The following is a 72,089-nucleotide window of genomic DNA, read 5'->3' as shown; positions in this document are numbered from 1 at the left end:
GTACCATACCATGTATCATTGGTACTGTTGTGCATGTGGCAACAGCACATAGAAAAGAGGGTTTAAACTCATAGATCACGTGATGTAATTAAATTATGCACACATGGGGGATAGGAATTGCCCCACAAAGAACACTGCCTAGTCTACACCCCAAACATTAGCATTATTCTGTTTTGCACAGCGATACTTGCAACAGCTCAAAGGTCAACATGCATATTTAACAGGGACTGATCCAGGGGGAGTAGATGGGGTGGCTAGCCACCCACCGTGAATAACCGGTTTGTAGCTAACAGTTTTATAATTTTCACTCAAAATTCAAAACAATTCCAGATTCAATCTCAGGAGAACAAATTTTAAAAGTTTTTGGGGAAGTATATATGCCTTCAGACCCCCTAACTAGAGCATGTGTGTGCTTTGCACACTAAGCAAACTTGACCAATTACACTTTATCATGTCATCTTCCACCATCAATGCATAACTACCAATACCTAAATTCCCCATTACTTTAGAACTCAATACTGCAGAATACTGCAGAGGTTTTACGAATATAACCAATTCAGTCCCTTTCTGAATGGCACTTTGTCATTTTCTGTTTTACTAACTGACTTCGTTTATTTTTGTCTTGTTCTTGTATGGGTATTGCATCATGTTTCTGTTGTAAGTTTATTTATGTTGTTGTGCTTTGTACTTGTATACCTGTATGTATGTCTCTGTAAGAGGAGCATGTTTGCAGGTTTGCCTCTTGTCTTTTGACAAAAATTGATAATCGCATCTAACCCCCACTTCGTATTTTTAATTGGAACCTGTTAATCAGAACACTTGAAAATAAGGACACCTGAGTAATCTGGACACTTGGTAATGGTCCCAAAAGTATCCCTTAGCATGTAAACTGACCTGGAAAATCAGAACACATCGATAATCAGGACTCTTTTGGGTGATCCCAAGGTCTCCTTAATGCACAGGTTTCACTGTAATGGGATTGCTATGAAATGTGAATACAGATGTTCAGCTTACACTTGTCTACTAGCCCAGACAAATTGTAATGTGAACATTGGTGTACCATAGCTATACAGTTACAGATTATTCCAATTTATTCTCTATAGCTTTATGTAATCACCTGAGAAGTATAGTGTATATGTGTATACCAACATCTGTAATTATAACACACAAACTAAGTGTTTTCTAGTACATGAATGGCTACAATGTGCAAAAACATGCATGCACCAAGACGGAAGGGCTTATAGTTCCATGCTCTTAAAACTTAGCCAACTGCTACCTAAGTATATTTGTAACAAAAGTATGGAAGTAATGTTTTTGAAATACTTGTTTAAAATTGATGAGCTATTGAATTTTCTAAATTTTCTATGAAAAGTGGTAATTCCCATTTGATTTTCTGAAGCTGCAGTAGTCATATCTAAAAAAATATTATTTCCTGTTACAAGCCACTGCAAGAAGTTTTGGAGTGTAAGGATTATAATCATGCAGTGATCTGTAAGAAAGGATCTATATACAGTGTAGCTACTGTATAATTATTTGTAGCAAGCTGTTAGTGCAAATTTAACACCTTCATGCTATTATTTTAAAACACAATAACTAAAATATTTGCTTCACCCTTTACTGTATGTAAAAAAGAAAGAATAAACTCCAAGCCAACCAGTTTAACTATACAGAACAATAAATTTAGTCCATGCAGGCTTTAGTATCCCACAGAGTTTTAAATATATTGTGAAATCAAAGGTGATGTCCAAGAAATAGCTGCAATGATGGCAGAGTCAATCAATGTTAGTAATGAACAACATAATTATATCGATTTTGTAGTTATTATTAAATTGATAGACTCTGCATACATTTTTGAAGTTTACTGTTTTTTTTGAAAATTGAACTTTTATATTAAAGTTAGGTTTGCTTTGGTCTGTAGATGCCATGCAAGTACTGTCAGGTTGTTTTAGTACATCATGCAGTGCTCAGCATGCATAGCATATAAAATCGCATCACATTTAGTCTAAGAGAGTATAGCTTATTTACTTGAGATGTTGGCCTAAATTAAGGCCAGGATGTGATACCTTATTGTAAGGTCATGTATGAGATTACAATAGGGATGCGGCGATTATGCCGGCATAATTTCGGGCATAATAGATATGTGTGGGAATCAAGAATTATGCTAGCATTTTCAGGTGATTATAAAGCTTTAACAGTAGGAAAATCTTCGGCATGCACAATTCCGTTTAAAAAGATCGAGATACTCTAATAGAGCAGTTAGAAATTCTAATAGAGCAGTCACTGAATATTATTTACTCTAATAAAGCAGTCACATTGAAACGAAATACTCTAATACAGCAATCAGCTAAAGAATTCAAGACTATTTGGATCTTAAACATCAATAAAATGGTCTGATACAGCAATAAACTGGCATTATTAGCCAATTATGCATGGTGGCATAATTTTGGGAATAATGGGCAATTCTCAAAAGCATAATAGGTGAATTTTTGAGCACTGCTCAAAAGCATAATGCTCAATTTTTGGAGCATAATAGCCTCATGCCTAGATTACAATGGCTTTAAGAGTTATAGAAAAAGGCTTACTACAATTAGTCTCGCATAGCCAGACCCTACGTATGGCAGTTATCGATTGTATATTATAAGCGCCAGCTCCGAAAGCAGGTGCAAACACTTTTGAAATTCAAAACAATTCCAGATTCAATCTCAGGAGAACAAATTTTAAAGCAGGCATTCCGAAAGCAATAAAGCACTTCATTTTTCAATCAATAATTGTACATATATATATGAGCAGCTATAAATTGACAGTAAAACTTTTTTTTCTGTATTTTTGGGTAAGGCCATTTCAACTGAATCTTATGTTTCGTGGGCCAAACCCAGCTAAGTACAGGGTCAGTATAGGTCAATAAAATACAAATACTATTTTTACTGGCTGAAGAATGATCTGCATGTCAAATAATAACTAAGGTACATCATGACTGTTGCTTATCTTATCGTTCACGAATATATGTTCATATAACACATTACACATTTGTCAGATTTATGGCAAACTTAGTACACCTTTATATGCTCTTTATCTACACTAATTTCAAGGCAATCAAGTAACACTTTTATGTTTTTTGCAGCAAAGCATGCAAAAAGAAGAAAAGCAAATTTGGTTGATTCCTATAGAGAAGAAGGAATAAAGAAAACATTTGAACTTCAGCTACCCATATCTCACAAACAGTTGGAGAAAATTCTATCAAATTTGCTGTGTGACATACCCTACCTGGCAGACAGCTATATTGCAAAAATAGTGCGTTTTAATTTGGACAGTGGGCTCCACACCAAAATGTCCTTCCCTGTGCATACCGTGTCATGACACTTTGATTATTTTTCATAAATGCTTCTTCCATCAGAAACCTGCTTGGCTGTTATAACAGTATCACACATTATTTGCATCCATATAGGTGCTTTCAGAGCAGGTGCTTATAATTTCCAATCGTGCGGAGAAATAGGGTCTGGTTATGCAAGACTATACTACAACTAAACCCATGACATTTCACAAGAATGTCAACAGCAGCTGCTACATGAAGTAACATAATTTTTCAGCTGGTTCATGAGTGGATAAAAAGAAACAAATGCCCAGAAATCTGTAACTATGGAGCTACCGTAACGGATAAATACAGTGCCAGTATACCTACCTATGAGAATTGACTAATCACATTATAAATCTAAAGTAGGTTATTTACAAATGATCTCTACACAGTGTTCACTTTAGACCCGTTCCTGGAAATGATCTCAGTGATATTCTGATATTTCCTTATGAGGTTGTGAGTAGGGACCCGCCGATTATGCTCATAATTTTACCTATTATTCTATGCTGCACTGCTCAAAAATTTACCTATTATGCTCAAATTTATGCTCAATACTTACCTATTATGCTCAAATTATGCTCAATTATTTATGCCTCAGTTCTCATGCTCTGCTAATAATTTTCAGTTTATGGATAAATGATAAGTGGCTGAAGCACTAACTTACTGCATATCACAGAAAAGATCGATATACTCTAATAGAACAGTCAGCTATTTAATTGTTCTATTAGAGTTACTGATTTTTCTATTAGAGTATATCGATCTTTCTGTGATAACTATTTTAATAAGCTAGAATTCATACTATTACACAAATATTCTACCTATTATGCTAGCATTATGCTCAATGCTTTCAGGCACCTATTATGCTCATAATTATGCCAGCATAATCGGCGGGTCCCTAGTTGTGAGATTAGTCAGATTAGCTACTATACAGTTACAGAAATACATTAGTCTTAAATCTCATCACTTCGGGATATCAGAAATGCTGATCATTTCCAGGAACCTAGTAAATTTTGTTCTTGTGTTTAGAGATCATCGGATAAAATTAAAATAATAATAATGTTATTATCAAATTTACATGTACAGGCATCTAAGTACATTGAGTTGTCAGAAGGAAATACAGATATATTAGTTGCCTGTGATTGCATCATCAACTCCAGTATACCCTCCACTGTAAGTGGAGGGTATACTGGAGTTGATGATACCTATGTTACCTGTATATCAGCGGCGGAGGAAGTAGTTGATATGAGGGGGGGCTGGGCTGACCCAGACTTATTTCTATAGTTTGGTAAGGTGAGACCAAAAAAAAAAAAAAAAAAGGCCACAACCAACTGACAAGAGCTTTCCACCTCACCAGCTACCATTTCTAGCTGATAAACTACATAAAAATTCTTACATAGCTCGCTACACACTGACTACTTTATTAGAGTGACTGCTCTATTAGAGTATCTCGATCTTTATCACGGTTTTCAACCCCACTCCAAGAAAGATAATTTCGGTGTGATATCATTCTGAGGGGGGGGGCTTTAGCCCCCTAGCCCCCCCCCCCCCCCTTTCCGCCGCCTATGTCACTGAATGCTAGTTACAAGACATTATTTTTATATCTCAGCGATGTCTTTGATCACCACACCATCATACAGACCGGATCTGTGAAAAGGGATCTTATAGTCTTTCCAAATTTCCAAGTTTGACAAGTCATAACTCATCATGTGTTTAATCTATTGACAATGTCTTAAAATTACATCCAGGAATAATGCTGTGTTAGGAGTGTAAAGTGACCAAATTTCAGGCTGGTACCATACACACAAGTCAAGTTATGGATTTCCAAGTACATGCAATTAGAAAGGCCATAAGACCCCTTTTCATAAATCTGGTCACCAATTATGTGTAGTGTGATCCTGAAACATCAAAACTCACTATCTTCTAGATCAACTGAGCTATGTTAAATGCATTGACAAAGCGTAATATGTGAGGAGCATATAGGAATAGGGACCTATATAGATTTTTAAACTTTTGAGTAAAAGTCAGTAAATTTCCATTTATTGGTAGGTAATTATAGTAAATTACGTACATTAGCAAATGTGACTGAATTTGACAAAACAAGGCTTCGACGCACAAAGCTTTGTTAGGAGATATGGCGATTTTAAGGAATCATTGTGTAATAACTTCCCAGTGCCTATGGCTGTGCAAACAAAATTTGCACCAATTGTTCATCTGTTCACTAGCTATCACTGAGTGGGTGTATACATTTCTGATACCCAAAATTTGCCCTGTTTTGAGCAGCTTTTTTCGAGCGGGTAATAATATCACAGGTGATAGTAATAGGGTGGGAGGGTGGGGGTGGACGGTGGTCTTAATATACGGGTATAAAATGAAGTAAGAAGACGATTGGAATCCAGAGGCCAAGTTTGGGCTCTCCATGGCCCTCCATGGCCCTCCATGGCCCTCAAATTACTGCAAATTGACTGAGAACACTATTGGCAAGCTCTCTGTGAAGTCCCAGCTCACTACACACCATTATCACAAAGCCATGGCCATTTAATGGTGCCAATCTCACACTCGTGGCTTTGACAGGGTCGGAAGAAAGCTGCTACAGAAACCAGACTTGTCAGTGCTGAAGGAAGTACAGTGTGAAATATGATAGTGTATTAGACCAGCAATCCATTTCTAGTAAAATCGTAAGTTTGATTTTGTGTGTGTGCATGGAAGCCTTGTTATGTGAAATCCGGTCACAAATTACACTTGTGTATTTAAATTCTTTATAACTTTATGATGCAATTGAGTATTTACTTGAAATTCAAAATATGAACAGCTGGTAAGTTGTGGAATTCTTTGATTAGCATAACTCAAATTTTGTGTCTAACTGCTATAGGCGGGGGGTCAGCAACAAAGTAAAATCGCCTACGAGATTTTAAAATCTTGAGATTTTTAAAGATTTTGAGATTCTAAGGAGATTTTGAGATTTTAAGGAGATTTTGAGATTTTAAGGAGATTTTGAGATTTTGATAGATTCCGAGATTTTGTGGAGATTTTCTAAGATTTTCTCTCGAGATTTTTTCGTTGTATCAGCGTGAGGCGATGTTCAGTAACTCTCCTTGTATGTAAGATCTCGTTCAATATTGTTAAATATTTGTTTAATGTCACAGGGCGAGGTCCAGGAGGCGAGAGAAGCTATTCAGTATACTCAGCCTAGTGATCAACGGTTATGATGAAAACTGAAACTGAGCTGTACAGCTGGTTGTAGCTCACCGACGCTAACTACAAAGCCAGCTAGTGAACTATGATGCTTGGAATGATCAATCATTAACTATCTACTGTAGCTATATACATCCAAAGCCGCGAGAAAAGCCATGGAGGACCGCGACTGTGTTATTGTTATTATCTACTTTACCAGTTAGGCACTGGAGGGTGTACACAGAAGGCAGAGCCTGTTCGAGGTGTTTACCCATAGCCTGTGTCCGTGGACCCGGCGAGACCGAGACTGCTTCGATGGTTTGGTGGCTATTACTGCTTGTGAAGTGCCAAAGAAAACCATAAGATCCTTGTTTGAGCAGGCAGCTCGCATTGCTGTGTCCTGTTCTTACAGAATTTTTAATTCTAGAGCCTTCCCGGGCTGGGATCTTTTAGACCACCTTAGGTAAATTTTAAGTATTACGTATATGTAGATATAGAATTTTTTTTTTTGGTGTATTGTAATTTAATTTACTTTTAGTTAATGTAAGTCTTGCCAGGGCTCCTGTACTGATCCATCAACACATGGTACCCCTGTGTCTAGGCCCCTGTATGCTTGTAATGTATATTTTGTCTTAATAATTAAGACGTTTATTCTCTCTTTAAGTAATAATTAAATCTTCGTGCTTATTCTGTGCTATTGAGTTGTATAATTATTATAGCTATTTGCATGCCACTGTATAAATATTAACTCTAAGTAGAGCTACGTATAGAGCTAGAGGTGATTGTAGCTAGCTATTCAGCACAATTTTTAACTTGTGCATGGATTAACATTAATGCATGATAGCTGTTTTAATAACATTACTGCTCCGATAAGAATGGCTATGCCGATTACTGTGACCATGAGGTTAAATAAAATAACAAATGAATAAGTGATGTGATCATTAAACTTGAGGCTACATAGCCTCTGCATGCTACAGCATATAGTTCAAAAATACAGTCTTGTTGACAGAAATTAGTGTACATAGCTATATAAATACCCCATCGATCAATTTTGACAACTCGTACCACTTCTTCCCTTTCTGAACTTGAGTATTGATACAGTTAAAATGAAACCACTCTTTACATTCTTCATTGTCACAGCGTACCATAGGAGCTCCATCATCTACACATCTGCAATAACAATAAACACCGATGTTGATGAGACTAGAACTTCCAGCTCTTCTTGCTCTAATAACTGGAAAGGGTTGAACCATTCGTTCGTCAAAGCATTTGATTAGGTGTTTTCTCATCACTTCTTGGTTATAAACATGGCAGCTTGGATCCTGTCCATAAACCAGAGACGTGGAGTAAGCAGCTGCAAATAATCCGCAGTCATCAGTACCAGCCTGCTTGTTTGTACTAACAAATTTGACAGTGATGGTTTTCTTTTGTGATTTCAGCAGTTTGGCTAGCTGAGCTTTAGTGTCCTCAGAGATGGTGAAATGTAGGGAATCGTAAATGGTGACATCAACACTGGAGTCAAGTGTGGAAACCGTAACCCAATGGTTGCCATTCACATGTAAGACCTGAACACTTCCTGGTAAAATTTTATTGCCTTTTTTCAAGACTAAAGCAGTGTCCTCTAATCCATTGACTAGCGGAAACTGCTCTTTCAGAAAAAACTGCATTGCACTTAAGTGTGTTCCATAGAGCCATTTGCCATCTGCAAGTATTCTTCTGTCAGAATTGTACAGACACATTCCTTTGATTTTGAGCCATGCATTTGAGACATTGCTATCTTCATCTTCACCTTCATGGTCTATGACAACTACATCCAGAGTTTTGGTAACATCATTATCACCTATAACAAAAGGCTCAACCATTTTAGTTCCAGGTAAACTCTCTGAATAAGGTTGCTTACTTCTAACTCTGAATATTCTATCAGGGGATAGTCGCTCCCCTTCTTGGAGCAACCAGAGGGCAGTAGTTTTTCGAATTAAAACAGATTTGTGATTATGAGTCAGTACTTCAACAAAAGGATTAAACTTGCTCTGACCTGCACGCACAGATTTCTTTTGATTGTCATTCTGTACTTCAACACATTGATACATTGGTATTGTTGAAGAAGGCAGGCGCTGAAATGCTAATCTTTTCTTCTTCTGCTCAAGCCTTTCCTGAAGGGTGCTATCAATACACCCACTTTCAATACATGCTCCTATATCATCTGATATGTGTATAGACTCCTCACTAGTAGAGTCATCAACAGTCTCCTCTTCTGCTCTGTTGTCATTAACATCGTCATTTTCAGCATCGCTATCATCACCATCATCATCAACACTGCACAAAAAATTTTCCTTGCCACCATCTATTCCAACAATAGTTTTATCGGACCCCCACAATGTATGCTTCTCAAACAGCTCAGCCATGCCCAGCTTTTCAACCATTAATTTTGCTTTGTCCTTGGCCTTGCCGATTGCTTTATCTATTTCATCATTGGTGAAATCAAGACTATGAGAGAGCCTTTGAGCTTTACGTTGTTGTTTAATCACTCTTGGGAAGATTATTTCTTTATCTGAATTAGCCTGAAGGGCTAACTGAATATGCAAACGATGTAACCTTCGTAGCAATCCGAGCATACCGAAATTGATCATTGTTGAAAATATGCTACTCATACTTCTTGCAGCTCTGAAAGTAGCTTCACAGGATTGTGATCCAAGAAGCCAAGGTAAAAAACATTTGCTGTTATTGACATGATCTCGAATGGTAATCAGGAACACAATCAATGCATGAGCATTCAGCTCGATGCACATATATGCATTTGATGTAATAAAATTATCTCGAAGAGTAAAATCGATTTATTTAATATCAACCACTTTCGCCAATATCTCATAAAAAATACAACATACCACAGATCTTCGATTCGTTCAAGTGGGCCCAGCTACTGATCTAAAAAGCTATTTTTAGATCATCGAAGATCGTACCTGTTGTAGCAATGCAGTCAGTGTGTCATTTTTGTGCTCTAATTGCTCTATGGTACTCATGATTTTCCAGTAACCTGTTATAAGAGATTGTGATGGATTAGAAGCAGCTGCTTCAAGATGCCTTTTCTTTCTAGAAGACCATGACCATTCTGGGGGGCATGGTTTTTTTTTCAGCCCCTCTTTCCGTATGGAAAGAGGGGCTACCTAAAAAACCTGGTTCTCTGATTGATCACTGCTGGCTAAAGCTTGAGAATAATTATTTTTCAAGGCACTTACAGCTGTCAAATCAATTAAGCTATTATCAGCATTACTTGAATGTGTGCTTACTCTACTGCTAGAAGAACCATTGCCATCGCTAGCTGAAGACTCTGTAAAATAGCCCCCTAAGGAAGTTTGACTGAACTTTTTCTTATCCTTTTTCTCGCTTTTGTCTTTATTTTTATCCATGCACGAATCGACATGCCGGTAAAAATTGGAATTGGAAAATTACTGATAGGTTTTTTGCAGCAAAATGGAATTTCCACAATTGAGACACCTAATAGATACTTCAAAATCTCCAGGGCAACCTTTTGGTACAATATGCAGTGAATAATGTTCACCTTCTTGCATTTCCCGCAAGTAGCTCTTTTCTTGTCTTTTTGTCCATGTGCGTAAATTATGCCTCACCTGCTTAGAAACATCAACAAGTGTAGGAACTGTAACAGTTGAGTCATCAGAAGTAGTCTGCTTTTCTGTTATTTTCCTTTTCTTGTTTACCTTAGCAAACTGGGAATCCATTTTTCTTTTTGAGTAAACGTTGACATCACTCTTATTTCAGCATAATGTTTTCACTTCACTGATAAAATGGCAAAGCCTGATTCTGTGCCCAGGTGAAAATTCAAATGGACTAGAAGAATATGGATTATGGTTTGGAGAGGAAGCAAATTTTCGCTCTATGTATTTCTCAATCTTCTCAATAGAATTACCTGGGTTTTCACTAGTATCCATTGAAGAGAGAACTTCTATTTCATCAAACCCTGCTGACACAACACAGTTTACGATGTATGGTGGAAGCTTCTGTTTCATTAGTCTCATGACTCTTAAATTCATTTTATTTCTCTGCACCTCATCTGACGAGTCGGAGGACGAGTCATCAAGTGTATCACAATCAGGTACTTCACTTTGTGAGTCACTTCGTCTTTGATGAGAAATCTTGGAGGAAATGGAGTTCGTTGAAAGCTTACTAGTTTGTTGATGTCTAACCAACAAAAAATGTAATTATTACAGCTTGAAATTAGCTATTGTGCTCTTACTTTTGAGATAAAGATTCATTAGCTTCCGAATTTAATTCAGCTTCACATGGGGCTTCATGGGGTACCAAGTGATCTCTATTCGAACTTGCAGTACATTTTTGAGTCAGGACTTGATTCAACCTCGGATTCAACTGAATAATTGATGAGCTACAAACAGATAATTCCGCGGATAATTGAGTTGCAACCTCGCAGTCAAGACAGCGGCATGCTCGACTCAGTGATGGCATGCGTACTCACCTTTGTTCAGTTATTAGTCCTGATTGGATTATTGCTTCATTCGGCCCGGCTTCACTGACTGCAGCTCCACGCTGAGTAGTAGTGGGTCCTGGGGTGCTAATCGAGGTGCTAATTGGCTTACTGCTGATATCACGCTCCTCCTCTTGTTCAGAAGGGAAGCTTGACGATGTTGAATTAATATCCATCTTAACCCCGATCTTAAGGGAAACTGATAGCCCCGTTGATAGCTAATGAACTCGATAACGAGATTAGCACGAGGTGAAACACGTAGTCCCGCACATGTCACCACGATTAAACATCACGTGATACATAGTAAACAAACATTTACGGATAAAATACGGAAAAAAATAGGTGAAGATTTTAAGATTTTAAGATTTTCGTTCAGATTTTCGGCAGCTCCTACGAGATTTTCAGCTTGTTGCTGACCCCTCGGCTATAGGTCCCTTTTCCTGTGTCCCCTCACATATAGCTATATAAAAATAATTGTAAACTCCATATACACTGCTACATACATACAGACTTACATACATATGATAATAAGATGAAGCAGTGGCGTAGCCAAGGGTGGGCATGGGCGGGCATTTGCCCAACCATCACAGTTTCTTGCCCAACCATCACAAACTTTTGCCCAACCATCACAAGGCCCCTATTTGGTGATTATTAGTTTCTCATCCACCGCCCGCATCCTTCTTAAGCTACCGCATGGTAAGCCATTATTTACTCTGTGCATGCTTAGAAGAACACGTGATACCAAACTGTTATAATTTTTTGTTGATGAACGCTACAATGCGCTATATACTGTTGTTTTCCTTAGCAAATTGCTGCAGTGCCAGTTGCAATCGTGTTCTATCGACTTCATCAAAGCAGGCTTTCAGTTGACTGTCGAAAAACAGTTGGCGATCACGAAAAGTAGAAGCAGCTGCTGAAGGAAATGTTTGTAGTAAGAAAGAAAGACAATTTGGACAAGGTCTGTACATCAGTGTGTTAATATTATAAAATAATGGCATAATGGTAATACCCTCCCGCCCGCATCATAATAATTAGAAAGGCTGGATGAGAAACTAATAATCACCAAATAGGGGCCCACAAGTAGCTTAAGATTCACGCGAGGATTCACAGCAGCACACAAAACCACCCTACTTTGATACTGTAAAGCGTAAACATGTACCTCATTTCTTGAACCATGACTTCAGAAGGGATCGAGATAGATAGTATATCACGTGATCCATTACGCGGAAAATCCCTTGGGAAGTCCCTATAAAAGACGCACGTGCCACGCTCCTTGGCGCGGTTTAAATTCGAAATTTAAAATGGAGTCAAAGCGTGATACACTACAGTCGTGGTACTGTATCTCTGAGTCACAGTGAGTGATAATCGTCGGTAGGATTCAGTGTGGATGGTGCTGGCAGCAAAAGATTTCGTTTCAGTGGATTTGTCAAGCGTATTTTTTTTGATAAGGAAAGTACCGTATAGCCTACCTTACTGCTGATGAAAGAAAACAGGAAAACGTGACTCTTCTAGATAACAATAATAGCATATGCAAATGGAGCTGGAAATGGAGAAAACCCCTACACTCTGCATACCGACGTCATGACAAGGAAAAGAGACGTGAATACCAACAACGGGTTCATGAAGTAGAGAATGCCTCATTTACTCCCTTAATTTTTACCACTACTGGTGGAATGGGTGATGCTGCTACTCAGTTTTATAAGAGATTGGCCAACCTTTTGAGTGCAAAGCACAGTCTTTCCTACGGAATAGTGATGGGATGGCTGAGATGCAAATTGAGCTTCTCTTTGTTGAGGTCTGCAATTATGTGCATTCGCGGTGCCAGGTCCAGTTTGCGCTGTCCCATTGCTGAGGCACTGATTGCAGTGCAGGTCGCTGAGGCCCATATGTAAGATAATTTGTTTTTGTTTATTATGTACTGTTTTATCTAACAGTCCTGCCGTCCAGTAAAAAAAAAAGAAATAAATAAAAAAAAAAAAAAAAAAGGTCAAGTCATTATAAAGCGTCACGTGCACAAATTGTACTGATTAACCGAGTTGTGGTTTACACCAGATTCATGCAAAATGTACATTGGCTGCTATAAGTCTGGGACGAAGCTTTCTTAGCATGCTGATATTTGTGTTATAGTTCATAAATTAGCGCCCCGGTCTTCATTTGGGACCATGTGGCGTTTAATTGAAAAAGCATTTCATATCGCTGTGGTGGTTGGTCTGTAAACTATACTGCCAGTTGATTGGGTAAATATGTGATGAACTGTTTACATTGTTGGTTCTTGTAGGTTCAGCAGTTTGATGTCACGTGATACTCAGCTACGGCGATCGATGCCTGCCCTACAAGTTTAATAGATAGCATATAGCTAGTAAATGTTTGCATGCATGCAAGCAGCATTTATTTACACTGTAGTATAGGTAGCTGTAGGCCTTGTGTGCATACAGTTTTTTATATTTTTCTTTGATAATGTCTCACATGAAAGTGAGCATGTTTCTTGTGTGTAGTTAAGTTGATGTTATGCCCAACCATCAAATATTGGCTGGCTACGCCCCTGAGATGAAGTTAACAAGTTGGTTATTGAGGGTAACAATTGATTTACTGTTCTTAATGAAAGATAATCCATTCTATATATATAATTTTAAAATATTATGTGCTTAAGCAATGAACATTCAATAATTGTGTTCAGTAATAATAAATTTTGTATAATATAGCTCTCCAGACAAAGTGTAAACTGAATATCAGTATTTATATTACATAAACATCATTCTAACATGTCTTGATATGCAATTTCAGTTTCATTTTTTAAAGACTGGTGCTTGTATGTGTGCAGAACCTACAGCTTGCAAATGTCAGAAATTTCTTGAATATGCAGACCTACAGGTTGAATATGATTCATATGTGTATATACAAGCTGGGAGTGTATAAACCTCTCAATGCATACAGTATGCATTCATCAAGGAGAAAATGATAATTTGCTGTCCATATCATTAGAAAGCACAATTATCATCAGGTAAAGCATCACTTGAACGTATAGACATTACCAACTGCCAGGGTAATGATGAAGCCAATGCAAATCCTCTACAGAAAACTGTTGAGGTGAAAGTTACACAAATGAGTACATGCAACCATCACACATCATGTTATACTAAATAGGTTATAGGACTGTGTAAATATGAATAAGTTCCTATGCTGTACAGGTATCCAGCAATAAGTCAATTGTATACTACAGCATATTATAGTATCTGTATAATTATATGTAAATTCATGTTCAATTATCAAATTACTATCCACACATGTTGAAACCAAATGCTGCATATCAACAGCATTTTGTATAATATGTGACCAAATCAAGTGAATTCCTATATTTGCATGCTTGTGCAGTGTTATACACTGTATGTGTTCTTTGGGTTAATCATCATTGTCAGTTACAGCTTAGTCTGCAGTAACTACGTAACTAGGAATTGTAGATACTCATCAATGTACGTTGTTTCAGGTCATTTTAATTATGATGGTTCTGTAAACCTGTTTAACTTGTTACCATAACCACATGATGCAATTAATGCAGGAAATCAAGTTTCCTTGTACATGCTACGTAGCTCTACGTACGTGCGTATATAATATAGTGATCTCAAATACATATCAAGTTAAAGTTGTTCAGTGACTTAAGACAACCTCTTCTAGTACAGATGCACTATAAATAGCATGCGCATACTTCACTTCTCCACATCGATGCAAACTCTCAACATGCTGATGATAACAAGTTTGTTACTTGGAGTACTCCTTGCAGCTAATGGACAACTAACTCAACATATTTTCTGAAACAACATCAAATTTGTAGATCTAACAGTGCCACTTACCTGGGAGTAACAATAGATGAACACCTGAAATGGACAAACCATATCCAACATGTTACCTGTAAAGCAAACTCAGCCAATGCCTTTTTGCGACGTAATATTAGCTCTTGCACTCAACAAACTAAGAAACTGTGTTACCTAGCAATGGTACGTCCTATCTTAGAGTATGCATCAACTGTCTGGTCTCCATACACTAACAGTAACATCTACAAGTTAGAAATGGTCCAACGAAGAGCTGCAAGGTTTATTACAAACAATTATTCACCCTGGGCTAGTGTAACTGAGATACTAGATCACCTGAATCTACCAACTCTTGAACAGCGACGGAACAATTTGAAGCTAGTTATGATGTATAAAATGGTGCATAGACAGGTTCACATCGATAATGGAACCTATTTAATCCCAACAGCAAGCCAAACACGAGGTCACGATCAACGATTTTTGCAGCCACACTCCAGAATTGATTCTTACCTTTACTCTTATTACCCCTCTACAATTAAATTATGGAATAACCTATCTAGCAGTACTGTGGAATCACCTACCTTAAACACATTTAAATAATGTATTAATTATAGCTAAGTACAATCACTACAATTTATTCTTAATTTAATCTGTTGTACTATATACTCCATATGGAGGTTTCTGTACAGTAAACAAATAATAATAATAAAAATAATGTCCTCTGGATCTTATCAACTGTACAATTCCTTATGATGACCTCAATGTCAGTACAGTTATGATATTTGATGCTACGCAATATTGTCATGTTGATAACTGTACAGTAAAGATCATAAAAACCGGAGATGAACTGAATATTACATATTATAAATAGCACTATCATCTGGGATGTGCAACCACTACACTGTGGCTACTGAAGGCCAGTGATGACAATATCAGTTATTGTGAACAAGAAGAAAATACTAAACCAAGTTTGGTTTACATATGTGCTCAATATGCAGTTGGTGTGATAGGATTTTCTTTCAATATATCAATATTAATTGTGATAATAAAGAAGAAAAAATATACAATACTTCCATTTCGTTTACTCCTGGTGTCCACAGTATTTGTGACCGAATTTGACAAAACAAGGCTTCCACACACATCCAATTCACTGACTTTAACTAGCTGTAACTTGACTACTCAGCAAGCTATTGGTCTAAAATTTTCACAACGTCCTTGCATAGCATAGTATAATACCAGGTCAAACTCTGAAAGTAGTGGCATACTTCTACATTGAGTTATGGTTCTTCAAAGTCATAAAAGTGGATGTGTGTGGAAGCCTTGTTTTGTCAAATTCAGTCACATTTTGGCTGGCAATGCATCTTGCTACATTTATCACTTTACTCACAATGTATACCATACAAGCTCCAAACGGAGTGTGTATTACACTTTCACTGATTTTATATGGCTTTGTTCAGGCTGCAAACTTTGTTGAAACTGAAATTGTATTAACAATTTTCTACACATTTTACTGCTGTTATAAACTGTACTCCATACTATCTGAGGAAGCCATACAGAAACTCTTTTGGAGATTAATAGCTGTGGTGGTTGGTGTCATTATCATTTTGATTACCAACAGAGCTTTGATCTTAGTACTTCAAGAAGCAAGTTACGAAACTCCAGCTGGATATTGTATAGCACCTTCTGATATGTACAAAGCTGCTCCTAATGCACAATACTTTGGTATAGCACTATATACCAGTACAGTTATTACTCAGATTGTCTTCTCAGTTTGTTGCGGTATTTTGCTCTACACTTTATCAAAAAACAACAACTCCTCACAAGCTGATAGTAGTCATAAATGTTTACTAAAGATTGCAGCAATTATGTCATCTGTCAGTTTGACAAGTGGAGTGGTTTACACTTTAGTATTATATTATTTGCTTGGAGATTACAGCATTTTAATTAGTGGTTGTGTGGGCATGTGTGAAAGATGTACTATTTTGTTTATGCTTCTGAACAAAGATGATATGAAAAAGTTCTGTAAATGTATTTAGCTAACATACATGTATTTTATGTTTGTATCACTATATAGTTATGTATTGAAATATTAATTTAGATGTATATAGCAGTATCTAAAGTGAACTCTATACTAACAGTTAACATGTGTGTTGGGCTGCCAAGAGAGCCAGTATGCCATTATAAGTAGGTTCCAGCAGAGATGAATGACAGTAGCTATTACAACATATTATATAGCTAACTATATGGGAAATTCCTATTTTGGTATTGAACAGATGCTTGTTTCACTACTTTTTACCACTGGACGCTTTCATTAATTGTACTGGTATGTTTTGTTGACATAGCCATGTGTGGCTGTGACTGCTTTATTAGAGTATCTTGATCTTCCTGCTTGTTATAAGACGTACAGTTACATGTACAGTGGAACCTCCATAATCTGGCCCTTTATTATCTGGGCGCCTCCATTGTCAGGCAGCTCGTAGTCTATTGGATGATGAAAGCACATGGAGGGAGCCTAAAGGTTGCTGTTTACGTGTTAGTGGCTTGTTTATTCTACTAATAATAACTATCACTTGGTTGCTAGGTGATAATACATTTTTTACAGCACAGGGGAGTGACCATGACAGCTCTGTAGTAACTTCCTCCTCTACTTATAGTACTAACTGATAGTAATAACAACATTACCTGTATTTAAGTCAGTTGCTTTAGCGTATTAGCATGACTACTTCTTAGTTATGGACATTTCTGAGACACGGACCGGACAGTACTATGTACCAGACTGCCTGGATAAGAGAGGTTCCACTCTATCTACTCCACCTACGTGCTTCAAATAGGTTTGTGGCATCTAATATATGTTCCTCTAAGGAAAGTGTCAATGCAGAAAATTAATGCCTTGGTATGATTTTCTTGTATGAAGAAGAAGGAAAGGAAAAGTACTAAAGGCCTCCTTTCCACCTTTCCTTGCACAAAAAGCAAAAGCAAAGTGCCAAAGGTTGATACTCATCGGAACCAGAAAAAACACATTCCACCAGTGAGTCTGTTGTTGTGAGGTGAAATGGTGGCTGTGCAGTACTTTGTTTGACCTCTAGCCTTTTGACTGTGGTCAGGCAGGCAGATGCAGCCCAAAAATAAGGATTTAAGAAATTCTTTAAGATTCAATATCCAGCCACCTGTTGTGTTTTCTTGTTTTTAATGCTGGATTTGAAGTTAGATACAATAAGACTCTTCCATAAAAGTGATTTCATCATGTATCATGTTTCCAAGATGGTTTTTAATAGCTACTTGTACTTCAAACATACCAATAATGCAAACTAGTGAAACTACAAAACTGTTGTGCTCGATTACTTCTTGTAAAGAACATAAAATTGTACTATACATATTGCAAAATATTATAATTGGCAAAAAACACTGCACAAACATAATTTTCCTTTTCCCCATCAAACTCTGCAATTGATCCAATTGTTTGATCAAGCACTTATACGTCAGCAAATTAATTGTGCCAACTCACCAATGGAAGGCACAATTTATGGAATTCCAAAATCACTACTATCAATAAATGCATGCCAGAGTTCTTGGTCACACAACACCTGTGTGTCTTGAAAGACACTTTGTAGTATGTGGTTGGTCTGTCATGATATATTATGCCCTTACTTGGTTCCAAAGATTGTAATGTATAAGTAGTCCCTGGGCACCATGCATGGCTTAGGGCATAGACCACTTAGGAGACTATGGCTGGTTCCATGATGCTACAGTGATATTCCATTTGCTCTTTCTACAGTTTTATTAGCCAATAGACTATTGTGATTGAGCTTGCATCCCTGCTACTCACTGTAGTGTGACTCAATCCTTTTCCCTTGTCCTATAGTTTACATGCACTGATACACTCTGAACTCATCTGCATTCCACATTTGTTGCGAGTTTGCTGCTTCTGCCTTCGCCACCACTGTTGCTGCTTCTTTTTCTGCTGTCATTATGTCTGGCTATGAACTTGTGTGGAGTAGTTCAGTTCAGTGTCTACTGGTAAGTGTATTTATATCAATTTTCAGTTTCGTATGAATCTGAGAACATTTTTTGTTTATATTACATAAAATCCTACTTCTTGATGAAGTTGCCATAGCAATATAGACAGTGGTTTATTTTTGCACATTAATAAAGCAGTACTAATTTTTGGTGCAGTTAAATTAGTGTAAACCATGTGAACATTATGTTGCACTTCTTACATATATGAGCATATACTGGTCCTGTAAAAGTTGTTTTATACTGAATGTACATATGTGAGTGGTTCAAGTAAAAATGAAACGTTATGTATTTTTGTATTTTTTCTGTAATTAGAAATACTTAGAATTATAAATCACAAGTGCAAAAATTACATGACTGAGCAATCTCATGTTGAAAATAGTTGAATGGCCAGTTGAGTTGGAAAATGCAGCTATAGCAAAACCTGTCTTAGCAACCACCTGCATAGAAAGGCTACTTCTCTAAAAAGGCCAACTTTAAATTCTCAAAGTGAAAAGATAAGTTACAAACCAACCTCTTTAACACAATCGCCTGCCTGTTAAGGCCAAGAAATTTTGGCCCTAAAGTGACTAGGTTAGACAGATTTCATTGTAATTCATTCACTTTTGGTTAGTGTAGACAGCTAGCATATTGTGCACTCATTACTTTTTAGTTAAACTTTTGTAACTTTCAACTCTAAAAAAAGTCAAATGCATAGCGTTCCATTTTTATTTGAACTGTTTACATATATTGCTTTTTTTTGTAGTGGAAAATCACCTTTACTTGTTTCTGATAATCACTACTGTTGTTATATTTGTGTTGATTCACTCTATGGAATTGTGACATATACCATATACTGTGGTGACACTAAACTATGGAAATTTCCTCGCCAACAAAATGGACAGCTGGCCAGTATTTCTATTAGAACAGCAGGGCCGTAGCCAGACTTTTATCTGGGTAGGTTCTTTTAGAAGAAAAGTGGACCTTTTTTGAGGCCCTTTTTATATGGATTACATTATGGTGTGTGAAGCACACCCAGCATGTGAAGCACACCCAGCATGCGAAGCATGCTGAAACTAGGGGGGTCTGGGGGCATGCCCCCCCCAGGAAATTTCTTGAAAATAGACACTAAAAGGTTGAATTTAGTGGCATTTCAGTCAATAAAAATAACAATTTTTAGGTAGGCTTAAGACCAGCTATTTGGATGACATCTGGGAAATATCTCTACTATACTACTGTAATTATACCATCTGTGTCTATAATATATTGGAATGTCACAGTGAATAAGAATGGGAAAGATTGAGCGCTCTGTTGGATCGTGCATTGAAGCATGGATGCTATTTATGGGCTCTGCATGGGGGGGCTTGCCCACCAAAATTTTTATATTATGAAAGTTCTAGTTAAGGCAACAAACATGGTTTTGTAAATAAATTAAGTAATTACATACAGATTTTAGAAGAAAACATAATTGTGACCGTTCTATTAGAGTGATTGTTCTATTAGGGTGGTTGACTGCTCTATTAGAGTATCTCGATCTTGCATTGCATTACAAGCACTGAATGAGCCAGCTACTCGGAGCACTTAATTTAGCTTCTTATTAGTGGTGTTTATTAAACTGGAGCTAATGGACTTTTGCTACTGAAAATTTGGACTTGTATACTAAAAATGTGGACCTTTTTGCTAAAATTGTGGACCTTTTTACTGAAATTGTGGACCTTTTTCCCAAGAGGGCGGTTCTTCCGAACCCCCCCTGGCTACGGGCCTGAACAGTCAAAATGGGCAGCTTGAACCGTGGACACATATACATACATGACCCACAAGACAGCAGCATAGTGTGTCATGCATGCACAATGTGTTGTGTAGTGTATGTGCATGATTAATGATATGTAGATACAGCTAGGGATAGAAAGCAGTGGCTAAATCTCATCAATCTGTATATGTTAGACCTGCTTGTGCAACAAGCAGTGCAAGACTAGAGAGAGAAGGTGGCTTGCCACAAACTAAGTAACTGTATATAGAGAGGCAGCAATCTAGTCTGGCATATGCAAACTAAAATGTAAGCAGTGGATTCAGGATTAACTAGCCATACATAAGTCAGCATAGGAGTGCATACTATGGTCACAGACCTATAAAATATGTCTTCCAGCTGTGAATGTGGAGGGATCTGATACCAGCCAATATTGTAAATTTAAAATTACAAAGATTTCATATATGTGATATAAAAATTTTACCAGTTTTTTTTCCAATTTTCCAGCTTTTTATACAAAATGTATGTTAGGCTGCACCTTGAGTATTGCATATTCACTATCTGGTCAAAGATATTGACCTCTTTAAGAAAGTGCAGTAACATGCTACTAAGCTTTTATCTGACATATCCTATCAGCCATATGAGACTTGCTTATTAAAGTTTGGCTTGCACTACTTGTATTGTAAGTACCAAAGGGGGCATTTAATTGAGGCATAAGATTTTGATCATGATATGGGTCCAACTATGTTTTTCAACTTCAGCAGTACAGATACCACCAGAGGTCATCAATACAAACTCTTCAAGTTCTGATCTTAACTCCTAGCTTGTCAGGCGTAATTTCTACCAGCAGAGTTGTTAACTTTTGGAACTCCTTATACCTTTTCAAACACACTTTCTGTAACAACTTTAAACAGGTTGTAGAACCAGGTGTCCTACAGACCTTCAGCACTTGTGCTGTAAAGCCTTAATAAATAATAAACCTAGTAATGTAGTCTCCACACCTTCAGTAGCAGTTTTTAAGAAAAGCCTAGATGAATGTTTTGGGCTCAATCTGCAGTTGGATATGGGCAAGGGAGGATTTAGGGGGGTGCATGGGGGCTGAAGCACCCCCCTCCAAAATTTTACTAGTGCTAGCTAGAAAGTTAGTAGAAGGTACAGTACAGGTGCAGTTGCATCTAAAGCATGCATGGGCAATAGAAAGAGATAGTGAAAAGAGAATAGCTAATCTCTTCTAGGGATCAACAACGAGGGGTCAAAGGGTAAAACTGTTTAAAAGCTACTAAACATCGAAATACCCTAATAGAACAGTCAACTACTCTAATAGAACATCCATCATCAAATTCTTTAAACCATAAAGAACAAAGACGGTCACCTAGACTAGTGACCTTCATCTTAAACTCAAACCATACTGCAGCATTTATGCTGTGCACTATATATGAAAGTTAGTTACCACTACTAGAAAATAATGATTTCAAGTGGCTCACAATGCTTATTCAACAAGTCTCAGTCAATATATAATCGCCAAGTTCAATCTCAGAAACCTAAATTTGCTAAAGTTTTCTGTGAGGACATGCCCCCAGACCCCTTATATAAAGCATGCTCCTCATGCTGAGTATATTTCTCACTACTAGTTGTATCAACCAGTTGCCACATTATTTAACCCCCACTATAGATGCTCCTAGCTTAGCACCCCCCTTGGGGAATCCATACTCAAAGGCCTGTGGCCTAACCTAACAGTCTGGCACTGCTAAGGTAACAATCCATTAAACAATAATAACAACAACAACAACAAATAGAATGAGAAGCACTTAGTATTTCCATTATGCAACCAATTTGAAAATGTTTGCAGTGTGCTGTGTTTAGCAGCCACATAACTTTAATATCACTATATATTTATTATTTCTTTACAATTGGTTATTTGATTTTAATACTTTTAGTATACAGTGTATGTAGATGTACAGAAAATTGTTGCTGAATATCTATTGTTATGCATAATGTAACATCTGTAAAATGAAACTTTTGTATATGTATGCTTGTATTGTATACTTGAATAGGCATTGTTTATATAGTCTATAGAGTTGGAAGTTATTTTTTCAGTTTACTATATATATTTTTTCTATTGTAGAGAAGTTTAAAGCTTTCATTGTTACATTGTTGTGTATGTACACATTAAAATGTAGCTCAGCACAATGTCAGTGATTTCCAGAGGGTCCATCACTTTATGGGTAAGATGTAAGATGAACCACACAGCTAGGCCAACCAACTAGTGTGTTTACTACAATGGAATTTAAAGCAGTGTTGCTGCTCATTGAGTCAATGAAGTAATAATTTCTATAGCCTTCAGTTGTTTTTATAAAGAGCACTTTTCTTCTATATTCATTTCGTTGCTCCAGATATCATAATTATTTCCTAGCATCATATTTATTTAATGTTCCTGTCAAGAATTAACTTTAAATAAACAATTTATAGATGTTAAACCACAGCAGTGACTTGAATATGATTTGTCGAATGTTTTTGAAAATCATGCAGGCTATTGCCCTCTGTTTGTTTTATAAATGTTATGAAACACAGTTTCACATCCCCATGGTTGGAAGCCAATTAATAGATTAATTATAACAGAGTTTAAACAAAGTGAATGGTGTATAGTGGCCTGTGCAAGAGTGCATATGAGTAGCATAGTTGTTAATATTGTCTCCTGCACACATGTACCAAAAGAACCCATGGTAAGGGCAAACAAGAAGTGGCCCATGACCAGTGTGAAATTACTCCAATAAGACTTTCCCTTTCCAGCTCTGCCCCAATTGGCTGAAGAAAGGTGGGTGTGTTAAACTAAAGCCAATTGATACAAGAGGGTGGTGGTCTTGTTCAATCTTTGGGGGAGAGATTACATATATAGGGTCAGGAGACACTAGTACACCAACTTTCCATCTGGGTGCTAGCTCCAGGTGTGACAATGTAGGGTTCCTTAGGCCCAGCTGCCCAATAAATATCAATCCTTGTGGCTTCAAATTAAGAAACCCCACAATGGCAGCCTTACATGAATTTAGGGTAGAACTGTATATTATATATATATATATATATTATTTTAAAAGTCCTGGATGACAGCTGTGATCAGTCCATGAACAATAACTGAACTGAGTCCTCCTACACACCTACCAATAGAGCCACCAATGATATAACAGCGGCCAAGCCTATGTGATAGTTGTGTGAGTAATACATATTATATCAGAACCATTAGACCAAAAGTTATAGTTGTTTATAAATACATACTTGGTCTATGTCACAGCTCAAATTGTCTTAACAGAAATCAACTACTGTATAATTATATATAATGCATTAAAAATAAAGTTGAATCATCAATTTTATCAAAATTTTTCCGTTGTGCTAGCACTTATAGATTGTGTTTATATATTGCCACTAAATACTAATTATAAAAGGGGGATGAGATGATGGATTTGCTAGATACTGGCTGTTTTAGATGAAAATAGGTATCTATATACTTGATAAACCCTTAAGCATAAGAACAAATTAGGAATTTTAAACTAGTTAAAGTAGGGATCAACTAGAATATAGTGCACCAATAAAAATACTGAAACAAACTTGAGTTATAGTATATTATGACAGCAAATTACTGTAACACAAAAAGAAGTGAATATCCATAATATACACAGTAGGGATATTCACTTCTTTTTGTGTGGTATGCTTCTAATGGCTACATAAATAAAGGAATGTGAATAGCCTATATGTACTGCCACTAATATACACCTTTGTGAAATGAAAACTAATACTGCAATTTGTGAACTAGTTATGGTTACTGCTATCCAAGTCTTTAAGAAATAATGCATGACACGTTAACTTCACGTTTTTTGAATATACATGTTATTGATGACTATTGTGTGCAGATGCAACGCAGTTTGTATAATGAAGGGATGATATTTTCATTGTACTGTTTTCACATCTGTATAGAGACTTTCTCACTATTACATGATACACATGATGTAAATACTTCCACAGGATCATTGTTCAAGATCACACAACCGTAGTGAATCATGACCACATGCATCTGAATAAATATTTTATGTTACAATTACTTTCGTTCACTACTTGATGTTGTTAGTAAGCTGACAACATATGAGCCTCTGTATTCTAGTAGAGTATCAACTAGTACTTGTTATGATGAGTAATGTATATAGCAATGAAGATGAGGTAAATGGGAAATATCAGTTGGAGCCACATTTTGGCATAGTCATCCATACCATTGTAAAAACATATCTCAAAACCCAAGTCAAGGTTCAGCAATGAAATTAGTACGTAAACATATTTGGTTGCTCTATAGTTAGAGAAAAGCACTACTAATGCTCACAATATTAGCATAGAAATTAAGTCCATTTATGTTTCCATTGGCAACTGTAAAGTTAGAAATAAAAAGAAATACTATTACAGCAATACCTGTTAAGGTAAAAAGTAAGAGAAGAAATAGACAGTCATTAGTGCAATGTTTACACTGAGAAGTACCAAACACAGCACTGAGACCTTCTTTACATCTTTCACACAAAACAACAGTCCTGTTAAACTGACAATGAGAATCAGGACTGGAGAGGTTAAGGTGTGAGGAGTGAGGTACAAATGGACACTGTGAGGACACTTGATAGGCATGGAGGTGTTGTGTATTTGTGGTGCCTATGATCCAAATACTATAGCTGGACGTAAAATAGTTTGATCATCAATGTTGCAACTGTCCACTGAAATTACAATTGTTTTCAATTTTGGATCACACTGACACACTAGCAATGGTACATCTAATGCAAACCCTAATGGACAATGAGAAATTCTAATACGATATGCATCTATGAATTGCCAATTGGACTTAATTTCAATGGATTGAGACAGTGATGATATCATTATAGTTCCTTGTAGATATATTTCACAGTTATTTTCACTATGCAGTATGTTGTAGTCTACCTTGGTGCAAACATTTGGTTCTAGCAAAATTTTATCCTTGATGCTGTGAATTTTGCATGCTCTATTGGGGCGGTCATCAATTGTCATAATTATAGCAGACCTTGCTCCACCTGTCAAACTTAGTGTGAATGTTTGTCCAGGATGATAAATTGGTCCCAATTCATCAATCTTACAGTTGTAGTATTGGTCATCTATGCAATGACAAATAAGGTTCAGATTTTCTAGAAACACAAATGAATTGTTAACATACCGTACAATTATTTTATTTTATTTCATGAGGATCTGATTCCATATATGCTGAATCATCAATCCAATCACAACGTGAAATCGTAAACTTCATTCTAAAAAACACTTGACCATATCTATTGTCTTGCAGGATAATTAAGTACTTTTTTGATTGTCTCTACAGAAGTAACTCGTCGTGTATAGCAGAACTATTTGGAAGATGACTGCTAACATATTGAAATAAGCACCAAACATTACCTCCCCAATGATACAATTGAGAAAAAGACATTAAACCAAAAATCGTTGAAAATTTATTTGCTGTGATGTTGAGTAAAGTATTTTCTTAAAGTACTACATATCTGATCGAGAGGTATTCATCCCCTTCACTGAATGAAAACTCATTGTAATTAGATAAGAGCACCTGACTATTGATACTGAATAATATCACATTACTTGTTGTAATATTGGTGAATATAACTGGCCCTTTCAGCAACAAGTCAATGTTTTCCAAGAAAATCATACTATTATAACTCCTTAAAAAATTAAAAGATGTGTTTTGAATTTTGACAAGTATCCTGGGTTTCCAAAAGTAGAAAGCATTACTTGTTTGGTGGGTTCCCAACAAGTTCTTTGTTTCAATATTGTAAAAGATGCAATTTAAGATAGAAAACATTGAGTAATGAGACATAAACATTGCACTGTTTACTCCAATCTCAAAGAAATCAATGTCTCTGCCAATGATGTTTGTAAAATTACTGTCACTTATTTGAATCATATTAGCAAGTTGGGTACCATAGCCTTGTTCACCACAGTTTTTTACCCTGATCAAAATTATTGGTTTTGTTAACATTACACCATATACCTTAATTTGATCCATGTTTATTACATTAATACCTACACAAGTTGTGATGGACAGTTTTATTAAGGTTGAGTGTTATAAGAGACAAGGTAACTGTTATATTGTGTAAATGTTGATCTGTAAAGAGCATTATGATATCAGTTTCTGTATGTGCCATATATCCTGATAATTTGATACCATCATAATATTATTGCCGTCATCTGTAGTATCATTGTAAAATAAATGTAATTGACAGGTTGTAATGTTTTGTAAATTTGATCCCATCCAAAAACAGCTTATAGCTGTAAAAAAAGTGCGCGTCCAAGTAAAGCAGAGTTAACTGCGACAAAAAGTAATGATATCATAATGCGGCCATGTGCGAGGTGTGCAAGTTGTAATATTAGCTAATCAGATAATACAATGTTATTGTTAAAGTGTTAATGAGAACTATGTGATGCTGCTAGTTTTGAAGTGTGTGAGCATCTTCATAAATGCCACATAAATTTAATTCTCAATAAAGCAATGTGTATAGATTCTCTGATAGTAATAAATAGTTTGAGTTTGGCCACCTTTCCTTTGTTCGTAGCATTGCTGTATACAGGAAAGGCGGCCAAACTCAAACTATTTATTACTATCAGAGAATCTATACACATTGCTTTATTGAGAATTAAATTTATGTGGCATTTATGAAGATGCTCACACACTTCAAAACTAGCAGCATCACATAGTTCTCATTAACACTTTAACAATAACATTGTATTATCTGATTAGCTAATATTACAACTTGCACACCTCGCACATGGCCGCATTATGATATCATTACTTTTTGTTGCAGTTAACTCTGCTTTACTTGGACGCGCACTTTTTTTACAGCTATAAGCTGTTTTTGGATGGGATTTCAATACTTTTTGTTAGAATAAGCAATGCACTGTTGATAACAGTAGGTGAGTCAGTAGTTTCCATGGTTTTGACAGAAACCCCAGATTACAGTGACAGAATATTAAAATATAACTGTAATTTTAGTGGCCAGGGCCGCCCACATTGGGGGTAACTGGGGTATTTTTCCCCCTACCACAGCCTGAAAGGGGCCACTTGAATACCTGTTTAAAGAAAGATCGATATACTCTAATAGAGCAGTCAGGATCTAGACCCTTCCTTGCCCCTGGGCCCCTCTTTAACTCTTTTCCCTGGGCCCTCTAATTTCTCTGGACGGCCCTGTTAGTGGCATGCAACTGCAGTCAACTAACACCCATTTTAACTAGTAAACCCTTAACAACACTTTGCCTTTCATCTTGTACTGCATTGAAACGATCAAGATACTCTATTAGAGCAGTCACAAAACAGCTGTAACACAGCCATAGGCGGCGGAAAGGGGGGGGGGGGCTTAGCCCCCCCTCAGAATGATATCACACCGAAATTATCTTTCTTGGAGTGGGGCTGAAAACCGTGATAAAGATCGAAATACTCTAATAGAGCAGTCACTCTAATAAAGTATTCAGTGTGTAGCGAGCTATGTAAGGATTTTTATGTAGTTTATCAGCTAGAAATGGTAGCTGGTGAGGTGGAAGCTCTTGTCAGTTGGTTGCGACCTTTTTTTTTTTTTTTTTTTTGGTCTCACCTTACTAAACTATAGAAATAAGTCTGGGTCAGCCCAGCCCCCCTCATATCAACTACTTGCTCCACCGCTGAACACAGCAATCAATATTTAGCATAGTTACAACTTCTGCTTAGCATCGGATTGTATAGTTTAAATTACTAGCTACTTACAGACTTTACAATATAAAAATATGGCACTTGTAGAAATGTGACTGTTTTATTAGAGTATCTCGATCTACTTCAAGCATTGACTAATTCAAGTGAAGAAGCTACGCCCCTGCCAAGAGATCTTGTGAAATGAGAATAGTAAAGAAAAGGCAAGTATGTACAGAGACAATAGAGGGGCGCGTAATTATGTCCTGTTGTAAATAAACGCCTTTAAAATTTATATTACTACTAAATAAACGCACCAGAATAGGCTTGTGTGGCTGTTGTCTCCAAGGTTGTCTCATTATTTGTCTTTTCGTGTTGAAGGGATTTAGTCGCAATTGGTGAGTTTAACTATACATGTATTTGTGTTGTAAAACTTAATTGTAAAAAGGCGATTAGCACATATCATGATAAACATGTATTTGTCACAGTAGAGTCTCTCACGAAGTCACGATTATTATGAGACATTGGACCAGGGTAAAAAATTTACTGCTATATTTAGAGGTTGTAGCGTTTGTATATCTTAGTATCTTAATAAATAATCCCCCATGATCACTAATCACTAAGGCCACACCAAGTCAAACCTTAGTTTCTGGTCACCCGCCCGCATGGTAAACCTGGAACCCTAGTTTATGAGGACTATTATTAATATTACAGGTGCTTAAGTGCATGTGACCCAGCAAGACACTTATTTTTTACTGCAAAAGATCGAGATACTCTAATAGAGCAGTCAGGGATTCCAATAGAGCAGTCACACTACTCTTAACTCTAATATTAGGTATATATGCCACACTAATAAAATGTTTCTAACTATAGCTAGTTTTGTCCTTGATTATATAGCTGTTCAGATTATAACTGTTACTAATACTTCTGTAACCAAAGTAATTTCAGTAGCATTAACTACTAGTCCATGCATGCCCGGCAGATGGGCCATAGCTTTAACTTTATAATTCAAATGTAGTCCTCTAATGATTAGTCTAGTAACTTCAAATTCTTTATCACTGAACACTGCAGGGGTATGGAAAGCCGGCAACATTCGGTGAGCTTAAACTTAAACTTTTCCATAACTAAAATTAGATTGGCAAGTAGAAACCCTTATAGTTTAAACATTCCCAGATGATCACTAAAAACACTAGTCTGGAGCACTCAATGACTCAAAACTTTGACAGTTACTTTTCTCAAGGTTTGCTGAATAGAAGGCTGGAAAACACATAGCTAGTGGGCTAAGACTTCACATTTGAATGAAGAATTTCTGATGTGAAAATAGAAGTTAAATTTCATTTTGGAGCATGATCATTTGAACAACTTAGCTATAAGTCATAGTAATACTTTCCTGACATAGCTAATGAGACATTTATTTCACTTGGAAAGCATAAGTAGCTACATGAGCAAAACATTTCCTATAGTATATTCTAAATAAATAAATAAATATACTTAAATGCTATACATCAGTGTATAGCTAGCCATGATCCATCAACAACTTTCCTAGTGCATTGTTTGCCGAAGCACAACTACTTATGTTGCCGGTTGGTTAAGTTTGACTAAAAACAAAATCAACATGAATTAGCTAAATTGAGCAAATAATAGTACCATACAGTATATTGTCACAGTAGGGTCTATAGTCCTGAAGTCCTGATCATCCGCCCGCCCGCATCCATTTGTAGGCTTGGGAGTGACCAGAAACTAAGGTATGACTTGGAGTGGCCTAATAGTACAGTGAAAACTGGTCATTATTCAGGCCGTAGGGACAAAATTTTCTAACCTTGCCTTTTAAAGAGGTGGCTGCATTATGCGGCCTTAAAAAAAGGTAAGAAGCATGCTGTTCTAACTGGCTATAGAGATGGATTTAGTGTATGACAGCGTATGAGACAGTGAGTGCTGGCAGCAAGGGGGCAGCCAATCTGTTAGAGCACCAAAAGCACTGCTTCAGACATAGGCAGTTGACTGTCAGCCCCAAGTGTAAAAAGTTTCACTGTTGGTCCTTATAAGCTCCTGATGAAGAAAGTGATGAAGTCATTATCCATAGGATATATTTTTCAGAGTATCCATTTCAGTTCTACAATATAGTAGCCAAGCATAAGATGAACATAACACAGCATTCCAGTAGTTTAGTGGTGACCACAACACTGCCTGAGTTAAACTGTGGTGAGATTTGAGACTACCAGAAGCCCTGGAATGTCTTCAACACATGAAATACCAAATATCTAATGCCTGGCTTTCATCCACAGTGGACCTGTCTTGGTGGCCACTTGTACAGAAGGGAAACAGCTAGTTGCCACACCCCTTAATTATCAATTTGTAAAATCGTTAGCAAAATTGTGTGTGCGAGCAAGTGCGATGTGGCAGTGCCGTGTATATGGTTGCTGCCTAGCAGTGACACATCACGAGTATTGAAGTCACAATGCGTTACTGTATCATCCATCTAAATACAATCTCTGAATGTGTCATTTTGTGTAGAGAGCAATCTTCCACAAGAAGTGACCTGCAGGTTTCAGTGTATATTGTTAACCATTAATATTGTTCACAATATTGTGAACTATATGTACAGTGAAACCTCACTTAGTGGCCACCTCTTTAATAAGACCACCTCATTATATTGGCCACCTCTAGTAGGTCCCAAATATAGCTAAGCATTACTTATGACCTCATTAATAAGGCCACCTTGTTATTCAGGCCAAATTTTTTGGTCCCACAGCCTGCCATATTAATGAGGTTTCATTGTACTTATGTGAATTTTTATTTTTCGTAACTTTTCTTCAGGTTTACTGATGGGCACTATGAAGCATTGTTGACTGGTACGTGTATAATGTGGTGACTTGAAATGCTAAAACAGTACGTAGCGTGTCTTGTATGTACATGTAATGTGTTGTAATGTGTCCACACATCCACACATCTTAGAAATAAATGTAAATGTATTCTCTATAAATAGTCAGTTCCATTGTGCCACTGGGTCATAAGTTGGTTGAGTATGAATCATCCAGGGCACTTGAGTCACATTTTGTCCTGGCCAAGTGGATTTCATCCACTGACAGAATATACAGGATCAGATCACGTGTATAAATTACGGTGGAACTTGTTTATTGCCACCTTCACTCATTCAGCAGGTAACAGTGTATAAATTCTCAATTGGAATTGGCTTTTCAAGAGTGGTTGTCTTTCTATACTAGTGGCCATTAAGATAGGTTGTACTGATAGAGTGTACATACTAGAGATGCAACAATATCCTCCACTTAGTGTCGTTTGATAGTGATGCAATGGAGACTATGTATTATTGCATTTAAATACTATACTATTATATTGCAACTCTAGCACGTATTTATAACAGGAATGTTTGTTAACCGTTTAGACATACTGGAGCCACACCCACTCATCTGGATTCTACAAATGGAGTCATACCAACTTGTTGTCATCATACTCACTCGTTACTCCCATTGTGTTTGGATGAATATACATGCCGTCATGTGAGACTTGCTACCATGGCGGGCCACTGGAAAACATTTGCATAGCAGTTATATTACAGTCATTATTGTACAATTCTTACATTATTGTTGTGAAAAGTGTTTGGTATTCATGTGTCTCCTCTGTATGTTGTAATTACATGTGTAATTTTGTGTGGGGGTGCTATAAAATGCAATAATGCATGGTGACAATTGTATTAGGCGATTTTGCACACTTCCTTTTAAGCTAGCTACATGTGCTAATTACTCACAGCTTGTGTCAACAACTGGTAACCGCAGTTGTACTCTTGTGTCATTCTTTAAGCCGCGCCCTTAGAGGACAAATTATGTGGGGGCGACTAATTTCAAAACGAAGGATGGTATGCAGCACCATAGATTAGCTATATCTATGGACTATAATCTATGGCAGCACACTTCTTGGTGGCTATATGTACTGATTAACTACATAGAGCGCCAGTTCATCAATACCCAGAGACCGCAGTTGTGCTCTGCGTCATTCTTTAAATTCCGAGTAAAATTCTTAGAGAGCAAATGACGTGGGGGCGACTAAATTCAAATTTCAAACTAGCCATTCTCGAAAACAAATGTTTCAATCTGAACGAAACTTTCAGAACAGTTTAAAGACACATTGCCCTACATGCCAAGCGAGTATTGCGGAAAACAACAATCTGGGATTTGTATTTGGCCTCTAGGTCGACTGAGGACGACTGAAACTTCGTTTGGTGCTGAAATCACGACTGTAGGGTAATCATGTATGGTGAAATCGATGATGTGAATCTTGAGGTGATTGAGTGAATACTGAAGCGATAACAGGGCGATCAATGTTCGGAATGCACAAAGGAACGCAAGGCATACACCTGCGGTTGCGTCTAACCGCATGCGATAAAAAAAAAAAAAAAAAAAAAATGAAACGTCCCCTTTCATGTCGGCAATCTCGATCACGAAACAATCGGCATGGATTTGCTTCACTGCTTGTGTGGTAGTTACTAGTGACACGATGAGTTCAACTCCAGAGTTTCAGAGGGATAGCGTAAGTGACGGGTGGATTACAGGAAGGCCAAATTTGAGAACGTTCGTTCTTGTAAAATCCTCACGTAGTGGTCGCGTCATTTATTGTCTGCGGCGCGCGTTTCTGCTTTACTGGCCGCGCGACTCACTACCGTGAGTCTTGATATCCCAAAGCAATTAAATATCAACAAGCCACATAGCTAGCTGATTTTCACATGTTAATATTGAGTGATGAATTGTGATATTGAAACATTTGAATATGTAAATAGAAGCAAGGAAACCATCATCAAATAATCATATCCACAATCTTCTATTACTAAATTTTCGATACTCACATTGTTTGCATAAGCAATGATGACTAAATTAACTGAAGTAGAACAATGAAGTGTGGTAGAGACCATTTCTGTTATTCCACTCCCAATTATGGAAAAGTTGGTGACATTATTTACAATAAGTTTTCTATGTAGCTGGTATCTCCCTGGCAAGAATTGTATTTGAGTATGGGAAGAGAATATTTTTCAGAATTATTCAAATAATACTGCAGCTATCATTAGTAGGATAGTGATTATCAGGTATCACACAGTATACATTAGCAGTTGTGATGTGTACAAGTGATATCACCAATAGACAGTACTGTTGTATATCTTCCGGTCTCTGTTGTGCATTAGACCACAACAAGTTTGATACTGAAATTTGATTGGCTGAAAACGTGGTCTCTAAATCTCGTAGAGCCACGCTCATGTCCAATAGAGACCACGCTCTGAGGCAATACGAAACATGATAATTACGCGCCTGTAACATTGGCAACGCATGGGCGTTTAAATGGCTAGTAACAGCCGTACTGAATTAGAGGGAGGTATAATGGGCTTGTTTGTACTAATCGACACTACATTACTTGCTTACAAGCAGCTGTCGAGGCACAACAACAGCAACAATGAGCTGTAGTCCAGTTGCTGAGTCCAGTACTTCGATACATAGCACCGCGCCTGTAACATTGGCAACGCATGGGCGTTTAAACGGGTAGCAACAGCTGAGATCCCGCCATGTAGGGAGGTGTAGAGGGCTTGTTTCTAGTAATTAGCCATACATTTCTCGTTTACAAGCAGCTGTCAACTCAAGGTACAATAACGAGTTGTAGTCTAAATAAGTTAGACGTCAAGAACCACTGGGTTCTACGGGATTTAGAAAACCCTCAGGCCCTTAGTGGCGCGCTCGGGCGCTACAGCCTAGGGCCTTCGAGTTTTCTAAATCCCGTAGAACCCTGGTTCTTGACGTCTAACTATTATTTAGTCAAAGGTAAAAATACATAGTAAAAAAACATTAATAGACTACTCTCCTTATAGGTGACTTTTGACTACGTGAGTACGTATGGCAGCTACAATAGCTGTGGGTTACCTGCTATGATACTAGTGCCCAACTAGGAAATTGATCACATAACGTGACCTGATTTTAGAAATCCTATCTCTTGGGTACATGAACAAGTTTCAAAATAACACCAGCATGAAATGGCTACACTATCTGGCTAACAATTTTCACATTAACTTTGCCATCTTAATCTTGCCAGGTCTGTTTTCTTGACATGGACTTCTGTAGGCACATCAAAACACATGTATCACTCTAAAGGCCATGGCAAGACACTGGGGATGACTTGAGATCATGTTATTGGAGTTCGCCATTATAACACTCATCCATTTTGTACCCTAGGCATTGAAAAACCTATCTAAAACAGTGGGAAATTGTAGAGGTTGCTTCAGATGGTCTGAAAGGCCATAAATGTCCCTATCTTCAGAGAAAGTTTCATCTATGTAGCTGCCAAGTCGGTGAGTTATAAAATATTCCCAAAAGGTAGGTCTTCCAATATTAGGTTACATATTATTGTGGCGTCTCTTGTAATTGTCCACCAAGTGTGGTATCTAGCCAGGTCTGCAGAACATGCAGTGTTCCTAAGATATTAAGCATGTAAACCAGAACATTAGTCAAACAAAAGTATGCTATCACAACCTGGTCACTGATAATTGATAACTACAAAAGAACAATTGCAATAATACAATTCCTCTGTACGTCAACTGACCTGAAATTCATGACACCTGTATCTTTGTTCCTGCATGGTCTCAACTTACATACGTACCATGATCACATTCAACTGCTAGTGGATAAACCGGTATGACCCAGATGGCCTGCAAAAACCAACAAGTAGGTGTTAAATACAATACACCTAAAGCCTGGGTATTGAAAAATATGAAAAATATTATTTAAGCATTATTCCACACTGATAATAGATTATAGGATGTTGTGGAACTTGCCTAAACGTGTAAACTTTAACATGACGACAACTGCATAATCTGGACACTTGGAATTGTCCAATACCTGATGAACAAGTTGGTACTAATGACATTCACTTCAACATTTTATCCCAGCTGGGTGAATCTCTTGTAACTGAGTAAAAAGGTGTTTATTTTTCACCTGCAACCAAAGTTCTACATTTCTGTGGTTGAGTGTACATAAACTGACCTGGAAAATAAGTATGCCATAGGGGTATAGAAATGGTTCCTTTCCTTCTGTTGTGACATTACTTACAGCTGACTGGTAAATGATCATCAATGTCCCCGTGGGCCCCAATAGTCCAGTCATTTTATGAAAAAAAAGGGATCAACCTTAAACTAATTGCAACACAAATGGTTTCAACAGTTTCTAGCACAGAAAAATGTGCTCTATAACATATCAAAAGTCCCAGAAAATCCCATAAGGGGAAAGTGACCTTTTGCATGACCTTTTTAGCCATTTTTAGCAAAAAAAAAAAAGGATTCCTGCTCCTATATCAGCTGTACACTATCCAAACTATTTACATTTGGTATCAAATGATTGTTCTCACTATAAGGAACAAGATGATACTTGTTTGGTATCCATAGCTTAATTTTTTTCTAAAGTTATCATCATTTTACTGGACAAAACTGACATTATTTAGTACCGCCCACGCACTTAATTAAATTTTGGTTTAACCCATTTATTGCTTTTCTAATGGTAGTTTTCCCATGGCAAGGGACTTTTTTATAACAGAGGGTCATAATGAAGACTAGAAGATGCATTTGTTACCATGGAAACCGAGAAATAACATAGTTTTATATGCAATTGTAACTAGATCTGCAAAACTGGTCTTATCGCCCAAGACAGGAAGTTTGATTTTTTTCACACAAACACAAAGCTTTAAGAATGCACTATCGAATTTCACTGCCATAGTCGACCAGAGTAAAGTGGTCTGCTTTTGCTAGCTGCCTTTTTCAAGCAGTGGCGAGCCATATGAGTGGTCTGGGGCCTTGATGGAGCCCTGGCCAACCAGGAGATGGCTGTGTGTGGCTGTATAGCTCTGTGGTATTGGACAATGACCTGTGCTGTAAGTTTCCTTTCATTTTAGCCAGTTTTGAGCCCTGAATGGTCCATAACTTGGCTTAATATAGTAATAATAGTATAGTAATAGTAATATTTAAACAGGGAGTCCAAATATATCCCAACACATTCCTCTTTAATTTTAAAACAGTATCTTGCCCGCCTTCCAGGCCCGCCACCTCCCACCCCTTTTGGAGCTTGTTTGATACAGGCAACCTCAGTTTAAAAAAACTATCTAAAATCGTGGGAACTTAGCTGTTGACTACTTCTTCAGTAGATGATCTGGAAGGTAATAAATTGCTGTAAAATGTGTGAAAATCCTGTACACTGTTAAAACTGAGGTGGTCATAGCACACGTAACCAGCAGTACACCCATGGGGTACAGGCACACTTTTAAGATATAGTGTGTGAAGCACACAAGACAAGCAGTGTGACTGTATATTGGTGTACATGACAGATTTGTAAATGAAAAACTATTTTCTGCTATTATAGATGATTCTAGTATAAAAGTTAGGTGTTCTTTGGCATCCTTTATCATTTAGAGGTAGCAGGATGTATAGAAAAGCATCAATTTTATTGAATTTATGTGCTATAAATAAACTCATTTTGTACTAAGCCATTACACAGACATATTACAATAAAACGTGTATTTGTGCATATGTGGTATGTTAATGTGTTGTACATAGCATGCACTCCTGTGGTGTATGTGATGTGTAGGAGATGATAGTTCACATTTGTCCATTAGTTAGCAAATGTGAACCATCATCTCCTACACATCACATACTCCACCGAAGTATGTGATGTGTATGTGGTATGCACAAATACACATTTTATTGTAGTGACAATTCAAGTCGATGAGCACAGCTGGTATGTTTGTATCAATAAAGTAACCAATTTGCATTAACCAAGAGTAAATCTACTCTTGATTAACATTAACTCATAGAATTTCCATTAGATTAATCCAGTCAACAGTAGAGAGATGAAAAATTTGTATACTGATGATCAGTGGGGCCCATACATATTTTAAGGTAGCCTCAGTTGAGTGAAATTAAATCCACAATCAAACTCCAGGCTTGGTGATATAGGTTTTGTATACATTTTGAAACAATGTTTAAGTAGAGATTTGAAAGCAGTAAGTTGCTGACTAACTAATAGTGTTGTGTACTGTTTGTATATTGCTGACATTCCAGGAATGTTACACCAATTATGAAACTGCAGATGATGTAATATTTCACAATAATACTATGATGAGTAGTTGACTTTGATAATAAAGCTATCACATTCTACCCTTCCACTCCTGAATGCACAAGTACTTTTTTTTCAGCTGTACATGTATGGTCACACTATTATTAGTGTGACTAATATGGTGTGCATACTACTCTTGTAAGGATGTGCCAGTTTGGACAACAATATCACACCTGTGTTAGTGTGTTGTGACCACTACTGTATTTACAGTGTATGCGTAGCTACCACCACTGGCAAGCCACAACCCTCTGAATATTTAAAACTAATGTTTCTCGATACTTTTAAATGGACGATAAGACCGGTTTTCCCAGAGACAGTCACGATTCAGTTGTTTCATGCTCTATTGTCATGAAGATGGATTTAATTCTTTACAATTCCAAACCTGACATTAAGTTAGGTACATATACAATGACATTGAAAATTGTATGGCCGTGGTAGTGGAAAATCTATTTTCTTGTGTATATAAATGGTAAGTTTTGCTTTCATTTAGTGTTGGTATCTGTATCACTTCTTCATGGATTGGGGGTATCTGAGTTGGTGCAGCCTGTTCCCTTGCAGTAGTCACAAACAGATACAAGAATATCGGTGTCTACTTTGCAATTTCTTTCCAAGAAGCAGCTAAGCATATTAATGAACTGCTGCTTGTTGGTGCTGTTCGATAAAAAGTTCCCTTCTTCATATTTAGCTTCGTATCTTTGGTGAATGACACATGAGAAGTCATCAACAAAAGATATGGTGCATCTGAGGAGGGTCAAAGGATGCTCTGGAGTGGCTAAGTCATTCACCAAAGATACAAAGTTGAACATGAAGCAGGGAACTTTTTTATCGAACAGCACCAACAAGCAACAGTTCATTAATATGCTTAGCTGCTTCTTGGAAAGAAATTGTAAAGTGTACCATGCTTCAGGAGATGCTGGTGTGATGAATGTACAAAAAGCAGTAGAATTAGCCAGAGTAGCAGACACTCTGTACGTATGTACATATAATCATGTACATATAATCAGTAAATTGCAAGCTCCAGATGAGCTGTTGAAAATGATTAGATGTAACTGCCACACTGACTACAGCAGCATGAGATGCACTTGCAAGAAATTCAATGTGAAATGCTCTTCTGTTTATGGCAACTGCAATGGAACAGGCTGCACCAACTCAGATATCTCAATCCATGAAGAAGATGATACAGACACCAACACTGAATGAAAGCGAAACTTATCATTTATATACACAAGAGAACAGATTTTCCACTACCATGGCCATGGTTGAAGTACAATTTTATTATAATGAGTGTCATTGTGTATGTACCTAACTTAATTTGTACAATGTCAGGTTTGGAATTATAAAGAATTAAATCCATCTTCATGACAATAGAGAATGAAAACAACCGAATTGGATATAAAGCTATGCTATTTCTTGGTTTCCATGGTAACATATGCACCTTCTAGTCTTCATTGTGACCCTCTGTTATAAAAAGTCCCTTGCCATGGGAAAACTACCTTTAGACAAGCAATAAATGGCTTAAACCAAAATTTAATTAAGTGCGTGGGCGGTACTAAATAATGTCAGTTTTGTCCAGTAAAATGATGATAACTTTGGAACAAATTAAGCTATGGATACCAAACAAGTATCATCTTGTTCCTTATAGTGAGAACAATCATTTGATACCAAATGTAAATAGTTTGGATAGTGTACAGCTGAAATAGAAGCACAACTCCTAATTTTTTGCTAAAAATGGCTAAAAAGGTCATGCAAAAGGTCACTTTCCCCTTATGGTATTTTCCGGGACTTTTGATGTTATAGAGCACATTTTTCTGTGCTAGAAACTGTTGAAACCATTTGTGTTGCAATTAGTTTAAGGTCAAACCATAAAATGACTGGACTACAACAATGAGTACAGTAGGCGCTGGTATTATGGGACAGGGGGTATTATGAGACACTTCATTGTATTGTCTCCATTTTCTCGTCAATACCTTCACTTCGTCTTGCCCACCATGTAGTAAAAAAAAAAGCATAATAAGCATCAGTGTTGCCAGATGATTTGCTCCAAATGTTCATGTGAAAAAATAAATTTGTTCATAAAAAGTTCATAAATCCATAGTCACTTTCCGAAAACTAGCCTACACATTATAAATAGGTGGATCTCTGGGTTAGTAGAGCACTGAAGAGCAAAAAAAGCCAAAAAAAAAAAAAGGTTACCACCTAAAATTGCCAAAAGTTCATAAAAAGTTCACAGATTACTCCAGGTTCATAAAAAAGTTCACAGATTATTTCAGGTTCACAAACCAGCCAAAAGTTCATAAAAAGTTCATAGATTATTTCAGGTTCACAAACAAGACAAAAAGTTCATAAATCTATGAACTTTATTCACAGCATGGCAACACTGATAAGCATTTCGAAATATTTTACACGTGATCTAGTAAAATGGCTTCGAGTTCTAGTACCAATGTTGGCGGTAAAGTGCGCAAGAAATGGACAGAAGAAGCCATGGAAAGTGCTGTAAAAGCTGTTGGTGATATTGGTAGTGACGAAGAAACTGTTCTAAGTGTAAGGGGAGCCGCGAAACGATTTAATGTTCCAGTTGAAACCCTCAGAAGAAGAGTTACTGGATTGGTTGATGTGAATTGCAGGCCCGGTCCTCGCCCTGTGTTTTCTAAGTATGAAGAAGAAAGATTATCGGATTATTGTATTCAAATGGCTGATATGGGTTTCGGGCTGTCGAAAGAAGATGTTATGCGTTCAGCATTTCTTCTCGCTGAGAAAACTAGTGTGAAACACCCGTTTAAAAGTGGCAAAGCTGGTAGAGCTTGGTTTGAGGGATTCATGTCAAGGAACCCACAGCTTTCTGTTCGCCAAGCACAATCTCTTTCGGTAGCTAGAGCAAGAAGTGCCAATAAAGAGACCATCAGTGATTTTTTTGGTAAGCTTGGTTCCTTGTATGCAAAACTTAATATCATTTCCAAGCCAATGTTGATATATAATGTTGATGAGACTGGTGTCACTGTGGTAACAAAACCAACAGGAGTAGTTACACAAGTAGGACGAAAGGCTGTGTATTCCATTGCTGCTGCTGAGAAAGGAAAGACGCATACTATCATGACATGTGGTTCAGCATCAGGCAATGTCCTACTTCCCATGTTAATATATCCTCGAGAGCGATTATCTAATAAACAAGTACATGGTTGTGTTCCTGGAACACTTTTCGCTTGTTCGTCAAATGGTTGGATCGACCAAGTGCTTTATGAGAAATGGTTTGATTTCTTTTTAGACAATCTGCCTCCAGTGCGGCCAGTTTTGCTTATTGAAGATGGCCACTCATCACATATATCCATTTCTGTCATTGAAAAAGCTCGAGAATGTAACATTTACATACTTTGTCTCCCGGCGCACACCACACATCTGTTGCAACCTTTAGATGTGGGTGTGTTTAAAAGTTTCAAAGAGAATTTTCGTAAGGCTTGTCATCATTTGTGTAAAGGGGGTAGAGTTGTAACTGATCAAGATATCAGTGATCTGGTTGCAGAGGCATGGCCTGTTTCTGTTACACCTGTTAATCTTATGAGTGGTTTTAAGAAGTGTGGCATCTATCCACTTAATCCAAGTGAGGTGGAAGATCGAATGCTTAAAGTAGCCCCCCCACAACCTACTCCTCCAATAGCCGATGCTATATCAGATACATCAATAAGCAAAACAGAATCATGTAGTAGCAGTGAAATCTCCCAAGTGTCTTTGGTCACACAAGCAAGTGGTTTCATTGATTCCATATTTAAGGATGTTTTGAAAGTACCTGTGGCAAACCAGGGGCGGATCCAGGGGGGGGGGGGGCTTTGGGGGCTGAAGCCCCCCCCCCCCCCCCCTTCATATTTAGGCTTTACTTGATCAATATGCTGAGTATTATAATGAAATTTTGTCTTAGCATAATTGTATGATCACTAATAATACAAATACTCATAAAACCACCTTATAAACATCTTTCCAAGGTATTATCAGTGGATTTATGCTAAAGTTTATGCAACAAGGACCCGGATCAGCATTGGAGGTGTACAAGATCGAGATACTCTAATAGAGCAGTCAGCTAACTACTCTAATAGAACATTCACTGGAAACATGTAGTTGGTTCTGTTATGGAATTTTTCAAATCTGCCTGCACCTATACATACAATGAAGTGTATTGGTCTGTTTAAAGGGCTTCATTCATCTACTTGTGTAGTTAATATGTATGGCAATAAGGACCCGGATCAGCATTGGAGGTGTACAAGATCGAGATACTCTAATAGAGCAGTCAGTTAACTACTGTAATAGAACATTCACTGGAAACATGTAGTTGGTTCTGTTATGGAATTTTTCAAATCTGCCTGCACCTATACATACAATGAAGTGTATTGGTCTGTTTAAAGGGCTTCATTCATCTACTTGTGTAGTTAATATGTATGGCAATACTTAATTCAGGTACACAATTTCCATTGAAAATGCTCTCAGATTCAATCTTGTGTTGTTCAAATTTCAAAAATTTCCACTTTCAACATTCTTATTCTAACATGCACCTATTCAGTGTTGTGCAATTGTGAGAGGGGTGCATCATGTACTTGGTTGTCTGTACCTACCCAAACTTTTACATTAGCAAAATGCTTCAGAGAGCCATACTTATAATCTAAAGGCAGTATATAAAGTATCTACAGGTATGAATTTTATGTGGAAATGTCTCCAAATTGCAGTATTTTAGCATCTATTTTTCAAATTTTTCCTGGGGGGGCATGCCCCCAGACCCCCCTAGTTCCAGCATGCTTTGCATGCTGGGAAGTGTGCTTCACACACCTTTACCCAAGAGATTAGTACCTTGAGTTAGCCCCCCCTTTTATAAATCCTAGATCCGCCCCTGCAAACCCCAAAAGGACACAAAAAAAAGCTATACTACTAAGGCAAGATGTATAACAGAGGATAAGTTTATTGAAGAGCTAAAGGAAGAGGGAAGAAAAAAGGCAGAGAAAGAAGAACAAAAGCAGCTGAGAAAATTTGAAAGAAAAACGAAAGAAAGAAAAAGAGAAACAAGACAAAAAAGCAGATAAACAAAAACGGCAACAGCAAAAGGTAGCTGATAAAGAGAGACTTGTTCAAGAGCGGCTAGAGAAAATGAAACTTGAAGAAAAGAAACAGAAAGAAGTCTCTCCATCTTCCAGTACCTGTAGTTCAGAAAGTACTTGCACTTGTCCATTTTGTGGCCTCCAATATGAAGATGTATCTTCACTCTTATGGATAAAATGTGACAAATGTGGTTTGTGGCTTGATGCCTACTGTGCTGATATTACACCAGAGGAGATACCTGATGAGTTCATCTGTGAAAATTGTCTTGTTATTTAGCTGACACCAACAAACAAAACAGGCTATAGTTTGGCTTTTGTAAGTTTTGTTTTTGTTGTTTTTAGTAATTTTAGCTCTTAACGTTGAAAAAGAATGAGTATAAAGTCTCTGTACTGTCTACATACTATATTGTATCAAATATTCAATTAAAAGTGGTTTGCAAAGTATGGAAAAACACTAATCAGCATTTTTACGAATGTCTCATAATACCCCCTGGTGTCCCATAATGCATGCATTGACAGTTTTGTATGTACAAGTTGCTAACTGACCAAATAGATAGTGAGATGATGTTATGTTTATATCACTATATTGGCCTTGCATGACTTTGTTTAAATGCAGAATATAATTTCTCTGCAAGCTTTTATCATGTAATGAGATGGTTTTGAAGTTAAGTGTCTCATAATTACCACCACTACTCTACATCAATAACTTCACAAGTTGGAATGAATTTCCTTTCAACATGTGGTGGAATGAATTTCCTTTCAACATCTGGTGGACAGGTCCAAAAACCCTATCGCACAAACACGGTGAATCAGCGTGGCGATGTGACACTTTGCACAAACTTCACTCCTCGTTTCGTTAGCCTTCAAGACCGGCATATATCATAGAGTACCTCAGTATTCTTGACTCTTACTTCTTCAAGCGTTGCTCAAGTGACGTAGTTTCTCACGAGGGGCTCGAGTTTATCATTAAAGTCGAGCCGATTAAAGTACGCCTCACGAGTTACATTCTTAAACCATTCAATTTAAAACCACGTATCACGTGTGCCCGTTTAAGGTAATTAGGGACTTTCCACGAGATTTCCCCTAAATAGATCACGTGTTAGTTGTCAATCCGGTGGATTCTGGTGGTATACATGGTTCAACAATGCGGTAAGTGTATTTTAACATAGTATAAGCTGTCAGTAATTGTTTGTGCACTGCTAAACTAAGTTATTTTTGTGTGATAAGCATGCTTGAGGAAGGGTCTGGGGGACGAGACTAATGTTTTGACTGCAGTTGATGATGGCCAGGCAAAGAACTGCGAGAAGAACTACTGTGATAGCAAGGAAAAATGCCCTCCCCTATAGCTCTGCCTAGGGGCATTAACTAGCACTATCTACAGCTACTGTATTATGTTGCTGATATGTACATCTGGGCCACCAGAATAAAGGTGAAAGTGGTAGTAAGGTTCAATCCTATTATTCTGCTGAACAGGCAAGGGAGTCTGGGACTCTGGGGGGCATGCTCCCACAGGAAAGTATAAGTACTACAACTTTTTAGTTTTAATTGCTTCATCAAGTATAAAAATTTCAGTCAAAGGTGATGATCTAGGCTCTGGTCTTATGCACTGGTTGGAGTGGTTGCATCGATACTGCACTGTGACATCCTTGAGGGGTTAGTGCTGGCATTGTCCATGGCAATACTATTCCATCTCCCCGAGTCTTGATGATTGAGTCCTCCATTCCTTTCTCTGCTGCTCCAATCCTGAAGTTGTGACCACAGTCAAAAGGTGGCGACCGAGGCTCTAGTCTTGCATCTATACTGTACTGCAACACCCTTGAGGGGTTAGTACCAGCATTGTCCATGGCAATACTGTTCCATCTCCCATATACAAGTCTTGATGGTTGAGTCCTCTATTCCTTTCTCTCTTGCTCCAATCCTAAAGTTGTGACCACAATATTAAAAAATGGTTATAACATGATAAATTATTATGATGATAACAATTACAATATATGTATTTATAGTTGTGTAGCAACTGTGAACTAATTAGGCACTTGCAAGTTTAATTAGGTGTCTGAAGCATTTAACATGCACAGATATGAGATATATCTGTCACACACATGCAGTAAAGATAGATTTACTCTAATAGAACAGTCATACTACACTGTAAATTCATACTTCTGAATTTACGGTCTTATGAAACAGTCATTATTATGTATGGATTTTACTGACAATATTCTGCATTAATGTTAATTGCTCATTTCCAAAAAAATTTACCTTTTATAAACCAATTTGTAGAGTCTATCACTGACAAAATGAGTGATATCCACTCCAAAAACACCTTCGCTGTAAAAAAGGTGCGCCCAAGAAACTACAAGTACCTGGAACCCAATGTAAAAAACAAAAACAAAAAACAGCTCAGCTGAAGTGAAAAGTAACTGGTAACTTAAAGAGCTGATATCTGAAGCGGCCAAGAATACAACTAACTACAATTACTAAAGTTTAATCCATGCAAGAACACCTTGGCTATAAAACAGGTGTGTACATGAAAGTAACTGGCAACTGAAATAGCTGATATCGAAGCGGCCAAGAATGAATGGTCATATACAACTAATTCAAAAATTTAACACTGAACCTTTATAATTCAGCTGTGTTCTATATTCACTCTTGCTGCATCCTAAAGTAATTTCTTTTAACTCTAATTGGCTGGTAATTTGGCCGCCTTTTTTTGCTCTATTATACTGACTATTAAAAAAGAGGCGGCCAAATTACCAGCCAATTAGAGTTAAAAGAAATTACTTTAGGATGCAGCAAGAGTGAATATAGAGCACAGCTGAATTATAAAGGTTCAGTGTTAAATTTTTGAATTAGTTGTATATGACCATTCATTCTTGGCCGCTTCAGATATCAGCTATTTCAGTTGTCAGTTACTTTCATGTACACACCTGTTTTATAGCCAAGGTGTTCTTGCATGGATTAAACTTTAGTAATTGTAGTTAGTTGTATTCTTGGCCGCTTCAGATATCAGCTCTTTAAGTTACCAGTTACTTTTCACTTCAGCTGAGCTGTTTTTTGTTTTTATTTTTACATTGGGTTCCAGGTACTTGTAGTTTCTTGGGTGCGCCTTTTTTACAGCGAAGGTGTTTTTGGGGTGGATAGATACTACATGAATCTTACCACTAGAGCCTTGTGAGAAGGCTTGGTATCTTCTAATATGTCTGGCTAGTTATCTATGTCCCTGTTCAGCTTAGCCCCCCTTTCAAAAAACTTAGATCCACCCTGCCAATTGACGTTCAGATGATAAGGTAGCAGAAGACTCAGAATTACAAGATTCATCGTACGTCTTTCTCTATTTAAATATTCATCAACAAATTCTGCAGGATTTGATGATGGTGCATATAGGGTAAGGTGTAAATTGCAGTGTTTAAGGATGAAATAGTTGTATTTATAATTATTTGATTTTGCAACTGGTCATTATGATCACACAGACCCTTTATCTTATCTGAAAGGACTGAAATAGAATTGCAAATGTTGTGGTGTTCTGAGCACCACGAGGTTTGCATGTTTTGCACACTATCAGAAGAATCTAAAGTTTCATCAACATTTGATTCAGTATTAAAAGCTAAGGTCATCGAGCTTTTTTGACATTTCAGAAACAGTGCAGTGTAGATAAATTTCCCTGTTCTACTTGAAGGGATTGTAAGGATGGCAAGTCAACACACTGCTCTAATTCATTGTAAAAGTTGTGTATGAGCTGTTTAATGCAGCTGTTACAAAGATTTGCTTCACAATATATTGTGTACTTAATTTTTTTTACCAAATACGCTAGTAGTTGACTAGCTATTGTGTTCATAAACAATCTCGTACAATCTTAAAATCAAATATACAGTTTTGTTCTTCAAATCTGTCTTTTATTTCTTAGGCTCAAGAATATCTCCTAGATGCATAGCTAAGGCCACCATTACACCAGTTGGATTCCAGGATGCTCCAGTTGGGTACAGAGATGCACCAGTGATGTATACATTCTCCACTCCTTTGGGACGATAGTCTAGACAAACTGGTGCCTCTTTATCATCATCTCCTCCCATCCACATTGTGGATGCTTCATGGACAGTGGCTGGTCCACGTATCATTTCTGCAGTTGGCCTGGTCTTCTTCCAGCTGCCAGAACTCCCTTCACGGTGCCAGTACTCTACATAGTTTTCTCCAGATGCTATCTCCTGTTCAATCACTTGGAATGTAGCATCGTCCATAGCATCCCATAATTCCTCATCAGTTTTGTTTGTAACACTCTGTAAAGTGGCATTAGTAGTGACATCATTACCATCATTCAGTCGGTACCAGTTCTCTTTGTTGTGGTGATCCAGCTGTCCAAGTGTGGAACATGCAATAATTACGTGTTTGGTGGAAGCTGACAGTTGGTCTGCATTAGGAAAGACAAGATAAAACTGGAAAACATCTTTAGCATTTTTGACAGGATCTGTGTCACTTATGGCTGCCATCTGGATATGGAACTGGTGGTTAGATTTCTTGCTCACTCCTGCCATATAAATTGCAGCCATTTCTAAGTCACCAAGTTCTGATTTGTGATCAAGGATGCTTCGTGGTAGTCGAGCGGTAACATTGGTGATGAAGTGACATGTGTAACGTTTTCCAATGTTGACAAGTTGTGGAAACTGGCTCTTTGGGAATGAGTTAAGCATCAGTGTTGTAGGAGGTAGTGTGCCCATTGCTAGGACCAGTTTAGCATTACCAAGCTTGAAGTTACCCTGACTGGTTTCCAGGACAGTTGCCTTTTTTCCATCTTGTTGAATTTTCTTTACGGTACAGTTGATGCGTATCTTTAATGGTGCCTTATCTGCAGAGCTCAGGATTATATCCAAGAGCTTATCTGGGACTGCATGTTTCTCAAAGTCTTGGTACCTATTAATCAATACATTTCCTTAGTACATTTGTCAAAGTATGTAACTTTCCTTACCTATGGCTCTTGCTTTTGACAGCCAGTGGTCCTGGAATCATTCTGGTAATGGTGTCAACATTATCTGAGACTTTGCTGAGTGCCAGCTGAAGTGCTTTTTGTAATTTCCCATACACAGGTTTTGCAGGGTGGCTTGTCACAAAGATTTCATCTGCAGAAACAACGTTCAGTAGCTCTCTGACTTCACCAAAGTATTTATGGACAGTATCAATAACTTCTGGAGGCCAGTGTTCCATCTCTTCATCAGTGGGTTCAGGAGTCCATCCATTCCAAAACAATGACCGGCCACCCAGAAAATTGTTCATTCCATGTTGCCATTTAATGTACTTTCCTTGGTGGGTCTTTTCTGAGATGCTCCAGGGAAAAGTCTCTGATGCTCCTCTCCATGTGCATATATAGGCTGGAGGTAGATTTTGAAAATGGGTGGGGTGGAAATACTGGCCTTGTTCAAGCACAAGGAGTTTTGCCTTAGGATTGTTCTCTGCCACCTTAGTAATGAAGCCCAGTGCACAGTAAGAAGATCCAATGATGACATAGTCAAACTCTCCTGATTGGCAAATTCTTTCCCATTCATCATCATGGACAAAGAACATTTGTGTCATCACCTCTTGTGGTGTAGTGTTCTGCTTGCCGGGTACTGGGTACCCATACTTTGGTGCTGAAGAGTCCATCACATCTGTAAATTCACACCAGAAAGTAAACAAATAATCTGAGCAGAATTTGTAATGGTTAATTCCAATGAAGCATATACAGCAAGAGGATAATTAATTTGTTTTCTGAGTATTATGGCAAAATTTTCATGAGTTTCTATATCTTTGTCCTATATCTACACTCATTAAAAGTAAACTCCTATTTACCTGGTAGGCAATATATTCTAAGTTGCTGCCTAAATTATCTACAACTATACTAAACTATATATGATGTGATCTGCAAGAATCCCATAATTATGTTCACACAAGCCTTATACAGTAGAATGCAATGGGTGGGGTATTTACAAAATTGCAAAAAAATCCGTAAATTTTAAGGGGAGCCTGTATTCTCTGGCTGCTTCTAATGCGTCCTCATCACTGGCCTCCTGTTATCGGAGGCACGAGAACATTAAGAAACGCGCGTATGCTCAGAGAATTCGTGAGGAGGAGCATGCCTCTTTTACCCCCCTGGTAATGTCTGCCTCTGGTGGTCTGGCTCATGAGGCTTTTGTTTTTTATCAACGCTTGGCTTGTCAACTTTCAAATAAGTGGGGCGATGATTACTCTGTTGTCATGGGGTGGTTAAGGTGCTGTCTATCTTTCTCTCTCTTGCGGTCCTCCATCCAATGCATCCGCGGAGCCCGCTCATCCATCGGTCACTATGTTAAGACTCCCCCAATTGTGGAGCTGATTCGGGCAGAGTCTCAGTTTGCCGTGGACTAAGAAAGTCCCGGTTTGTCCAGCACAGGCCATTTATGTGCTGGGGGTGGTAGGCAAGGGCAGTCCATCAAGCCCGGGAAAAAAAATATATATATATATTCCGCGGAATACGGAATAGCGGAATAACGGAATAGCAGAATAACGGAATAAGCGAAAATCACATTCTAAATATTTTGTTATTGTTTATAGCCTCTATAACGTTTTAATATACATTCCTCACCTCGTAGAGAACACAATCACGATGGCACCGATCCTCGGGGCGATCTTTAAATAGGATATGTAGCGTAAGCGACCGAATGTCGACCGGTATCTTATGTCGACCACAGGTGTTTACAAAGTCGACCACAGAAATGACTTGAAGTTATCCGTAAATTTACTGCTCTTGAATTGGCGCGTATTAAAAAGGCTATGGCGCGTAAGAGGAAGAAGAAGAAGCGAAGAGAAAGACGCCTGAATAATGTACAAAAACCGGCCAGTAAAAGGCCATCGAAGCTACGACAATGGACTGATGATGGTATGGTACGCGCATTGAATGCCGTACAGTCTGGCATTCTTGGCGTTAATGAGGCAGCACGAGATTACAAAATACCACCGACAACATTGAAAGACAGGTTGTCCGGGCGAGTTATTCATGGCACCAATATGAGAGCGAAACCGTACTTGAGCCGAGAGGAAGAACAGGAGCTGGTTGAATTTTTGTTGAATTGTGCGAAGATGGGGTACGGAAAAACCAGAAAGGAGGTGTTGGGTATTGTTCATGCTATGGTGGAGAAGAAGGGCATTAAACTGGAAAATGGAGTTACCCAGGGCTGGTGGGTAAAGTTCTGTAAAAGATGGCCAGAAATCAAACTCCGTAAGGGTGATTCTTTTCCTTTGGTGCGTGACCAGATGAGCAACCGTACAGTTTTTGAGTCGTACTTTGATCTTCTCGATGAAACACTAACTAAGCACGGCCTGAAAGACAAACCAGCTCAGATTTATAATTGTGATGAGTCTGGCATACCCTTGGAGTACAAACTGCCGAGAATTGTTGCAGCCAAAGGCACAAAGAAGGTGAGACAGTGCACATCAGGAACTAAGACTCAAATAACAATCCTTGCCTGTGCCAACGCTGCAGGGCAAACCATACCTCCAATGGTAGTGTTTTCAGGAAAGCATTTCAACAGTGCCTTAGCTAAAGGAGAGGTCCCTGCTACTCTTTATGGAATGTCACCATTGGGATGGATGGACCAAGAGCTTTTTAGAGAGTGGTTTTCAGAGCATTTTCTGAAGCATGCTGTTTCCAGTAGACCTTTATTATTGTTACTCGATGGCCACTCGTCTCATTACACTCTAGACTTGGTCAAAACAGCTGCTGAGGAAGATGTCATAATATTTTGTCTTCCTCCCCACACCACTGCCGACAGTCAACCACTTGACACCAGTTGTTTTAAGCCACTGAAGACCCATTGGGTTGATGTGTGTCGCAGATATTTATTTGCTAATCCTAGTCGGGTCATTACTAAGTTTCACTTTTCGTCTTTGTTTTCAGAAGCATGGTCCAAGAGTATGACCATTAATAACATTTCATCAGGTTTCCGCACCACTGGTGTTTGCCCATTTAACCCAGATGCAATCTTGAGCAAATTTCCCAAGCAGAAAGAAACAGACGAGTCTACTACCAGTAAGAGTCCGGCTAAACCAGTCACCTTTTCGGTGGAGACGGTCAAGAAATTTGAAAGACGATTTGAGAATGGGTACAACATCTATACAGATCCAGCTTATGTGCAGTGGATGCGGATGTATCATCCTGACCATCTCCCTCCTGGTTAGTACAACTTTGCATTCTGTGTGATTATATATGTACATGTTTACTTTGGTGCTGTAGAGATTTTGGATGCTGATGTTGTGACCGTGGGTACTGCTACTGGCTCTACAAGCACCGTGGGTACTGCTACTGACTCAACAAGCACCGTGGGTACTGCTACTGGCTCTACAAGCACCATGGGTACTGCTACTGACTCTACAAGCACCGTGGGTACTGCTACTGACTCTACAAGCACCGTGGGTACTGCTACTGACTCTACTAGCACAGTGGGTACTGCTACGGGCTTCCGCACTACAAGTGTTTGCCCATTTAATCCGGCTAAACCAGTCACCTTTTTGGCAGAGACGGTCAAGAAATTTGAAAGATGATTTGAGAATGGGTACAACATCTATACAGATCCAGCTTATGTGCAGTGGATGCGGATGTATCATCCTGACCATCTCCCTCCTGGTTAGTACAACTTTGCATTCTGTGTGATTATGTATGTATGTACGTGTTTACTTTGGTGCTGTAGAGATTTTGGATGCTGATGTTGTGACCGTGGGTACTGCTACTGGCTCTACAAGCACCATGGGTATCGCTACTGGCTCTACAAGCACTGTGGGTACTGCTACTGGCTCTACAAGCACCGTGGGTACTGCTACTGGCTCTACAAGCACCGTGGGTATGGCTACTGGCTCTACAAGCACCGTGAGTATGTCTACTGGCTCTACAAGCACCGTGGGTACTGCTACTGGCTCTACAAGCACCGTGGGTACTGCTACTAGCTCTACAACTGCAAGATCTCCTTTTTCAGAGCTCCTCGTATATCCAACTCCTACACAAAGGAAATCGAAACCAAAGAGCTGTGCCCGGGTTTTGACTAGTGCAAAATCTATTGCTATGCTGGAAGAGAAAGCCCGTAAGAAGCAAGAAGAAATAGACTTAAAAGACAAAAAGAAAAAAGAAAGAGAGGCAAAGAAAGTTCTTCGAGATGAAGAAAAGAAGCGCAAAGTGCAGGATAGAGAGCAGAAGAAGGCTGAAAAGCAAAGAAGGTTGGACGAAAGAAACAATTCTGGATCAAAAAGGCAAAACGCATCATCACACAGTCAGAGAGCAGCGAAACGGCAACGAGAGGACAATTGTCCTGAAAGTGGTATTCAGCATCGTGAGATTTCAGAGGATGAATGTGCTGTTTGCTTTGGGCTGCACGAAGAGGACCCAGAACAAGTCGAGTGGCTGAGGTGTACCAATGAAGATTGCAATGTGTGGAGCCACACCGATTGTCTTGAAAATTGTGGTGTGTACGTTTGTTATGCCTGTGGAACCCTACTCATGTAGTATTGCTTACCCTACACTCTTATATACTCCATTGATACATGTTGTACATATTGTTTATAACATTATAATAAAAACACACTGCTTAATTAATGTCAACATGTGCTGCGGTTGTGACAATCTGAATGGAAATGGGATACGGGAAGCTTAACAAGGCCGGGAATCACGCTGTGGGGAGCCTCAAATAAAAGGAAGTGGTTATAGCGACTATTACACTTACTTAATTCATAGTAGCTGCGTTAATCTGGCGATTTACGATCATCTGAACGAAGGCGAAGGTCTCCTTCGCGTTCACACAACAGCTGACTCCCGAAAACTCTAGAATACAATATTAACACAACACTATTTTTAGTAACACTATATATGGACTTACACCTTACTATTTATAGAACACCATAGTATGAATAATAGTAAAACTCCGTACATGTAATTACTATGGCAAAGGGGAAAACCAGGGTGGTCGACATTGAGATATCGGAAAATGTATAGCGGTCGACTTAATATATCCGTGGTCGAAAATGGAAACAAATGGAGAGAAAGGAAATCGCTTGTCACTACTTTTTGTCACGTAGAAACTGTTGTTTAAGTACAGGCAGAGACTATGCTTGTACTAAAGGTATTGTAAAACTAATAAATCGTAGTGCGCCTGGTATAGTACGGGCACCGCCGAAGGTAAGCGGATACTGGTCGACAATCGATCGCTTACGCTACAAAGATATTCACTCTAGAACAATTTAACTAAGCTAAACTACTGTTAAATACACTTCACTACGTAATCACTAGAAAACTAGAAGTTCTTTGTGCTATACTTGCTCATACCAGCTGTCACACACGAGCAGCTAGCTAGCTAGCTAACTGGCCGAATAGTTTAGGACAAAACAATCCACCCCCTAGGTAGCTACCCTGCATGCATGGAATAATCTGACTTTTCTTATAACTCTGTTACCATTTCCTAAAGTGTTTCAAATAAATTCGGAGGATGATACTGCTTTCAGCTCCCAACATCAGAGCTCCAACCTCGGCTCTAACACTTCGTATATAACTCTAACAAATTCGGGCAGTTACTTGTGTGTGACAGCTGGTATGAGCAAGTATAGCACAAAGAACTTCTAGTTTTCTAGCGATTGTGTAGTGAAGTGTATTTGATGGTAGTTTAGCTTAGTTAGATTGTTCTAGAGTGAATATCTTTGTACATATCCTATTTAAAGATTGCCCCCGAGGATCGGTTACATCGTGATTATGTTCTCTACGAGATGAGGAATGTATATTAAAACATTATAGAGGCTATAAACAATAACGAAATATTTAGAATGTGATTTTTGCTTATTCCGTTATTCTGCTATTCCGCTATTCCGCAGAATACAGGCTCCCCTGTGAATTTTAAGTGCTTCTTTCACAGTGAAGGAAGATGATAAAGGCATAAACCTTGGTAGCATCGTGATCCCCAAAGCAAGAGGAGTTCACAAATCTTTGTTTCGTGTCAGTACTCCCAAGGATACGGAAGATATGAACGTTAGTCTGCCTTTTTTCTCACGTAGAAAATTGCCTTTGCCCTGGTCGTAGGAAAGGCCTGGAAGACAAAACTTACCCAGCAATGGATTCACCTGTTCATGGAGAACCCTATGGTGTAAGTTGTATCTTGGTAGAAGAGTGCATTTGTAAGTTATGATCGTTTAATTAAGCGCCTGTAGTTTATTTTCAGTATTGTCACTGTACATCAGTTGTTGCCACTTTGTACTTTGTAAGTTCTTGGCTTGTAGAGCTGAAACTTCGGTTGACCATCTATTTGGCTATCTAGATAAAGAAAATGTAATAAAATGGAATTTGAAAAATGTGCTAACATATGGGGTTCTTGCAGATCCGGGCGAAATTTTTTTTTGTACAAGGTCGCTTGCCCTAATCTGACTATTTTATTTTATTTATTTATTGTACCGGGCAGTCAGTACAGCTGATAAATGCCCAGGGAAAAAAGAAACAGCATACAGCAGAATTAATATGTGACCCAGTTTTGGAAAACCATCCTTTTTGGCACATTGGTCAATTTTCTCTTTTGTAGATAAAATGAGGCACTGGGTGTTTATCTATCTTGTGTCAAAATTTCAGCTTGATATCTTGAAGGGTTCCAGAGATATGGTTAATTTACTGTCTAATACGTACATTACAAAGTAACTGTTCATATTAATGCATTGAATTCTGTGAGTAATTAAGTGTGACAAATTGTGACAAATCACTCTGTTTACAAATAATTCCATTCCTACTCTCTAAAAATATTATAAAGAGACTTCTGATTGTTAAATCAAGTGTTCTTGGTCCTTTTCTTCAATTAAAAGTCATGTATCATTGTCTAAGACTTAGTTTTAACCATTCTAGCACCTAAACAAATCACCCCATTTGTAAGTTAATTGGTGTCCCACGCATGGTGAAATCACTACATGGTCTGATAAAATCATCCATATCCCTTAGCAGAAAGAAGCTTTGGGTGTGAAATTTTCACAGGAAGAAGGCTTAATAGTTGCTTTATCCAAATGTGTAAAAAAATAATAATTTTTTAAAAAATGCTTAAATCTTCAATTGAGTTTTTCTGCAAATTTTGCATGTGCCCAAAAGGATGGTTTTCCAAAATTGGGTCACAAATACAGTTAATTATTGGATAGGTGATAGTTGTAAATTATTTGAAAAGGTGTCATAGTCAGTTGTGTCTAGAATAGATGTGGGTAGGTTGTTCTATTCTTTGATTGTTCTTGGAAAATATGATTGTAGATGTGACAGCGGCGGAGGAAGCTGTCCGCAATTTGGGGGGCACTTACACAATCAACAACCAGGCATCCCAAGACGGAACGTCCATCACCTTCCAAAGTACAGTTGCTAGTGGCAGTAGAACCTACAAACAGTTTGATTCTGTATACGTTTTGGAGCCCATCTTCATATGGGCCCCTAATAGAGTAATATAAAAACCTAAAAAAAAAACCTATTATGCACACCTAGCTAGCTATTGTGTGCAAGCCTTATTACGCTAGCTATTGACTATGGCTACATACTGTACGTAGTGCACCCCTGTTTACTTCATCCACTACTTTTCACTCTCACTCTGTTGTAGCAACAGTGACTCCTTTTGATCAGTAAGTCACGTGATTTACATTGGAATCAATCACAATACCTCGGGGGTAATCACTTATTAAACAATGTTGGCAGTCTCCCATAAACGTACTGTACATTATTAGTAACGACTGATCTATGGACTGATCTTTTCACAAAGTAGCTGCTGCTCTCCAATTAGAATACTCCAGTACAATTGCTGTTCTTATCTAGTTTACTCATGAACACGTTGCTGTAGTCCTGTACGCCATTACAACAAATATCTTCGGAAACAACATCCCCTACCAACTGGTCACGTCTTTTTACAGAGTACAATTTAAACCAATGAACTGTAATTGTGCGCTCAAAAGTATATGAATCGATTGTGGCTTACAATTGGATGCATCACGTGATTCACTAAGCTGTAAGCTATGTATCTTCGTACGTAACGGTCACTGAGCTGTATAACACTAACGTTAATACCCCTCCTGTTTCTATGTATACTTCTATTTGCACTTCTAATTTTTGTACATGTATGTTGCTGTGAATGCTGCAAAGTTTCCAGCCAAATTTTTGGGGGGCACTGCCCCCTTACATTTTGAATAGGGGGGCATGTGCCCCCTAGGCCCCCTCTGTTCTGCTGCCCTTGAGATGTGATGTGGTTAATAAAGGTCACAGGTGGGAGAATGAAATGATAAGGGTGGTAGTGTTGTGTGTCTCTTGTTACAGGTAGGTAGTAAGTTGTGGTTGACAGAGATATTTGATGATGAAAAATCTTGTAAAATAGTTGTAATCTTGAGATGTTCCGTCGAATTTGTAAGGTAGGCCAAGATAACTGATGTAACATTAATGATACTGAACTAGTTCTACTATAATCACTTAAAACCCACCTAGTTGCTCTTTGCTGAATTGACTCTAATTTATCTCTATCACTTATATAATATGGATCCCAAATAACAGAAGCGTATTCCATCTGAGGTCGAACCATTGTTAGATAAGCTGATGCCTTAACATTCGGTGAACAGTCACTTAAGTTACGTTTTAGAAAGTTAAAGTATTTGATGCTTTTTTTAGCAATGTTTGATATATGTTGTGACCATGATAACGTCTTGTCTAGCGTGACTCAAAGATATGAGTGACTATCAGTTTGTTATAGGATACAATGATTTAAAGTGTAATGATGATGAATCGGTGAATGAGATCTATTACATCGAATTAGTACACATTTGGTGATATTCAGTCTAAGCTGCCAGGTTGTTAACCAACTAGCAATTTGATCCAGGTCTTGCTGCAATATAGCGGTGTCTTCTGGTGTATTAATAATTCTGTACAAGAGGCAGTTATCAGCAAATATTCTTAGAGGTGAGTTTATATTGGTAATGATGTCATTGATATAATGTAGGAACATGAGCGGGCCAAGTACCGTCCCCTGGGGGACACCAGATGTTATGGATACAGAACTAGATGTTACACCATCAAGGAGTACTTGTTGGGTACGGTTAGAAAGCCACGCCTTTATCCAATTGTATGTGTTACTTTGAATTCCATAGTGTTGAAGCTTGGTGAGAAGTCGTTGATGAGGAACTGTATCAAAAGCTTTGGCAAAGTCTAGGAGTATAATGTCAATTTGTTTCTTATGATCCAATGCATGCGATATGTTTTCTGTTAGTGTTAGTAGCTGTGTGACACAGGAATGATTTGCTCGAAAGCCATGTTGATTCTCTACCAGGACCAGGGCCGGCCTTAGCATTCTGGAGGCCCTAGGCAAAGCCAAAGTTAGAGGCCCCTCCTAACAGTCAAAGTAATGCCCATTTGTAGGGCTTTTATATACATTTATAAGCTTGTTATGCAAAATAGCACGGACTGCACGGCTCTATGACTTATGCTAGCTATACATGTATGTATGGCTGCTGTTTTTGCAGCTTTATGTCTATCCTAGAAGTGTTTGTGTAACTTATTATAATATACAGATGTCTTCCAGTTCTATAGCACTGAATGGCAATCTTCCAACTCTTCAACTAGCTGATCTTGAGACCTTTGCAATTGAAGAACCAGTGCTACCCCTGAGTCTCACCTGCTCAATCACCTTTACCATGAACAATACTTTACTGTAATCTTAGTGCCAATTTCCATCCAGTGTAGCTACTACAGAACCACTCAGTTGCACCAAATCAGAGGTGCGAAACGAAGGATGCGTCAAAGCAGCGCTGTCAAGGAGCGGTAAATGGTGAACAGCCAAACTACAACAAACCACAGCTAATACACTGTACACCTTTTCCTAAGTAATGTACAACTCACATGAATTGGCTGCAATACAAACAGACACTATAAGAAATCCATGTCTCTCCTATACTCCAAACCGTCACAGCACTGTCCCTCCATATTTGTTTTTAAATACTTACTATTGCATGAATCAGCTCTGCACGTGAGTAGAACAATAGAGAATTGTATAGAACGAGAATGTTTCTGCGCGCTTTTGTTATGACGACATAAGTGCTTGTTCTGTACTGATAATAAGTTGATAGAAGGCTATTCATAGCCTGGGAATACCTAGAACTGTCTATTAGTGTATGGCTACATAAGGGAAATGTGAATGCAATTGGCTGTATGAATAGCATTTTATTATAGATGTACATGCAATCTGTAAGCCTGAGGCCCCTTTTTTGGTGCTCGGAGGCCCCCTCAGCCCCTCAGCCCTAGGAAGGCTGCCTACCTACCTTGCCTAAGGTTAAGGCCGACATTATTACTGTTTAGGTGGTTCATGATATTATGATATATGATGTGTTCAAGTACTTTAGAGCAGATTGATGTCAGAGAGATGGGTCTATAGTTAGAGGCATCATCATGCCTTCCTTTCTTGTGAATTGGACATATGTTGGCTGTTAGCCAGTAGATTACCTGTTGTGTATGACTCTGTAAATATTACTTTCAACACGGGAGAGATTTCTTCAGCACAGTTTTTAAGGATAAAAGGAGGTATACGATCAGGACCTCACACTTTATTTACTTGAAGATTGCAAAGTGCTTGTTGTATTCCATTTAAGGAAAAGGATATTTCAGGCATGTTGGGAAATGAATTCCCAGTATCGGCAGTTGTGGTCATTGTTGGAATATTATCTGTATCTTCTTGGGTGAAAAATGACTTAAACTGGTTATTTAATGCTTCTGCTTTACTTATGCTATCTGAGAGGGGAGCCCTGTCAACCATGATTGTATCACATTAGTGTCTTTCTTTATAGCTCTTATGTACTTTCAAAACTGCCTTTTGTTTCCATCGAAGGAGGTATCAAGCAGTCGGCATATTAATTATTGTGCACTTCTTTCAACTTCACATTAATTAAATTCTTCATTCTTTTATAGGCATCCCAGTCACCTTGTGTATTGTTTCTCTTAGCAGTGTTGTGTAGGCGTTTCCAAATTTTCATGTCCTTTTTGATCTGATGGTTAATCCAAGGTAGGCTCTTGTTAGATCGGATTGTTTTATGTGGTACATGTTTGTCAATGCATTCATAAATAGCGTCTTTAAATTCTGACCACATTGAGTCAACAGATTTGGAGGCTAAGTCACTTTGTAGGAAATGGTTCGCAAATTCTTGCAAGTCCCTTTTAATGTTAGCAAGATTACATCTATGGTATAATGCCACCTTATGTGGAGGCTTTTGTGCTGTTGATTTATGAGTTATGGAGAGTTGAAACTGAATTGCATCATGGTCAGAGATTCCAGGAATTACACATAAACTGTGAACGTTATTATTGTTGGACAAGACTAGGTCTAGTATGTTTATCATGGCGAGTAGGTGTGATAACATACTGCTCTAAACCAACATCATTCATAGTCCCAAGAAATAAGTTATTTAGTTCGCTGCCATAGGCTGGGTTAGGATTTAGTAAACCATGGCCATCTGACCATACAATACTTGGGAAATTGAAGTCACCCAAGAGTAAAATTGGTGGAATATTGGGTGACCTCGCTACTGACTAGTTTAGAGATAACTGAAGTTGTAAAATAGGATCAAGATTATTGTCAGGTGGGCAGTAAAATGAACAAACATATAAAGGCCGTGTGTTAGGAATTGTTACCTTAGCCCAAATTAATTCTACATCAGTGTCTAGTTCACATTCTTCTGAAACATTAAATTGCTTTTTCACTCCTATGAAGACCCCGCCAGCTCCCTCGACCCGATCTATTCAGTCTTAATACAATGTAGGAATCAGGAAAAATTTCTGTGGAATAATAGGACTGGTTAAGGTGGGATTCACAGCCACAAATAATGTCTGGATTGCTCTCGTCAATAAGTGCCAGCAGGCTAGCCTTTTTACCCGAGCTTCTAAGGCTGCAACAATTTAAACTGAGACGCTTAAGATTATTATAATGAGTTTGAGTGAGTGTTGAGACACGCTGACTAGTGGAAGTATTGGTAGAATCATTGTTAGTATTAGGTGATTTTGGTCTTGGGGTGCGCTTGGCACAATTGAGATATCACAGTTACAATTTGTTGATGTAGATAAAAATTTCTTTATCAAAACTATTTTACCTAATCCGTACTCTAGTCAATTTTGAGCATTGGAGGAGTTTGTTTGGAGTGGAGGCTTATAGTTGGTTGTAACAAACTCCAAGCCCTTGAATCTGCCATACAGTTGATTGTCAACAAACAAGGCTCCACTCTTCAGTTTGATTCGTTTTCTTTCTGCCCCTTCCTGGATCAAAAACCAACACTCTTTTAAAAGAACAGATTCTTTGGCTCTTTCCTCTGGTGATAGGTCAGGTTTGATATAGATAGGTTTATTGAATTCACCAATTTTGGATAAAGCCATTGCAGCATCAATAGATTAAGACTCAAACGAATAGTGGCTTACTGTATTCGAATATTCGCTTAGCTCTAACAAAATTAGTTGAATAATCGGTGTAAGGTTTCATTGCAATTCAGTAATACACTTGTCAATTTCATGCCCCACCCCCCCACCCCCGGGTGTTCCCACACCCCAGTGGGGATTTGACATTGCTTCTTGTCCCCACCCCTGGGACAATTGATAGTTCTCCAATTCACTGACCGATTTTCGGTAGTTGCATTTCTAAACAATTAAATCGTATTCACTATAATTTTACTAGCTACAGGTGTATACCAGGTTAATTATTAGTTGCATGCATGAAATATGCATTTATCCTTGAGGTGTTGTCAAATCCCCTACTAGGGGGTGGGGACATAGTGGGGATTTGACAGCCGATTTTGCCCCAGTAGTGGGGAATTTGACACCACGATTTGTCAAATCCCCTGTATTCCCCCACCACCCCTGGGGGTGGGGGTGGGGCATAAAATTGACAAGTGCATAATTAAGGCGGCCACTACCAAGAAGCCTACAAATAACCACAAACAGCTTTGTGGCTTTGTATGAATAACTTTACTAAGAAAAAGATGCTATAATTCTCTTCCTGAAAGGACTATCACAACGATACTGTAATGGAAAGTGATTGTAACAAAGTAGAAGTACCTGGAGTAAGCCACAAATCCGTACGAAGTCTTGCGCTTACGGCAATTCACCGTGGAATTAGTATATCTTCACCAATTAGTGGGTGCCTAATTCTATTACTATTCTTCGCTTTATCGCCATAGTCCTTTCCTTTTTGTTACTTTCATTAGCATCGTCTTCCGCTTCGTTAATTACTGACAACTAATCATGCGTCACCATATAAATGATCATGTGCGAATGATTGACGTTTGTTAATTTTATGGACCTTATCCGCCATGACGTCACAGTCATAAAATGGCGGCAATAATTATGGGACTTCCGTAAAATTTGTATGGACGACTATGGGAGGAAAATTTCTTTAACGATCATATCTTTTATAATTATTATTATTATTATTGTTTACTGAGCAGTCAGCCCTGCTGGTGTGCTCAGGAATCACATAAACACAAATACATTAGGTACAATAATACGATCGGAGTCTAGTCATAAATAGATCAGTATCTGGAATTTCAATTGTATCAGTTGGTAGTATGTTCCAGTTGTTTATTGTTCTTGAGAAATAGTTGTTTTGGTATGCTGTGGTGGATAAGGTAGCCTAAGGTAAGATATAGTGAAGATGGTGGTACTGTCTTGTTGGTCGTGTTTTTGGTAAGTAATAATGAGGAAGTTGGAGTGATAACTGTTAGTAGTGTATCTTATGCAATATTTGTAACCTAGTTAATTTCCGACAAACTTGTAATGTAGGCCATTTTAGCTGATCCAACATTAGAGAAACCGAACTGAATCTACCATAATCTACCATAGTCATTCAACACCCAGCATGCTGCTCTTCGTTGTACTTTCTCCAACTCTGAAATATCTCCAACGTGTAGGGATCCCAGACAGCAGATGCATACTCTAGTTGCAGTCTCACCATTGTTAGGTAAGCTGATTCTTTAACTTGCCTTGAACTTTTGTTTAGATTGCGTTTTAAGAAATTGAGTGTTCTAGATGCTTTTTTGACAACATTTGATATGTGAGGTGACCAAGACAGTGATTTATGAATTAAGACTCCTAGGTACATATGTTGATCAGATATATCTAGGATGTGACTATGAAGTGTGTAGTCGTGAGTGAGTGGTGATAAGTGTAGTAGTTTATCATGTGAATTTTGTATTAGGCCTATAATGATTTAATCATAACGTACGTTAATTGTATATGTTATTTATTGAATTAAATTAGTTTTGATATAGTACTAGTCAGAGTGAACCTGCGTGCTTGCGTTACTGACTCTAAGTCATTATATTGGCAACGAGGACTGTGATTATGTCTGGCAACGACGAGGCAACAGTAGCCCCAAAGTACTTGGCGCAGTTTGGCCAACTGCCAGCATTTTATCCAGAAACAGAAAAGATAGCAGCCTACTTAGAAAGAGTAGAACTGTTTTTCGCCGCCAATGACATAAAGCCTGACAAACGGGTGGCAATATTTCTCAGCTCTGTCGGAGGGAAGATGTACTCTCTATTGCGAGACTTATTAGCAACTGTCAAGCCCAGTGAGAAGCAATTAGAGGGCCTGTTTGCAGCATTGAAGACCCACTATGAACCTCAGCCGTTGATCATAGCGGAACGTTTTTATTTTTATAAGAGGAATCAAGCAGCTAACGAGTCCATTGCAGAATACCTGGCAGCACTCCGTCAGCTCACAACGCACTGTGCATTTGCTAACTTCCTCAACGACGCATTGAGAGACCGCCTAGCATGTGGACTGCGTAACACAACAATTCAGAAGCGACTCCTGTCTGAGAAGGACTTAACACTTGACACAGCTGTACACCTGGCACAGAGCATGGAAGCCGCTGAAGCTAATGTTACGAAGCTCCAGAATGACGACTTGCCAGCTCCTGTTAACCACACTGACGCTGCTAGATATCAGCACGCAAGGAAAGTGTGTTATCGCTGTGGTGGAAATGACCATGCACCAACTGCTTGTAGATACAAAGATTTCACTTGCAACAAGTGCAAGAAGAGAGGACATTTGGCCAAAGTTTGTAAGAGCTCAGAGAAAAGTGAGCTGCCTCCTTCGAACAACTCTACACAGCAGCGGGGTCAGCATAAAGCTCCTGGTAATCGTAATCCTGCCAAAAAGGGACAGAACACTATTCGGGAATCAAGTGTTGAGGAACTGGAAATGTTCAAAGTTGACAAGAAATCATCACGTCCCATAACAGTGGCACTTGACGTAAACAGACAGAAGCTATCCATGGAAGTGGATACAGGGGCAGCCGTATCAGTAATTTCTGAGGCAACCAAGAAAAATTTGTTTCCAGGAGTTTGTTTGAGTAAAACTCCAATGATATTGACTACTTAAACAGGCGAACAGATGGCTGTGGTTGGGGAGATATCAGTCACTGTCAGGTATGAACAACACAATCATTGTCTAACTTTGTGTGTTATTAAAGGGAGTGGCCCCAGTCTGCTGGGGAGAGATTGGTTGTATCAATTAAGGCTAGACTTTCAAAGCCTGTATGAAAATACAGTGAACTACTCCCTGAATCACCAGCCCCATCCCAGAAAGACAAATTATTGAGTCAGTATGACTGTATGTTTAATGAGAAACCTGGTGAGATCAACAGTTTTGAAGCCACATTACAGATGAAAGATAATGCTGTTCCCAAGTTTTGTAAGGCCAGAACAGTGCCATTTGCGCTCAAAGAAGTAATTGAGCAAGAGCTGAATCACCTTGAACAGGATGGTATTATTGAGAAGATCACCTACAGCCCATGGGCAGCACCCATTGTAGCAGTGCCTAAAGGGGATGGACATATTCGGTTGTGTGGTGATTATAAGGTCACAATTAATCCTATGCTGGAAATAGACCAGTACCCCCTGCCCAAACCAGATGACATTTTTGCCACCTTAGCAGGAGGGAAATATTTTTCCAAAATTGATCTAACACATGCCTACCAGTAGTTAAAGCTGTCTGAAGATTCCAAGGACCTTGTCACCATCAATACACATCATGGCCTATACAGGTACACTAGATTGCCATTTGGTGTGGCATCAGTACCTGCAATTTTTCAGAAAGTTATGGATACAATATTGCAAGGGCTTCCTAATATCATTTGTTACCTTGAAGACATACTTGTGTGTGGGAGCACTGTGGAAGAGAATCTGAAGAATGTGGAGCAGGTGTTGCTGAGACTGAGACAGTATGGTGTCAAAGCCAAGAAGGAAAAGTGTGTGTTCCTCTCCAAGACAGTTGAATACTTGGGACATAGAATTGATGAGTCAGGGCTACACACATTAGACAGCAAAGTCACAGCAGTCACAAAGGCACCTAGGCCAAAGAATGTGCAAGAGCTTAGATCATTTTTGGGTTTAGTCCATTATTACCACAAGTTTATGCCAAATTTAGCAACCCTGTTGCATCCACTGAATGACCTTCTGAAGTCTGGTAATACACGGAGGTGGTCAAAGGAGTGCACTAGAGCATTTGATGAAGCTAAGAAACTCTTAGTTACTTCACCAGTGTTAGCACACTTTGATCCATCCTTGCCCATCAAACTTGCTGGAGATGCCTCTGCTTATGGCATCGGGGCAGTCATTTCACATGTGTTTCCTGATGGACAAGAATGTCCCATTACATTCTCTTCGCAGACTTTATCAAAGACTGAGAAGAAATATGGACAGATTGAAAAAGAGGCCCTCTCTCTGATTTATGGGATCCAGAAATTCCACCAATATTTGTATGGTCGCAAATTTGTTTTAGTGACAGACCACAAGCCTCTTATTACATTGTTTGGTCCTAAGAAGGGAATCCCATCTCTTGCTGCCGCCTGGCTGCAGAGGTGGGCTCTTTTGTTGTCAGCATATTCTTATGATATTCAGTTCCAACATACGGAAGAACATTCCAATGCAGACGCATTATCCAGGTTACCCTTATGTGTAAATCATATTTCTCCTATCACTGATATGAGTGATGCTTTTATGATTGGACAGTTACAAACCTTACCAGTGTTAGCTGAACAGGTGGCTACAGCTACACACAGAGACAAGTTGTTGAGTAAGATATACAGTTATGTGCAGAAGGGTTGGCCTCAGACTGTGTCTGATGACAAGAAGTCAAACTGGAGACGTGCTAAGGAACTCTCAACTCAGAGTGGTTGCTTGCTGTGGGGGAACAGAGTAATCATTCCGGGTCCACTACGAAGTAAACTTATTGACGAACTTCATCAGAATCATCCAGGTATAGCTAGGATGAAATCAATTGTGAGAAGTTATTTCTGGTGGCCGGCTCTGGACAGTGAATTGGAAGAGAAGGCAAGAAGTTGTGTAGCCCGCCAATCAGTGAAGAACTCCTCTGCATCAGCCACTGCACCCCTGGCTTTGGCCAGCCAAATCTTGGTAAAGAGTACACATAAATTTTGCTGGTCCCTTCATGAACAGAACATTCCTTATTGTGGTTGATGCCCACTCAAAGTGGCCAGAAGTTATCGAGATGCACCCTACTACAGCCCAGAAGACAATTATGGAATTACGTAAGCTATTTGCAACATATGGACTGCCTGAGCAAATTGTCTCTGATAATGGGTCACAATTTGTGAGTGACAAATTTGCTAAGTTTGTGAAATTGAAAGGGATCAAGCATATCCGCTGCGCACCATATCATCCATCCAGTAATGGTGCTGCAGAAAGATTTGTGCATACATTCAAGAAAGTAATGAAAGCTAATCATGACAGTCCATTGAGTTTCAGCCATCAATTGTCAAATTTCCTGTTTACCTACCGATTTACTCCACATGCTACAACTAATGAACCACCTTGCCAGTTGTTTATGGGAAGAATGATCCGTAACAGATTGGACTTGCTTCACCCTAACGCAGATAAGAGAGTGAATGAGCAGCAAGCAGCTCAGAAGGCAAACCATGATAAGAAGGCAAGGCAAAGGAACCTCCAAGTGGGACAGAAAGTGTTAGTGAGGGACCGAGATCCATCCAAACCATGGATAATGGGAACAATTGAGAAAATGCAAGGCCCCCTAACATGTTTGGTTTGTTTGGACTCTGGACAGTTGTGGAGACGACATGTGGATCATGTGAGACAGATCAGTGAACCGTCTATGGAGACTACACAGACAAATGTGATGACAGATGATGCTGAAATTCTAGGTGTCCCATTGTTAGACAGTTCAGATACTACTGATGTACCAGAGGTCTCACCAGATGATAGTGTTACTGCTCCTGTAGCCAGCAGTACTGTAGACTCAGCTCCCCCTACCGATACTTCTCAGTGAAGATATCCGCTTTGTGTGCGTAAGCCAAATCCAAGGTACACTGACTGATTTTATTTTAAGTTGCTGTAACCTTTTATAGAAAGGGAGGAGTGTAGTAGTTTATCACGTGATTTTGTATTAGGCCTATAATGATTTAATCATGACGTATGTTAATTGTATATGTTATTTATTGAATTAAATTAGTTTTGATATAGTACTAGTCAGAGTGAACCTGCGTGCTTGAGTTACCAACTCTAAGTCATTATAATAAGGATCTTGTGCAACATATAACTGTACATTTACTAACATTGAACTTAAGTTGCCAAGTATTGGCCCATTCTCAGCCGAGAAAGAAGATATCGAGCTCTAACCCTCAGGTATGGCTATAAGACATTACAATAAATACGTAGAAATGATTTTCAGGTGGTTTTCAAACTAACGCTAGGTTGTTATTCATTCAGTTACCTTATAACCATACTTGCAGGTTAGAGTTCGATATCTTCTATATTGGCTGAGATATCATCGTTCAAAAATTTTCCTCCCATAGTTGCCTGTACAAATTTTATGAAAGTCCCACAACTATCGTGGCCATTTTTATGCGTCTGACGCCATTGCGGATAAGGTCCATTATTCAGCTACAGAGCAAACGAATATTAATCCGAATATTCGGCTAACCATTTGAGCCTTACAATAGATCGAAGGGAGCTCACAAGAATTGGTCTTGGTTTAGTGGCATTGCTATTAAGCCTGCGACAATCCTTAATGGATTGCCTTTCCACTGGGAAGCTTGTCTGTGAAAAAACATTAGTGATATTGGCTATATCATGGTCTAGCCTGGTTGACCAACTGGTGTTAACAGGGGATTCTTTGACTCCATACATGACAATATTAAACTTTCGATCAGGTGCCCTTTCCTTTTGCTTTTCAGAACTTGGCTTGGACTCATCAGAAGCTGTTACAGTGGTAGTGTCACTAATCGTTTGTTGATTGTTGCATGGCTGTGTTGGCATTTCAGATTTTTCTTTAACGTTAGAGATACTCTTGGTTAAGGACTCAATACCTTCCTTAAGCTTGGCTATTTCTAGGGCATGATCTTGTAGTGTACAATGTGGACAATAAAAGAGCTTTTCAGACTTGGTACAACTTTCAAATAGGGATTTAGACAGGCCAACACATTGTCTATGTAACCAGGCTGAACATTGGCTTTAATTCACAGAAAATGGAATCTTGGCCTTTTCGTTTGGATTTAGTACAGCGTTGAAACCGGGTCGGGTCATCCGGGTCACAGGTCATCCAGGTCAACCCACTTTAAAAATGATCCGAGTCTGACCCGGATTGGATCACGTGCGAAGCAAATTGTTTAGTTGGACGGTACAGAAGTGTATAAACGCGTCATAGTCAAGTCCTGATGCAACTCAGCTTCTTTCGTGAGCCACGCCCACTTATCGGACGACTGTCTTCAATCATACGCGCAGCCACGCGCAGTTATCGGTGTTATTAAAGTCTACAGGTAAGCACGAAACCATGCTCATAGCTGCCCGCTGGCTTATGTGGAGCCACGCTCACTAATCAATTTTTATTGTATGAGATTGGTCAAGGCCAGTTTCTTTCTTGCCACTTTATATCATACTTTTAAAAATGTGACTGTCGGACCCCTCGCCCGGTTTCAACGCTGATTTAGTAGTATCAATAATGGGGCATGGGGCAGATCCAGAAGCTGGCAAGGGGAGGGGCACAAACAGGCTAAGTTGGTAAGTGGTTGGGGAGAGCAGATTCCCTTGTTAGTTGCAGCATTTTTGAAGCAGCAAATAATCACCTCTTAGTAGTGTCTCACTGTTGATTTTTACCATTTTGGCCTTTGCGAAGTGTTAAAAGCTGTTTAAAAGGAACGGCAACACGATAATTATTTTAGAGGCGCTTAGTACGCACGAAAATGCTGGTTGACAATTTCACAGCTAGTTTGACTTTGGTTCGCTTTGGCTTCAGGTGAATTTGTAATAAATGCTAGTAAAATATGCATATTTTCATGAGCTTTATAAACTGATCTTGGCCTTAGTATTTACTAGAAGTATGGCTAGCTGTGACTCCTCCACAAGGTCAGTGTGGGGGTTTGGGGGGTGGGGGGCATTATGATTATGATTATGATTAAAGTACCGGTAAAGGCACAGCCTGTATACCGGATCTGCACACAATAGTACAATTAACCATTATACAAAAGTAAATCTCGAGTCAAATAAGTGATTATCTAATAAGGATTTAAAATGATTTACAGAATTTATGTTAACTACAACTGCAGGCAAAGCATTCCAATCATTAATTAACCTATTAAAAAATATTTTGATCGACAGTTTAATCTTGAGTGACATTTGAAAAGCTTAAACTGATGCCCCCTTGTAATGGTGGTACTGGAGTAGGTATATAGAGTGGAAAAATCCGAATTGAAATAGTTATTGATAATCTTGTAAAGTAGTATCATATCACCTCTATGACGCCTGTGAGCCAGGGATGGTAGTTGTAGTGCTGCTAGTCTCTCTTCGTACGGTTTATCTCTTAATGATGGCAATAAACATGTAGCCCTACGTTGGACTTTCTCCACTTTCCTTTGATCAAGAACAAAGAAAGGCCCCCATACTGCATTACTATATTCAAGTGTTGGACGCACAAAAGCTGTAAATAATTGTCAACATATCAGAATCTAAATAATCAAAAGATTTCTTAATTAATCCTAGTAATCGATTAGCTTTTACAGCAACCTCTGTGGTATGCAGGTGGAACTTAAGTTGGTGGTCCAAGATAATGCCCAAGTCTTTGTAAGAATCAATATTGTCAATAACTGTTCCATCCAAATAATATGGCCCATAGTGATGCATCGGTCCAAGGTGCATATGCTTGCACTTCAAGATATTGAACTTAAGTTGCCAACGAATTGACCATTCATAAAGTAAGTCCAAATCATGTTGTAGTGCTGAATAATCCTCACTAGTTCTTACAACACAGAAAATCTTAATGTCGTCAGCAAACATATACACGGGACTTGATACAACCGAAGGTAAGTCATTGACAAACATCGCGAATAAGATGGGACCCAACACTGAACCCTGTGGGACTCCACTTTTAACAGGAATGGAATTAGATTTCTTTCCATTAAGCACTACTTCTTGTGTTCTGTCCTTAAGAAAATCTTTTATCCACTGTAGCATCTTACCATGTATCCCAAAAGAAGACAATTTTTGAATCAAGCGTTGGTGGGGAACTGTGTCAAAGGCTTTTTGAAAATCTAGATATATCACATCAACAGAGTAACCTTCATGTAAGTGTTTAGTGAAATAATCAAGTACATGAAGTAATTGAGTAGTACATGATCTGTCAGGTACAAATCTAAATTGGTAAGCTGAGAGCAAATTGTTCGATATTAAGTGACTTATTAAATCATCTTTAACTATAGTTTCCATTAACTTACCAAAAATGGACGTAAGACTGACTGGACGGTAGTTACCACAATTGACAACCGCTATTACCAAACGTTCAGGGACATCTTTTGCCATAGTTTTAGTCTATAATTGTGACCAGGCCTGCGAAAACAGGGCATGTGGGCACAAACTACACCACATCACCCCCCAGGTCATATCTCAGTGCTGGAAATGTATATTTTCATTCTGTAACTTGCATCATGATGCCAATTCAATGCTTCCTAAGAGCTGAAAATTGCAATTCCATAGCATAAAGGTACAAAAAGTTATGAGTGATGGAAGTGTGAAAAAGTAGGCAAAATCATGTGCCCACATGCCCTATTTTTGCAGGCCCGGTCACAATTGATGATTTTTGTGACTGCAGAAGCGCTGGAAATGATTAGAAAGCGCGACACAATTCTTTGATAGCGCAGAAAATTTTGACGCTTGTCACCCAGATGGTGAGAAGTCTCAGATCTTTTCCAAACTAACAGCATAGACAGACTATGCACCCAACCATATCAAAACACTATGAGGAATAGTTGGCTTCTCTTGCCCTGGGTGGTAGGGCAGTTTGAATTCGAAACTTCATATTTCTTTGTCTGTTTTTTCAAAAAAGCAACCCTGTGCTGGGCACCCAGCAAATCATTTATTTATTTCTGTGCGTAGTTTTCAACTACAACAACTCTGGATACGATATGGCTAAGTAGCAAGTTTCATCCGGTCCTTTGTGTGGAGCACGAAATTTTAAAAATAAATCTTGCATCTTGCGAGATACTGAAAATGATATTTCTGTGAAGACAACAATCATACCTCCGGTTTCATGGTGGATCAAGCAATGGGATACTACAATGAACATCCCACAATGGTAGGGAGGTTGATTTGCAGAAGTTGATTTTTCGGATTGCGGACCCTATGTTAGAAAGTAGAGAGCCAAAGCACACAACACAAATCAACGCGCATGCGCTCTATCAAGTATTAATTTGCCCCAAATGTCCCATCCTAGATCCGCCATTGTGGGGTCTAGACATATTGGACAAATACACTTACCAATTTTGGTCTTCCTGTTCTTTGACTGTTTTGTAGATGTTGGCGAGTCTTCAGGTAGTGGTCGCTTCAGAGAGGAACTCGAGTCCATGTCAGTTTGTTCAGTAGGAGGCTCTGAATTAGTGGACATCGTAATTCAGAAGAGTTACACTGACTGGAGGGCAGTGGAGAACGGATTAGACGAGTATTGACCTTTAAATGCAACAAGAGAATAATACATTCGACTAAAATGTGCTCGCCTTTGAGAGTATACCGTTAGTTTTTGAGCCACGGTACCACAACTTGATTAGCTTCGAAGAAGAGCGCGAACGCTCGCCTGAACGGGTCAGTACTTCAGTACCCCTCAAGTAGCACTGCTTCAGCGAATAACATACTTGTCTAAGTTGTCTGTGATTTAGAACCTGGCATCTGTTCAGGACTAGAAGGTAGCACAAAGGGTCCAAACTAAGCGGAAACGAAGAGCGAAAATGACTAGTAAACTCGTGCCCTAACCTAAAGTACAAAACACCGAGGCAAACTACTGGTCGCTTGCCCTAAACACACGCATAACACGCACAAAAAACTAAACCTCGTACAAAAAAATTAGCTAGATGCGATCACATAATACAGTTGACCAACCTGCATCTGACTGGAAGAAACAACTGGTTTAATCCAAGTTAAGTGTACACACCAATGCTACAAGTAGTGTATATTTATATGGCTTGCATGCATTTGAAGTGCATGCAGTTTAAATAACATGCCCGAATTTTGAAACAAATTAATATTTCCGTATTTCCGTAATTTTATGCTCATGCGACCTGCAGGTGGAAGATCGAGTGGAAAACGCTTCAACTATCGATTTCCAACCAACCAAATTTTCACACATATTTTAGCTACTTAAATTACACACCTTCAATATATGTTTCACAAGCTGCTGTTCCAGTTAATGGTAGTCGGTGGCTCGGTGCTTCGTACTTCGTAATGTACTTTACTGGATTAAAATCCATGCGGTATTGAAATATGTCAAATCAAAGTTTGAGAAATAAAAATCCCCATAGGAATCCCATACAAATAATTGCGTACGTAATTCTAATTGGAAGAATACGGCACCGATGATAGCCAAAGTTTCCGAGTGTTTCCGCGTGAATCTGTGGTAGATAAGGACGAAGAAAGTAGTCCTGGGCAAACCGTATATGCTGATTTCGATTATGCCGTGTGTTTTTTGATTGGAGGACGATTGACGTTGGATTACGACGAAAATATGGCCCTTTTAAACGAGCTTTTAAAGGTAAATCGCCATCTAGCACTGTTCAGAATTCAGCATTACAATCACCCTGGGCTTCAAAGCATCCCTCTGCATCGATGCAAGTATAGTTTGAAGGTTGTTATCTTGCGCGGAATTGCAATATAAGGTTCAAGGTTGAGCATAATCTTTTCAGCATGTGATACCAACCTTATAATTACATGGCTCCACACTTACCTGATGTTATATTCCGTGGTGTGTTTACTGCTGTTTTGATCCATTTTATAGCAGCTTCAGTGATTGTAATTTTGGTCAGAAACTATTTATAATTTCTCTTTGTAGTATATAGTGATGTCATTGTGTTATATAATTATTATTATCCTTAGTGCTTACAATGTGACAAATAAAGCTGAACAGTGTCTAAACAAATCTATTATATTGGTCTTACATTTTGTTATCTGATTGTCATGTTTCCGAAGTATTTGTTAATTGTGACTTGTGATGCCATTACTTACCATGTTATATAATATTACTGATTTTCTAGTTAGTTATCCTTGAAAATGCATTGGGTACCTG

General features: G+C 38.4%; 2 protein-coding genes and 1 long non-coding RNA gene across 16 annotated transcripts; 2 read left to right on the top strand and 1 right to left on the bottom strand.

Annotated features, from left to right (window-relative positions):
- The first annotated feature begins 28,188 nt into the window (after nucleotides 1–28,188).
- On the top strand, nucleotides 28,189–31,988 carry LOC136240819 (uncharacterized). Its single transcript, XR_010693988.1, has 3 exons — nucleotides 28,189–28,679; nucleotides 31,099–31,170; nucleotides 31,685–31,988. It is a non-coding gene; the product is annotated as an uncharacterized lncRNA (long non-coding RNA).
- Nucleotides 31,989–43,109: 11,121 nt separating this feature from the next.
- LOC136241707 (uncharacterized) lies at nucleotides 43,110–71,292 on the bottom strand. Of its 9 annotated transcripts, none has more exons than XM_066032961.1 (6): nucleotides 70,910–71,007; nucleotides 70,295–70,783; nucleotides 47,466–48,141; nucleotides 45,665–47,410; nucleotides 43,420–44,426; nucleotides 43,110–43,369 (listed from the first exon to the last, which is right to left on the bottom strand). In XM_066032961.1, exons 2-4 carry the CDS (start codon nucleotides 70,419–70,421, stop codon nucleotides 46,399–46,401), a joined length of 1,815 nt encoding a protein of 604 aa, XP_065889033.1. In that variant the 5' UTR covers nucleotides 70,422–70,783; nucleotides 70,910–71,007; the 3' UTR covers nucleotides 43,110–43,369; nucleotides 43,420–44,426; nucleotides 45,665–46,398. The 9 variants fall into 9 exon arrangements, with proteins under 9 accessions (XP_065889033.1, XP_065889036.1, XP_065889037.1 ...); XM_066032964.1 differs by having other exon boundaries at nucleotides 43,110–44,426; nucleotides 70,295–70,607; nucleotides 70,666–70,783; XM_066032965.1 differs by having other exon boundaries at nucleotides 43,110–44,426; nucleotides 70,295–70,607; nucleotides 70,666–70,735; nucleotides 70,910–70,963.
- LOC136241709 (uncharacterized) lies at nucleotides 49,145–56,777 on the top strand. Of its 6 annotated transcripts, none has more exons than XM_066032970.1 (5): nucleotides 49,145–50,681; nucleotides 50,742–51,131; nucleotides 51,196–53,477; nucleotides 53,537–56,566; nucleotides 56,624–56,777. In XM_066032970.1, the coding sequence occupies exons 1-2, from the start codon at nucleotides 49,283–49,285 to the stop codon at nucleotides 51,047–51,049; spliced, it is 1,707 nt and encodes a 568-aa protein (XP_065889042.1). In that variant the 5' UTR covers nucleotides 49,145–49,282; the 3' UTR covers nucleotides 51,050–51,131; nucleotides 51,196–53,477; nucleotides 53,537–56,566; nucleotides 56,624–56,777. The 6 variants fall into 6 exon arrangements, with proteins under 6 accessions (XP_065889042.1, XP_065889043.1, XP_065889044.1 ...); XM_066032971.1 differs by having other exon boundaries at nucleotides 51,196–53,510; nucleotides 53,562–56,566; XM_066032972.1 differs by having other exon boundaries at nucleotides 51,196–53,625; nucleotides 54,759–56,566.
- Nucleotides 71,293–72,089: the final 797 nt, after the last annotated feature.

This window comes from Dysidea avara, chromosome 12, assembly GCF_963678975.1.
Source record: "Dysidea avara chromosome 12, odDysAvar1.4, whole genome shotgun sequence".
In the NCBI taxonomy this organism is placed as follows: domain Eukaryota; kingdom Metazoa; phylum Porifera; class Demospongiae; order Dictyoceratida; family Dysideidae; genus Dysidea; species Dysidea avara.
Note: the sequence above shows the minus strand (reverse complement) of the source record. Positions and strands in the feature narration are given on the sequence as shown.

Coding starts and splice junctions, on each gene's coding strand:
- LOC136241707 (XM_066032960.1), bottom strand. CDS start 70,421: ATGTCCACTAATTCAGAGCCTCCTACTGAACAAACTGACATGGACTCG. Junction 48,142..70,294: donor GAACAGGAAGACCAAAATTG/GTAAGTGTATTT, acceptor GTGAATTTACAG/ATGTGATGGACTCTTCAGCA. Junction 47,411..47,465: donor GTCAAAAGCAAGAGCCATAG/GTAAGGAAAGTT, acceptor ATTGATTAATAG/GTACCAAGACTTTGAGAAAC.
- LOC136241709 (XM_066032970.1), top strand. CDS start 49,283: ATGGCGCGTAAGAGGAAGAAGAAGAAGCGAAGAGAAAGACGCCTGAAT. Junction 50,682..50,741: donor TCCTGACCATCTCCCTCCTG/GTTAGTACAACT, acceptor TTGGTGCTGTAG/AGATTTTGGATGCTGATGTT.